Raw genomic sequence first — 72089 nt, forward strand, 5'->3', positions numbered from 1 at the left:
AGGAGAACACTGCTGGGATGGTTTTCCAATGACTCTTAAAAATAGAAGACAAGTAGTTCCCTGTAAGCATTCTCTAGCATTTAGAGGAGGGCTTTTGAAGTGACTCACCTTGTTGAGATTGGGTTGAGGTTATTGCTCAAGAAATTAATTCCTTGATGTTGTTCTCTGAGGTAATAGATAACACTTTTATCTTTTCCCATGATTATCCTCCTCCCTCTGAATTCACATTGCATGGGTGACTCTTACAACCACGAAAAGTATAAATGTCATTCACAGAATTCAGCAATCATTGTTCAGAACTCATTACATATCAAACAAAGTACTGCAGATGGGTAAACAGCCTCTCTTATCATTACATTTGTTATGTTGGTGTCTCCCTACTAAATTCACGTGTTCCAGCCACAACCCCCAAGGTTATGGTATTTGCAGATGAGACCTTCAGGAGGTAATTAGGGTTAGATGAGGTCATGAGGGTGGGACCCTCATGAATGAGATTAGTGTCTTTATAAGAAGGGGAAGAGAGAGACACACTGTGAGGACACAGTGAGAAGACAGCACACTGTAAGCAGTAAGAGAGTCCTCACTAGGAACCTACTCTGTTGGCAGCTTGATCCTGGGCTTGCTGGCCTTCAGAACTGTGAGAAAGAAATGTCTGTTGTTTAAGCCACCCAGTCTATGGTATTTTGTTATGGAAGCCTGAGTCAACTAAACATTCAAACAGCCACTAAGACCTATCTCCTTAAGAGCTGTGTATCTGACTCCTCTCTGTCTCCAATATAATATAACCTATTTTATAGCTCACAACCTTATTGTGGAATACTGCAGCAACCTCATGACTGATCCTCTGGTCTATAATGTGCTCTTTTGTATTTTATTTTTTGTCACACTTTTGAGAAATGACAAACAGATATAAAAGTATAAAGAATAAGAACATGCACATGTATCAATATACCCAGAATTGACAGTTATTAACGCTTTTTCCTACTTGCATCCAATTCCTTTTTAATAAAGACATTAACAATTACAGGTAAAATTGTATCTTTTTAATCCCCTGTAGTGTCTCATTCTCTCACCTGAGAAATAATAATTATCATGAATTCAGAGTGTACTTCAGCTTTTAATGCTTTTGCTGTAATACTTGGTGCTTTTAAGTGTTTACATAAATTATTTACTACTGTATACAGCAAGTTAAGTTTTTGAGTTCTTTTTATGTGAATAAACAGATCTTTATTATCCCTTTGAATTGTTATGTAGTTTTATAGCATATGATTATGCCAAATAGTTATCATTGATAGAGTTCAAATTGTTTCTGGTTATCTTGCTATGTACACTGCTATGGATATCTTTATACATGTCTTTATTTTCACATATGTGAAACCTTCTCTTGAGCATATATCTAGAATTGGAATGGCTAGGTCATAAGGCATGTACATTTTTATCTTTAGCAGATATTATCAAATTACTCTTCAAAATAGTTGTTCTAGTTTGTATTCCCACTAGCAATTTTATGAAAGATCCTGGTTTTTATAGCATCCTTGAAAATACTGTATTATCAGACTCATGTTTTTGTAAATCTAATTTATTTTTATTTTTCTCTGTTTTTTTTTTTTGTTGTTCAGGTACTCAGGTGAATTGAATTAATTAGAAATATTATCTCATTTTAACATTTTTTCATATATTTGTTAGTCATTTAGTATTCCTCTCCCCTGTATTTATTTGTAGAAATTCTCTATGTATTCTAGATGCTAACATTTTGTTTTATGTTGGAAATATCACCTTCCAGTTTGTTGCCTTTTAATTTTATGTATAGTTTCATTTGTCTTACAGAACATTTTAATTTTAGCTGAAAGCACATCAAGGACATGTGGTTTTTCTATATTATTTATTTTTTCTTATCCTCGGTATAAAGACAGTATTATATTTTTTCTTTTTATACTGTGTAGACCTTGACAACACTTAGTATTGCCTCCCAGTTTATGATGTATTGAACACTTACTGTGAGTGAGGCACTGGGCCAGGCACTCTATGCATATCGTCTCACTCAATATAATATCCGTATGAGGTAGACACTATTATTATTTCCATTTTACAGATGAAATAGCTGAGGCATAGGTGGCTTACTTCAGATCACAAAACTTCTAATGTATCTTAATTTGAATTTAGGTCAGTGTGAGTTCAAAACAAGTTTTCTTAATGATTATGTAGCATCAGGGTTATATGAGCTTCATAAAACTAAATCAGGTTGTTTTTCACCTTTTTCTCATGGATAATTTCATTTCTCCTCAGTCTGCATTTCCCCCTCCCTTCCCTAGACAATGCACCCTTTAGGGTTGAAGGAGCAGCCACATTGCTTTGCCTACAATCTGCAGGGAAATAAGACGGCTTTTCTCCTGACCGCTGACTTTATTTGAATATTCTTGCATCCACCCAAATAATTATCTTCTTTATCTTTTCCATTATAGCTTTTTGTCCATGATACAGCTAAGACTTTCTGCCTCCCCTCTGTAGTTGCTAATGTGAATTCTATATCATACAAACCTGCCTGCCAAAGGTCTGCAACTGTGATTTCCAGCTTACCTAGAGAGTCAGTGAAATGTTCTGTAATTTCCTGGCCAGCATCCTTTTTCTCCTCTCACTTCTCTTGTGTACTCACAGCAATGTAAGCCACTCTATAGACGTTCTTGTACTCCAAGTGTGTCACTGGCCAGGGCTGAGAATTTATTGTAAATGTCAGTTTTGTCCATTTTCACATTACTTAAGTCTGCAATGTGTCACTGCCACTTCCCGTATTGGCCACCCACCTTTGTGTATGTGTTCCTAGCCCATCCTTCTTCAATTTTGTGTGGAGAAGGTAATATTATAGAGTTTTTTTGTAGTCTATGGAGCCTGAATATGGACTCCATAGACTCTTTAGTTCTGGCCAACATGTCATTACAGAGTTTTCTTCTTCATTTTGATGCTTGTTTCTTGTGCTTCATCTGTTGTCATCAAACCTCTCAACTCTTTTCTTTCCTTGGGCCCTCACCACAACATCCTTGAAGAACTTCATTTGCCTCATTTTGCAAATTTTGTTAAATTTGACCATCACTGTGCTAAACTCATCCTACAGTCATATTCATGCCATTCATATTTTTTGCTTTTCATCTTATTAGGTTGTTTGCTTTTTTCCAAATCATTTAAATATGTTTAAAAGTATTATTTGTTGTCTATGAAAATACAAATTTTACAAGTATTTACTACAACCAAAATATAAAGATATGTAAAGAAAATTTTAATAATCTCTTCATCCTGTCCTCCTCTTTCCAACCTCTCCTCTACTACTAAGGTAATTTTTGTTAACATCTTCTTATGCATCTTTTCACACCTTTCTCCATGCTCATCTGTACTTATACAAACATAAATATTTTTATTTTTTAATTTTTTTATTTTTATAATTTTGGAATCAAATAATATATATTTTCCATAATTTCCTTTTAGTCATTCAATAAATAATGCGCACCTACTTTATACTGAGTACTACACTTAAATATTTAACAATAACATATTGCAAACATGCTTTAGGTCAATAGATACAGCTGTTCTTTTTAAATACAGTTATGTGTTGTTTAGTGATGTGGATATGTTCTAAGAAATGCATCATTAGGTGATTTAGCTGTTTTCTGAACATCATAGAGTGTACTTACATAAATCTAGGTGATATAGCCTACTACACACCTAGGCTATAGGGTATAGCCTATTGCTCCAAAGGTACACACCAGTATAGCATGTTACTGTTCTTTTTTTTTTTTTTAGTTAAATGCAATAGACTGTTTTCTTTATTTACTACTTTTTTAGTGAATGTACATTGATCAAAAATTATTAGGTTTCCTACTAATTTATCCAGTCTGGCTCCTGTAAATTTCCATGTTAGACTATATTAGATATATTTACTTTATGTTAAACCCTGAAAGTAGGCTTTCCTTATGCTTGGAAGCTAATTTCTTTTTTTAATTTTTATTTTATTATTATTATTATACTTTAAGTTCTAGGGTACATATGCACAACAGTGACAGACTGGATTAAGAAAATGTGGCACATATACACCATGGAATACTATGCAGCCATAAAAAAGGATGAGTTTGTGTCCTTTGTAGGGACATGGATGCAGCTGGAAGCCATCATTCTCAGCAAACTATTGCAAGAACAGAAAACCAAACACCGCATGTTCTCACTCATAGGTGGGAACTGAACAATGAGATCACTTGGACTCGGGAAGGGGAACATCACACACCGGGGCCTATCATGGGTGGGGAGGGGGGAGGGATTGCCTTGGGAGTTATACCTGATGTAAATGACGAGTTGATGGGTGCTGACGAGTTGATGGGTGCAGCACACCAACATGGCACAAGTATACATATGTAGCACGTTACTGTTCTAAACATAGCAGGTAGTGGTAACACAATGGTAAGTCTCTAAACATAGAAAAGGTAAAGCAAAAATATGACACTATAATCTTATGGGACCATGATTGTATACGTAATCTGTCTTTGATTGAAATGTCATTATGTAGTGCATGACTGTAGCCAAATTCACATACACATACGTTTTTTATCATAAGTTACTATATATTTGCATGCAGTTGTAAGAAACAATACAGAGAGATTTCAGGTAATATTTGTCTAATTTCACCCAATAATAATACCTTGCAAAACTATAGTACAGTATCCACAACCAGTATGGTGACAGTGGTACAATCAAGATACAGAATAGCTGCAGCACTGCAAAGATCCCTCCTTTTGCCCTTTTATAGGCATATCCACCTCATTCCTTCTCTCCTACACTCCCAGTGATAACCCCTAGAAACCACTACTCTTTTCTTTTTTTTCATTTCTATAATTTTGTCATTTCAAGATTGTTATATAAATTAAATCATACAGTATGTAACCTTCTGGATTTTTTTTTGACTTGGTATATAAATAGTTCATTTATTTTACTACCGAGTGGTATTTTCTTTCTTTCTTTTTTTTTTTTTGAGACAGAGTTTTCACTCTTGTTGCCCATGTTGGAGTGCAGTGGCATGATCTCAGCTTACTGCAACTTCTGCCTCCCAGGTTGAAGCGAGCCTCCTGCCTCAGTCTCCCAAGTAGCTGGGATTACATGCATGTGCCACTACACCCGACTAATTTTGTAGTTTTAATAGAGATGGGATTTCACCATATTGGCCAGGCTGGTCTCGAACTCATGACCTAGGTGATCCACCCACCTTGGCCTCTCAAAGTCCTGGGATTACAGGTGTGAGCCACCGTGCCTGGCCAAGTGGTATTTTATTGTATAAATGTGCCTCAGTTTGTTTAACTGTTCATCTGTTGAAGGATATCCAGGGTGTTTCCAGTTTTTGGCTAATAGCAATATATCTTCAGTGAACTGTTATATATGAGTTTTCTGTGGGAACATAATTTTTATTTTTCTGAGATAAATGCCCAAAGGTACAATTGCTGGGCCATATATAGTAGCATATTTAGATGTTTAGTTTTATAAGAAACTGCCTGCTATAGACCAAATGTTTATGTCACCGCAAGTTTATATATTAAAACCTAATTCCCAATGCAATGGTTATTTGGCAATGAGCCTTTGGGAGGTGTTTATGTCATGAGAGCAGAACTCTCACAAATGGGATTAGCACCCTTGTAAAAGAGACCCCAGAGAGCTCCCTTATCCCTTCTGCCATATGATGAAACAGTGAGAAGACAGCTAGCTATGAACCAGGAAGCTGCTTATTAGACACTAAATCTGCTGGTGCCTTCATCTTGGACTTCCCAATCTTCAGAAGTGTGAGAAATAAATGTAAGTCACCCAGTCTGTGATATTTTTGTTACAGCAGTCTGAGCTAAGATACCCAAACTATTTTATGAGTGGGTATACCATTTACATTCCTACCGACAGTTCCCATCTGTATGCCTTTTATTTCTTTTTCTTATCTTATTGAAGTGGCCAGAAATTCCAGTATGATGTTGAACAAGACTGATGAGTGGATATCTTTGTCATGTTCCTGACCTTACAGAAACAGCATTCCATTTTTACCATTAGTACGATGTTAGCTGCAGGTTTTTTTGTCAATGCTCTTTATCAAGTTGTGGTAGTTCTCTGTTTCTACATTGCTAAGAATTTTAGTTATGAATGGATATTGGGTTTTGACAACAGTTTTTCCTGCTTCAATGGATATGATTTTATGGTTTTTCTTCTTGAGCTTATTCACATGGTGGATTACACCGATTGATTGTTGAACCAACTTTACAAACCCGGAAAAAAATCTCACTTGGTTGTAGCATATAATTTTTTAAATACATTGTTGGATTAAATTTGCTAATATTGTTTTGACGGTTGTTTTCTGTATGGTCTTCATTTGATTTTGGTTTGGGGCGATGTTGGCTGCTTGAGAAGTGTTTCTTAGTCTTCTATTTTCTGGAAATAATTATGTAATAATTGGCGTTAATTCTTTAAAGTTTAGTAGAATTCTTCAGTGAAACCATCTGGGCCTGGAGATTTCTTTTTTTATTAATTAAAGATTCCATTCTAAAAATAGTTATGAGATTATTCTTAGATTATCTATTTTGTCTTGAGTTTAAAGAAAATTTGTGAGTTTTGATAAATTGGTCTATTTTTTCTAAACAGCCAAATATGTGAGCATAAAGTTGTTCATATTATTTCCTTATTTTCTGTGGTAATACTAGAATCTACAGCGAGATTCCCCCTGCTTTATTCCTCATATTGATGACTTGTATCTTCTCTTTATCTTTGTCAGCCTTGCTAGATGGCTTATTAATTATAATGATGTTTTGAAGAGCCAGCTTTTACTTTTATTGATTTTTTCTATTTTTTTATTTTTCACTTTCTTTAATTTCTGCTCTTAATTTTATTACTTTCTTCTTTTTGTTTGTTTTGGGCTTATTTTTCTCTTTCTCCCCTAGTTTCTTGGGATAGGAACTTTGATTATTGATTTGAGACCTTTTCTTTTTTCTAAAGTAGGCACGTAGCACTAAAAATCTCTTTTAGCATTTCTTTAGCCACATTCCACCCATTTTTATATTTTATATTTTCGTTTCCATTCGGTTCTGTTTTTTTTTTTTAAACTATTTTATGACTTTTTTGGACCCATACTTTATTTAGAAGTCTACTATTTAATTTCCAATTATTTCGAGACTTTCTTGTTCTCCCTCTGTTATTGATTTCCAGTTTGATTCCAGTATTGTCAGGAACATAGCCTGTGCAATTTCACTTTTTGGTAGTTCTGTATCCTTATTGACATTCTGTCTTGTAGTTCTGTTAGGAGTTGCTGAGATGGAACTTCAACTGCAAGGGGGCTTTTGAGGTCCCAAATTTTAATTGTGGATTTGTCTATTTCTCCTTTCAGTTGTTTCAGTTTTTTCTTCTGAAAATGTTTTGAGACTCTGTTGTTTGAAGCCTACATACTTGGGATTATATCTTCATAGTGAATTGATTACTTTATCATTTTGTAATGTGTGACTTTATCATTAGTAATTTTCTTTGCCCTGAAGTCCACTTTATCTGAAATATTAGCATTCTTGCTTTCTTTTTGGATAAATACTTGCGTGATACTTTTTTTTTTTTTTTGCAAACTTGTATTTTCAACCTATCTATGTCATTGAATTTGAAGTTAATTCTTGTAAGCATCATATAGTTGGATCACGTTTTATTTTTCCTCTTTGCCAATCTGCTTTTAATTGGTGTATTTAGACCATTACAATTACGGCAATTATTAATATGTTATGGTTTACCTGCCATTTTATTGTTTTCTCTTTGTTTCTTCTGTGTCTTATTCCTCTGTTTCTGTTTTCTTCCATTTCTGTGGGTTACTTGAACATTTTTAAGATTTTGTCTTGATTTATTTACAGCACCTTGGCACCAGGGGCCAGTTTTGTGGAAGACAATTTTTTCCACAGATAGGGGAGGGCGGATGGTTTCAGGATGAAACTTTCACCTTAGATCATCAGGCACTAGATTCTCATAAAGAGCACGCAACCTAGGTCCCTCGCATGCTCAGTTCTTAATAAGGTTCAGGCTCCTATGAGACTGTAGTGCGCGGCGGATCTGACAGGAGGCGGAGCTCAGGCGGTAATGCTCACTTGCCGGCCGCCCACCTCCTTCTGTACGGCCTGGTTCCTAGCAGGCCACAGGACCCCTGATTTATAGTGTTTTTCAGTGGATTGCTTTTTATAGTTTTCTTAGTGATTGCTTTGTGTATTAAAATATACATATGTGACTCATCATAGTCTGCTAGTATCGATATTTTACAACTTTTGTGGAAACCTTACTTTTATTTAAGTTCCTTTACTCTTCCCACTTTTAAATATTATTGTCTTTAGTATCAGATGGTTTATAATTTGTTTTAATTATTGTATATATTATAAAGAACTGATGGGAAGAATTTACTCATATTTCTGTTCTTTCCATTGCTGTTTATTCTTTACTAATACCCCCAAAAGTCCTTTGGACAATTGCAGACACCTATGTAACTTACACTCCCCTCAGAATGTAGAATATTTTCATCAAAGAAATGTCCTCTGGTTCTTCCTACCCCAGAGACAATTGCTATTCTTATTTCTACACTGTAGACTAGGTTTTATCTGTTGCAGAACCTCATATAATGCAGTCCTACAGCATGTAGACTTTTGTATCTGGGTTCTTTCACTTGACATAAAGATCTTGAGTTTAGTCTGTATTGTTGCATGTTTTAGTAGTTTGTTCATTTTAATTGCTGAATAATATATCACAGTTGATTTGTCCATTCTCCTGTTGGTGAACATCTTTTTCCCCCAATTTTTGGTTACTATAAATAAAGCCTCTATAACATTCGTGTACAAAACTTTTTGTTTTTTGTTTTTTTTTTGGTAGATATCGAACACTGGTATTCCACCCCTTTCCCCCATTGTTGGATTCCTAGCTATTTCATTGCTCCAAAAGTTACAAGATGATTTGAGAAGAATTATTCTCCTCCCAACAATGTTGGAGTACTTTAATTAAATGCTCATAGAAGGTAAATTTGCTTTTTTTCTTCAGTTTTTTATTATGGTAAAATATACATATTGTAAAATTTACCATGCTGACCATTTTTAACTGTGCAGTTCAGTGAGATTAAGTACATCTATATTGTGCAACCATCACCACAATCTATTTCCAGAGCTCTTTTCATCTTGTAAAACTAAAACTCTATATCTACTAAGCAATGACTCCCCATTCCCTCTCCCCTAAGCCCCTGGCAACCACCATTCTACTTTCTGTCTCAGTGATTTTGACTACTTCAAGTAGCTCATGTAAGTGGAATTGTATGATTCCAATTGTCTTTTTGTGACTGGCTACTCTCAATGTCTTCAATGTCTTCAAGGCTCATCCATATTGTTGCATATGTCAGAATTTCTGTCCCTTTTAAAGCTGAATAATATTCCATTGCAGGTATATATCATATTTTGCTTACCTGTTCATCTGTTGATGGACATAGTTGCCTCTGTGTTTTAGCGATTATGAAAAATGCTGCTGTGAACATGGTTGTACAATTATCTTTTCAGGACTTGGTTTTCAATTCTTTTGAATATATCCCCAGAAGTAGACTTGCTAAATCATATGGTAATTGTATTTTTAAGTTTTTGAGGAACCACTATTCTGTTTCCCACAGTGATTGTATCATTTTACATTCCCATCAACAGTGCACTGGGCTCCAGTGTCTGCACATCCTGGCAAAAACTTATTTTCTGTTTTAAAATTTAAATTTTAGATTTTTTATGGTAGCCATCCTAATGGGTGTGAGGTGATGTCACATTGTGATTTTGATTTGCACTTCCCTGATAATTGGTGACATTGAGCATCTTTTTATGTGCTTATAAATTTTGCTTTGAATGGTGCAAAACTTTTAATCAGTCTTCCATTTATTCTGCTTTTTCTTGAACTTATCTTCAGTGATTGACCCTGTAGGGTTGCTTCAAAATTGCTCCTCCAAAATTAGACCTTCTGAGGAATTAATGAGTGTTTTCAGACTGAGTCAGAACACTTTGACATGTTCACTTGAGGGTTTTTGTCTTTTCTCCTTATCAGCTACTTAGCCTTTCTAAGCCTCCATTTTCTCATCTGCAAAATGGATGTATAATAATAGTGCCTTTTCTCATTGGGTTGTTCTGATAATTAAATGAGATAATTTATGTTAAAAACTTAATGTAGTGACAGGGATGTAGTAATCGATCAACAAATGTTAACTGTTAAATGTTATTTTATTATTGAGATCTCTGTCACTGCTCTATGCTGTGTCTTCTAATACTTTATGTGCTTTCTGTCTGGAGCTACTAATTATCTCTAGAGTTAGTGTTCCCTACTGGCACTAGGGGAAATGTTTTTATGTCTCCTTTTGTTCATTGACCCCATGCTCAATGATCCCAGGGGTGACTCTGACACCTGCCTCCAGAAGAAGGAAGCAAGTAGCTTATCAGTCTGCTGATATAAGGGTCCTGTACAGGGCAGGAACAGTGACACCTCCTCATGCCAACACAAACGGTCTCCAGCTTTCTCTTTTCTTTTCATTCTTCTTTCCTCAGAATAAGCAAAGTGATTTTTTTTTCAGCTCTTCCCTACCATTTTCTCAATCCTTCAGCTGATATTGTGATATAGTAGGTGAGTTTAAGAGCATTGGTGGTGGCAGAGGGAGGGATTGGCAGGTGTATTTGTGTGTGTGTGTGTGTGTGTGTGAGAAAGAGAGAGAGACACAGAGAGAGAGAGAGTGTTTGTGTATTTAGGAGTATCTGTAAAGGACAAAGCCTGAAGTTGTGAATGTGGGAAATGTGTATGTGGGAAATGTGTATGTGGGAGAAAGAAGAAATGTGTATGCGGGAGAAAGATAAGGGGTCAGTGAGACAAAGGATGAGAGTTGGATTGCAGCATGACAGAGCATAGAGTAGGGAGTGTGGGCATTGGGAGATACATCAGTGGGTTTAGGTGGTAGACACTGATGAGAGATAGGAATAGGAATGCAGAGACGGCCCAGGAAAAGCACCAGGAGCACGTGAGAAAGAGAAAACTTCCTGTTTAAGGGTTTGAGGGCAGTTTTTAGAGCCATCAGAATCAGGCTATACCAGGGAAGAGTGTATTAGTGGGTGCTATTCATGAAAATGGCTAGGGTTTTGATCAACACCTTGTTTTGGGGAAACAAGGAAAGCTACTGGAGAAAGATTAATTCACTAATTCCATGGCTTATTTTATTTTTTCAAATATTTCCTAAGAACCTACAATGTGTCAGGCTCTGTATTTAGTGCTATGGGCTCCTCAGTCTCAAAGTCTTAAGGAAGCTTTCTTTTGGTAATCTGGGTGTCACACGTGTCTAAACCTGAAAAATCCTCTTTCTTCTGTTTTTTGTCCTGCATCTTGTAGGACAGATATGATATAGACACTGGGAAGGAAGAGGTGGCACTTTGGAGCTGGGGTTCTCCACATTTTTGCTACTACATCATAAGAACATAGAAGATATTTACACATGATACATCACCATATGCTTACTCAAATTTTGACACAATACCCAAAATGTTTATAGATAGTAAAACAAATGGATAGGTGGGAATTTTTCTTAAGATGCTTATTCATTACAAAAGTAAATCATGCTGGTTGCCAGAGGCTTGAGGTTCAGGGGTGATTAAAGAGATGCTGGTCAAATGAAAAAACAATACAATTAGGAGGAATACATTTAAAAAGTCTACTGAACATCATGCTGACTGTAGTTAATAGCAATATATTATATACTTGAAAATTGCTAAGAGAGTTGATTTTGTTTTAACAACAAAAAGTAAATATGTGAGGTAATAAGCGTGAATTAGCCTGATTTAGCCATTCTACAATGTATTCATTTATCAAAACATCATGTTGTACAACATGAATGTATTCCATTTTTATTTGTCAGCTAAAAAATAAGTAATTAAAAAACCGTGAGTTACTATTAAGGGTTGTCTGAATTAAGGGAATTTCAGTGCCTCTGCAGCATGGATAGCACTGGTTTTAGATTATGAAAACATCTTCTTACATGCTGGCTTTAAGTGCACGTGGGCAAGACTGAGCTTATTAAAGGCATAAGTCTGAATTTTCCCAAATATATTAGAAAGGTAAATAATTCATAAATTTTGGGACCTTATATGTTATTAGAAACAAATTTCTTATGACACATATAACAAAACCTGTGAGATATTGTGCTGCAAACAGAGAGTAGTCTTATAACCAAAGGGCAGTGGGGTAGTGAGGTTTGCAGCTGTTTTATCCATTAGGGACATGGCTTTAGTGTACAGAGACTGTGCATTTTGAAGAACCTAAGACTGGTGAAAAATGCTTGACATCTAAAATGCACATAACAAGGAAAATGGCAAAGTGAAATTAATACTTGTATAAATAAATATCTAGATAATACAACTAGGCAAAAAAAGTAACTCAACTCCTACATAGTTACCTAAAAGTTATATCACATGTAGTTTGTGAGCACATTTTCATACATTGTTATGATGGTAGGTGAGTCTTCTGAATTGAGATTGCATAAACACGTAAAAGACCTTTATATAACCCCCTAAAGAGGAAATGGTTATTACCAAAAAATAGAGCTGGTTAGGAAGTCTGGTCAGGAGCTGCAGAGAAGTGGCTCCATTTCGCCTTTAAAGTGTGGACCAAATCTCCTCTATGATTCCCATCTCCAAATCTCCTTAATTCTACAGTTGAAGCTGACTCCCATTATTCTATGATGTTCCTGAGGCTTCTGTAAATGATGGAGATAATTTCTCTTTGTGTTGAGACAAGTGGGTATTTTTCAGAGCATTTGAAGGAAAACTGCCATGTAGTTCTCACCCAAGCTAAGTCCATGACTACTGGACATGCCTGGTGTACCACCCAAAGCCCTTGGGTCTGGTTTTTGAGACACCAGGTTCATCTGAGATCTGGTCTCAGGCTATTTTCCTTTCATTGGGCACTTCCTTCATTCCTTTTCCTCATCTTTCTTCCTGGGAAAGGAGTTTCCCTTGGTCATATTTGGATGAAGAATAACACTTTAATGCTGCTAAATATTCATTAAGGTGTTTTGCCTACTGGAAAAAATACAACAGAATGATGACCAAACACATGTAATAATAATAACAATAATAATAATAATAATGATAATAATTATGATATAAACAGGAATAATAACCTACTTTTCTGAGAACTTAATACAAACTTGTTTAATCCTCACAATTACCACATGAAGTTTTTTTGTTATCCACATCTTACAAATAAAAAAACTAGGGCATGCAGAAGTAAAGTGACTTGTCCAAGATCTAGTTAGTTAGGGAAGAACTGGGAAATGAATGCAGAAACTCTGGCTCCAGAACTTAATATCTACACCTTCTTTGTTGTGTTCTTTCCCAGCTAGCTTGGCTCCTGCCCCATCTCTACTATTCTGGCTCTTTTTTTCTCGCTCAGCTGGTAGTTCTCTTGGAAGCTCTGGGAGGTACTTCTGTGAGACATTGGATATTCCTCTTTCTGCCTGTGAGTTTCCTTTCTTCTCACCCTTAACTCTTTCCTAAATGAGGCTCAAACCCTCCAAAGGTGCTTGATAGAAAGCAGCAGGGCTTTGCTGGAGCTCTAAGAAGCCACTGAATAAAATGAAAGTCCTTTCCATGGGCAGTAACCTCCTTTCCAGGACCTCATTAACAGCCATCTAGGCCTCATTGCCCCTCTCTCCACCCTGCCTTTGGTATCTCACTGTTGGGGTGATAAAACATCACAGAGTCATAAGCAGAGAGCAGAGTTGTTTTGATGAGGATGTATATCAGGTGTCTTACTGATTCATTGAGAAGGAATGTTAATAACTGGAGGGGTTGGGAAAGTTGTGAGAAAATAAATGTCTAATAAATTTCCTCCTAAGGAAAATGAATTTTTTTTTTGGTGAGGCTTTTGCTTATATGAATTTGAGTTCAGTACTTTAAAATAGAGCCAGAGCAATGCTACTAATGACTTCTTCTCTGTGCTCATTCCAGCAAAGCTCAGCCTCTCTTTTAAGTAGGAGTTGAACATATATATACACACACAAACATATGTATACATATGTATATATATAATATTTTATATATATATATAATTTTTTTTTTAAGAGACAGAGTCTTGCTCTGTCACCTAGGCTGGAGTGCAGTGGTGCCATCATAGCTCACTCACTGCAGCCCCAAACTCCTGGGCTCAAGAGATCCTCCTGCCTCTGCCTCCAAGTAGCTCAGACTATAGGTGCGTGCCACCATGCTCGGCTAATTTTTAAATTGTTTTGTAGTGACAGGGTCTTGCTATGTTACCTAGGCAGGTCTTGAATACCTGGCTTCAAGCGATCCTCCCAACTTGGCCTCCCAAACTTCTGGGATTATAGGCATGAGACACTGTTCCTGGTCCAAATATTTAAAATATACTGGCTTGAATGATGTCAAATTATTAGCCTGCCTGTGGCCTTTACTTGTCTGAATCCGACTCTATTCCCTTCCTTGTACCCATCTGGAGTCCCATTGCTCCCTCCCCACAGCCCACAGTGCTCTGAGCAAGTTCATTTGCATAGAGGCAGAGGGATGGACTAATGAACTGAGGATTTTATTCCTTTGCATCTCTTCTTTGGAACCCTCTGAATACCATTATGAGAAGATCAATCTAGTATTTATTTGGTACCTTTATACTTCTGATTCTCTCTTTACTGTCTCTGTGGTCCCTTTTCTTCAGGTTCCCTTCTAGATTCTTAATCACACATTCTTTCCCTAGTCCTAATAGCTGGCAGATAGTTCAGAACTTCAGAAGGAAACAAATATTACCTGAGTGGCAGGAAAGCCAAGAAGGGCTCTATACTTAATTCTTCTTGGCACCAGGGAAACATGGTTCTTTCTGAGGGTTGGGGAACAGTGGGTGGGAAAAAGGGCAGTATTAGTGGAGTCAGCAGGAGTTACAGGTGGGCAAAACATTGATTTCTTTTGCTCAGAATCATTTTCCTGGGAGGCTTCTATAGATAAGGAAGCCCAGACATAACCAGGAGGCTCCTGTATACAACTATTTGGGGAGGAGCATGAGAAGTCCATGAGGAGGTGGTGATGAAAATTGCCTGTCTCAGTTTCATTGGCTGCCCCATTGCTCACTGTGTTAGGGAAGATATGAATCTGGTTCAGAGTGGAGAAATGTACTCCTCTAGGCTTCCTCTGGATTTCCCCTTGATACTCTACTTCCTTGCAGAGGGGGCCACAAGTGCAAGTGTCCTGTGAAATGTTCAAGGCAATAGCCAGATAAACGTAATAGGATTAAATATAACAAAGTTAAAATATAATTTAGCTAATAGGCTTTTGGAAGGAGGCATATTGCTATGAACACAGACCATTACAAAGTGGTATGTCTTAAGGAGTTATTTTCAGGTTATTTTAAGGAGTTATTTTGGTAAACAGAAGTAGAAGGGGAGGGAAATTAAAGGTAAATGCAGAACAAAATCTTAGGGAAAGGGACAAGGACAACATAGGTAGATGGAAAATGCTGCTTGTGCGAAAATAGTAGAATGAGGTCAGAAAGAGAGGGTGAGGCCAAACTCTGGGGGCAGGGTGGTTGAAGGCAGGTGCTGCCATCTCTGTTCATACTTGAAGCATTATTGCCACAGAAGCTCTATCTGCAAAGGAAGGACCATGGGCCAGAAGCCATGCCTACACCAAATGAACATTCTCTGGGAGAACTTGCCCCTGGAGAGTCCAGCAATTTAGAAATCTATGCTGTCTTTTATGATATTTATACATATTCAGGAGTGCTTTCTGTTTCCTTAACTTTCAGGAGACTCATCAGCTTCTAAGTCATTACAGAGAGGACCATAAAGTGCATCATGAGTCACAGCAACGTTACCATCTTCCATTCTGCAGTTTTTGTCCTACTTGGCATCCCTGGGTAGGAGGCTTATCACATTGGGCTGTCAATACCTCTTTGCCTCATTTACATCACTGCAGTCCTGGGAAACAGCATCCTAATAGTGGTTATTGTCATGGAAGGTAACCTTCATGAACCCATGTATTTCTCCCTCTCTGTGCTGGCCATCACGGACATCCTGCTGTCTACCACCACTGTGCCAAGGCCCTAGCCATCTTTTGGCTCCATGCCCATAACATTGCTGTTGATGCCTGTGTCACCCAAGTCTTCTTTGTCCATATGATGTTTGTGGGGAAGTCAGCTGTCCTGTTAGCCATGGCCTTTGACCCCTTTGTGGCCATTTGTGCCCCACTGAGATATACAGCAGTGCTAACATGGCCTGTTGTGGGAAGGATTGCTCTGGCCATCATCACCCGAAGCTTCTGCATCATCTTCCCAGTCATATTCTTACTGAAGCGACTGCCCTTCTGCCGAACCAACATTGTTCGTCATTCCTACTGTGAGCATATTGGAGTGGCTCGTTTAGCCTGTGCTGACATCACTGTTAACATCTGGTATGGCTTTTCAGTGCCCATTGTCATGGTCATCTTGGATGTGATCCTCATCGCTGTGTCTTACTCACTGATCCTCCGAGCAGTGTTTTGTTTGCCCTCCCAGGAGGCTCAGCACAAGACCCTCAGCACTTGTGGCTCCCACCTCTGTGTCATCCTTATGTTTTATGTTCCATCCTTCTTTACCTTTTTGACCCACCATTTTGGGCGTAATATTCCTCAACATGTCCATATCTTGCTGGCCAATCTCTATGTGGTGGTGCCACCAATGCTGAACCCCATTGTCTATGGTGTGAAGATTAAGCAGATATGTGAGGGTGTAGCCCAACGGTTCTTTGACCTCAAGACTTGGTACTGTACCTCCCCTCTGGGCTGATGGATCCTCATGAATCTTGATGTCCAGCTCCCTCAAGGACGCTAGATGTGAAATACAGAGATTTCCTGGACTGAGAAGGCATTTCTTCCTCTTCTTTCTATTTCATCCTCCTCCCCCCACTTTTCTTTCTTTTCTCATAATTCTTCCTCCTTCTCTTGTTTGTTTTCTCTAATCTCTTTACACATTCCTCCCTACAACCCAGAAATAATAACTAAGTGTACATGCCTCTGATATGAGGTTTTGGTACCCTCAGTAGACTAGATAGACGCCAGAAGCACAGGGATCGGAACACCACATGAAATGAGGTTATAAAGAAGTGGATAAAAATAATTTTATATTTACCATTTTAAGGGGTTTTATTTTTTAAAAAAAATCCTAAATGTGCATTGATTCTTTGTACAGAATCAAGTGGCCTGCCACCCACTTCCATAACAGCAGGTGAGTTTGAGGAACAGCCATGTATGACCTTTGGCCATCTGGAAAACTTCCTCTCCTTCAAATTTTAGTTCAAGAACTGCCTTCCCTGAGAAGTCTTTTCTAATTTCTTCAGGCAAGCCAAAGTCCTATCTTTGCACATCTAATGTATCTTGTACAAATCTCCAAATATGCATAATAAATTGTAATGTAATGAGTTGTTCATTTATCTGTACCCTCAATTGACTGCAAACTCCTTGAAATCAGAAGAGTGTATATTATTCATGTTTGTATCCCCAAAGCATTACAAAATGCCTGACACATACTACATTTTTGAAAAATGAATGGGAGCACAATTATCTCCTTGAGGTCAGAACAGGCATCTCTATGGTACACTGAAATGACCAGCTAAGTTAGTCCACAAAACCAGTGATTAGTAAATCAGCTCCTCATGAAGGCAGTTTGGCATAATTGAGCCAAAGCAACTGCTGATTTGCAGTTCTCTCTGCTGTAACTCAGGGACCAGGGAAAAGACAAAGTAGGAGGAAACAGGGTACTCTTGATTCTCCCTTATATGTAGTTTTTGACCAGACCCAGAATCAGGAATTATAGCACATTGTTCATGGCCAGATTGGCAAAATTGGAGTACTCTCTTGGGATTCACAGTCTCGACCCTCATTCTTTCATGCTTTTCCAGAAAAGGTCAAGTACACTTATTTCTTTAGCCACCACCAACACTAATGAGTCCCATATCCCTGTCTCTATCTCTTTTGAGTGTCAGACACATAAATTCATCTATTAACTGGTTATTCCTCCTAGGACATAGAACTCCCACTCCACTTTTCTTCCTACATTTCATTTCTTGGGAACTAGATTATGATGATCCCATCAACTTCACTGAACTGGAAACCCTATGGTCTCTTTCAACTTCCTCCTCTTAGGGCTGATACTCAAAAAGCTATTGGTTGATATTTATATTGATTGTGCCACTAAATAAGTATGTGGATAGTATTTGGACTCATATCAGGACTCAAGTCTTGTCATCATTTTCTAGCTATGTGAACTTTCACAGTTTATTTAACATTTTTAGTCTTCAATTTTTAAATCTATAAAATGGGTACCTTATAGGTTACCTTCACAGTGTTATTTAGAAGATTAAATTAAATAAACCTTATGACTATACTTAATGTAATCTTTAGCTCATAGTTTCTGAGAAATATTTTGTTAATACTTATTAGTATTGTTAGTCTTTTCAACACTGCCTCTACTAATTACTTATTACTTTTCTCATCTTTCACTTCAGATATTGCATTACTTTCTTAGCTGAGATCAATGTTTTCAATCTTTTACACGTTTGCCTAAACTATGAAATGACTCTACAATAAATGTTCTAAAAGACAGGGCTGACCAAGCCACTTTCTGTCAAATACTTTGGAGGATTTTTCATTACTTACAGAGTGTTTTGCACAGAATATTCTGTAGCAGTAGATATCAGATATGAATAAATGTTCTATTAAAAATTCCATGGTCAAATAATTGTGGAAAATGCTGATATTCTGTGAGTCATACACATGGCTGTCCAAGAGAAAGTTAGAGTTTGCAGTGTTTCCCACACTTCTGTGACCATAGATACCTATATCGATGTCCACATAATTTTGGCATAATTTTGATAGCATATAAATTTACATCTGTAAAATAAACTAGTGTTCCATTAGATATAGTTTGGAAACCACAGGACTACATAGTAAATTCTAAGCTAAGCATTAATTTAATAATCTTGTCCTAACTTATTTTCCATCACTGTCACAAAACAAACCACTATATAATAACACACTAATATTAACATAATATTAATGATAATATTACAATAACAGCTAATGTTTATTTTATTAAAAAAATTTTAAAATCACCTTATGCATTTATATTTTGGCAAACAATCTGATTATACTCTTTTATTTATTTACTTTTTGAGACAGAGTCTTGCTCTGTCACTGAGTGCAGTGGTGCAATCTCGGTTCACTGCAACTTTTACCTCCCAGGTTAAGCAATTCTCATGCCTCAGCCTCCCAAGTAGCTGGGACTACACGCACCTGCTACCATGTCCGGCTAATTTTTTGTATTTTTAATGGAGATGGATTTCACCATGTTGCCCAGGGTGGTCTTGAATTCCTGAGTTCAGGCAATCCACCCGCCTCAGCTTCCCAAAGTGCTAGGATTACAGGCATGAGCCACTGAGACTGGCCCAATTATACTTTTAGTTATTTTAAAATATGCAATCAAATTATTACTGACTATAGTCACCCTGTTGTGATAGCATATACTAGGTCTTATTCATTCATTCTACTTTTTTTTTGTACCCGTTAACTATCCCCACCATCCTTCCCAGCCTCTGGTAACCATCCTTCTCTCTATCTCCATGAGTTCAATTGTTTTAATTTTCAGCTACCACATGAGAACATGCTAAGTTTGTCCTTCTGTGCTGTGCTTGTTTCACTTAACATAATGAACTCCAGTTTCATCAATGCTGTTGCAAATGACAGGATCTCATTTTTTTTATGGCTTACTAGTACTCCATTGTGTATATGTACCACATTTCCTTTATCCATTCACCTGTTGATGGACACTTGGGTTGCTTCCAAATTCTGGCTATTGTGAATAGGGCTGCAGATATGGGAGTGCAGATATCTCTTCGATATACTGATTTTCTTTCTTTTGGGTATACATAGGAGTGGGATTGCTGGATCATATAGTAGCTCTAGTTTCAGTTTTTTGAGGAATCTCCAAACTGTTCTCCATAGTGGTTGTACTAATTTACATCCCTGCCAACAGTGTACGAGGGTTCCCTTTTCTCCACACTGTCTCCAGCATTTGATATTGCCTGTCTTGGATAAAAGCCATTTTAACTGGGGTGAAATGTCATCTCACCGTAGTTTTGATTTGCATTTCTCTGATGATCAGTGATGTTGAGCACCTTTTCATATACTTGTTTGCCATTGGTATGTTTTCTTTTGAGAAATGTCTATTCAGATATTTTGCCTGTTTTTTGGTCACAGTATTAGATTTTTTAATGGAGTTGTTTAAGCTTCTTATATGTTTTAGTTACTAATCCCTCATCAGATACATAGTTTGCAAATATTTTCTCTTATTCTTTGGGTTGTCTCTTCACTTTGTTTTTTCCTTTGCTGTGCAGAAATTTTTTAACTTGATGTGCTCTCATTCATCCATTTTTGCTTTGGTTGCTTGTGCTTTTGGAATAAAACTCAAGGAATCTTTGTTTACTCTCATATCCTGGAAAGTTTTCTCACTCTTTGCTTTTAGTAGTTTTATGGTTTGAGGTATTATATTTAAGTCTTTAATCTTATATTTAAGTCTTTAAATCTTTTGATTTGAATTTTGTTTATGGCAAGAGATAGCGGTCTAGTTTCATTCTGCATATGGATATCCAGTTTTCCCAGCACTATTTATTGAAGAGAATGCCCTTTCCCCAGTGTATATTTTTGGTACCTTTGTTGAACGTGAGTTCACTGTAGATGTATGAATTTGTTTCTGGGTTCTTTATTCTGTTCCATTGCTCCAAGTATCTGTTTTCATACCAGTGCCATGCCATTTTGGTTACTATAGCTCTGTAGTATAATTTAAAGTCAGGTAATATGATTCCTCCAGTTTTGTTCTCTTTGCTCAGCACAGCTTTGGCTATTCTGTATCTTTTGTGTTCCATAGAAAATTTTTTTTCTATTTCTGTGAGGAATGTCATTGGTATTTTGATAGATATTGCATTGAATCTGTAGATTGTTTTGGGTAGTATGAACATTTTAACAATAGTGATTCTTCCAATCCATGAACATGGAATATCTTGCCATTTTTTTGTGTGCCCTTTTCGATTTCTTTCATCAATGTTTTATAGTTTTCATTATAGAGCTCCTCTAATTCTTTGGTTAATTTCTAGGTATTTTATTTTATCTGTAGCTATTATAAATGACATTGTTTTCCTGATTTTTTCTTGAGATTGTTTACTGGTGGCATATAGAAATGCTACTGATTTTTGTATGTCAGTATTGTATCCTGCACTTTTACGGAATTGTTTATCAGTTTGAATAGCTTTTCTGTGGAATCTTTAGGTTTTTCCAAATATAAAATCATATAATATATCTTCAGACAAGGATAATTTGACTTCTTTTTTTCCAGTGTAGATGCCCTTTATTTTTTTCTCTTATCTGATTGCTCTTGCTAGGATTCCCAGTATTGTGTTGAATAACACTGGAGAAAGTGGGTATTCCTGTCATGTTACAGATCTTAGAAGAAAGACTTTTAGTTTTTCCCCATTCAGTATAATATTAGCTGTGAGTCCTTTGTATATGGCATGAGCTATATTCCTTTTATCCCCAGTTTTTTGAGGATTTTTATCATGAAGAGACGTTGAATTTTATCAAAAACTTTTTAAGCATCACTTGAAATGATTACGTTGTTTTTGTCCTTCATTCTGTTGATATGATGTATCACATTGATGGATTTGCATATGTTGAACCATCCTGGCATCCCTGGGATAAATCCCACTTGGTCTTGATGAATGATCTTTTCAATGTGCTGTTGAATTCAGTGTTCTAATATTTTGTTGAGGATTTTTGAATCAGTATTCATCAGTAATATTGACCTATAGTTTTTTTGTTTGATATGTCTTTGATTTTGGTATAAGGGTAATACTGGCTTCATAGAATGAGTTTGGAAGTATTCCCTCTTCCTCCATTTTTCAAAATAGTTTGAGTAGGATTGATATTGTTTTTCTTTTTTTTATTATTATTATACTTTAAGTTCTAGGGTACATGTACATAGTGTGCAGGTTTGTTACATATGTATACTTGTGCCATGTTGGTGTGCTGCACCCATCAACTCGTCAGCACCCATCAACTCGTCATTTACACCAGGTATAACTCCTAATGCAATCCCTCCCCCCCACCCTCCCCATTGTAGGCCCTGGTGTGTGATGTTCCCCTTCCCGAGTCCAAGTGATCTCATTGTTGAGTTCCCACCTGTGAGTGAGAACATGCAGTGTTTGGTTTTCTGTTCTTGTGATAGTTTGCTGAGAATGATGGTGTCCAGCTGCATCCACGTCCCTACAAAGGACACAAACTCATCCTTTTTTATGGCTGCATAGTATTCCATGGTGTATATGTACCACATTTTCTTAATCCAGTCTGTCACTGATGGACATTTGGGTTGATTCCAAGTCTTTGCTATTGTGAATAGTGCCACAATAAACATACGTGTGCATGTGTCTTTATAGCAGCATGATTTATAATCCTTTGGGTATACACCCAGTAATGGGATGGCTGGGTCATATGGTACTTCTAGTTCTAGATCCTTGAGGAATCACCATACTGTTTTCCATAATGGTTGAACTAGTTTACAATCCCGCCAATAGTGTAAAAGTGTTTCTATTTCTCCACATCCTCTCCAGCACCTGTTGTTTCCTGACTTTTTAATGATTGCCACTCTAACTGGTGTGAGATGGTATCTCATTGTGGTTTTGATTTGCATTTCTCTGATGGCCAGTAATGATGAGCATTTTTTCATGTGTCTGTTGGCTGTATGGATGTCTTCTTTTGAGAAATGTCTGTTTACATCCTTTGCCCACTTTTTGATGGGGTTGTTTGTTTTTTTCTTGTAAATGTGTTTGAGTTCTTTGTAGGTTCTGGATATTAGCCCTTTGTCAGATGAGTAGATTGCAAAAATTTTCTCCCATTCTGTAGGTTCCTTGTTCATTCTGATGGTAGTTTCTTTTGCTGTGCAGAAGCTCTTTAGTTTAATCATATCCCATTTGTCCATTTTGGCTTTTGTTGCCGTTGCTTTTGGTGTTTTAGACATGAAGTCCTTGTGCATGCCTATGTCCTGAATGGTATTACCTAGGCTTTCTTCTAGGGTTTTTATGGTATTAGGTCTAACATTTAAGTCTCTAATCCTATTGTTTTCCTTTAAATGTTTACTAGAATTCAACAGGGAAGCCATCAGGTCCCAAGATTTTTCTGTTTTTTTTTTTTTTTTAAATCCGGAAGACTTTTTACTATGGCTTCAATTGTGTTACTTGTTATTGGCCTATTCATATTTTGAATCACTTAATGGTTCAGTCTTGGCAGGTTGTATGTGTTTAGGAATTTATTTGTTTCTTTTAGATTTTCTAATTTATTGGCATATAGTTACTTATACTAGCCACTAATCATCCTTTGAATTTCTGCAGTATCAGTTTTTATAATGTGTCCTTTTTCAGCTCTGATTTTATTTATTTGGACCTTCTCTCTGTTTTCTTATTTAGTCTGGCTAAAGGTTTGTCAATTTTGTTTATGTTTTCAATAAACAAACTTTTTGTTTCATTGATCTTTTGTATTTTCTTCATTTCAAATTCTTATAATTCTGCTCTGATCTTTATTATTTCTTTTCTTCTGATAATTTGGGGTTTGGCTTGCTCTTGCTTTTCTAGTTCTTTAAGATGTATCATTACATTGTTTATTTGAAGTCTTTCTTCTTTTTTGATGTAGGTACTTTTGGCTATAAACTTCTATGTTAGTACTGTTTTTGCCATATGCCATAGGTTTTGGTAAGTTGTATTTCCACTATCATTTGTTTCAAGACAATTTTTATTTTCTAGAAAATTTTTATTTTATTTTCCTTCTTTTTTTTTTTTTTTTTTTTGAGATGGAGTCTCGCTCTGCTGTCGCCCAGGCTGGAGTGCAGTGGCCGGATCTCAGCTCACTGCAAGCTCCGCCTCCTGGGTTTACGCCATTCTCCTGCCTCAGCCTCCCAAGTAGCTGGGACTACAGGCGCCCGCCAACTCGCCCGGCTAGTTTTTTTTTTGTATTTTTTAGTAGAGACGGGGTTTCGCCGTGTTAGCTAGGTTGGTCTCGATCTCCTGACCTCGTGATCCACCCGTCTCGGCCTCCCAAAGTGCTGGGATTACAGGCTTGAGCCACCGCGCCCGGCCTTATTTTCCTTCTTAATCTCTTCATCGATCCACTTGTTGTTCAATGATATATTGTTTAACATCTTTGTGCTTTTATAACTTCCAAAATTCCTTGTGTCGATGATATCTAGTTTTATTCCATTTTTGTCAGAGGAGATGCTTGTTTCATTTGTTTAATGTTTTAATACTTGTTTCATGATCTAACTTATGGTCTATCCTTAAAAATGATCTATGTACAGGGGAGAAGAATGTGTATTCTACAGCCATTAGATAAAATGTTCTATAAATATGTATTAGGTCATATTTGGTCTATAGTGCAGATTAAGTCCAGTATTTCTTTGCTGATTTTCTGTCTGGATAATGCTGAAAGCGGGGTGTTGAAATCTGTAGCTATTATTGTATTGGGGCCTATCTCTCTCTTTAGCTCTAATAGTGCTAACTTTATGCTCCACTGTAAGATGCATTTTATTTTAAATTGTTATATTCTCTTTCTGAACTGACCGTTTTATCATTATATAATGACCTTCTTTGTCTCTTATAGTTTTAGCCTTGAAATCTATTTTGTCTGACATAAATCTTTTCCCATCCCATTATTTTCAGTCTCTGTGTCTTTATAGGTGAAATGTGTTTCTTGTAGGCAACAGATCATTGTTAATTTTTTTGAATCCATTCAGCCATTTTGTGTCTTTTTATTGGAAAGTTTAGTCAATTTACATTCAATGTTATTATTGATAAGTAAAAACTTACTCCTGCAATTTTGTTATTTTTTTTTTTTTCTGGTTGTTTTGTGGTCTTCTCATCCTTCTTTCTTTCCTGTCTTCCTTTTAGTGAAGCTGATTTTCTTTAGTGGTATGCTTTAATTTATTGCGTTCTATTTTTTGTGTACTTATTGTATGTTTTTTGACTTGAGGTTACCATGAAGCTTGTAAATACTCTCTTCTTCTTCTTTTTTTTTTTTTTGTGAGACGGAGTCTCGCTCTGTTGCCCAGGCTGGAGTGCAGTGGCACAAGCTCCACTCACTGCAAGCTCCACCCCCTGGGTTCACACCATTCTCCTACCTCAGCCTCCCAAGTAGCTGGGACTACAGGTGCCCACCACCATGCCTGGCTAATTTTTTCGTATTTTTAGGAAAGATGGGGTTTCACCATGTTAGCCAGGATGGTCTTGATCTCCTGACCTCGTGATCCCCCTGCCTCAGCCTCCTAAAGTGCTGGGATTACAGGTGTGAGCCACCACGCCCGGCCATAAATACTATCTTCTAACCCATTATTTTAAACTGATGACAAGGTGGGGTGGGAGGAGTGGCTCATGCCTGTAATCCCAGCTCTTTGGGAGGCTGAGGTGGGCGGATCACCTGAGGTCAAGAATTTGAGACCAGCCTGGCCAATATGGTGAAACCCCGTCTCTACGAAAAAATACAAAAATTAGCCGGGCGTGGGGTTGTGCGCTTGTAATCCCAGCTACTTGGGAGATGGAGGCAGGAGAATTGCTTGAGTCTAGGAAGTGGAGGTTGCAGTGAGCCAAGATTGCACCATTGCACTCCAGCCTGAGCAACAGAGCAAGACTCCATCTCAAAAAAAATAAAATAAAATAAAATAAATAAGCAAATAAATAAATAAAAATAAACTGATGAAAGCTTAATACTGATTGCATAAACAAACATGCAAAAAGTAAACTAACAAAAACTCTTCACTTTAACTTTGCCTACTTTTAAAATTTTTGTTTCTCTTTACGTCTTATTGTACTGTCTTAAAAAGTTGTTATAGTTATTATAGTTATTATTTTTCATCATTTAGTCCTTCTACTTAAGAGAAGATTGTACACTACAATTACAGTGCTATACTTGTGAAAGAAAAAATATCTTGGGTCCCCAAAGTCACCAAGCTAAAGGGAACAGTCAAGGGGGGAATTGCTTAGAACCAACCAGCCTCCCATTCTGTTCAAAGCTGCCCCTCTGCTCACTGAGATAAATGCATATCTGATTACTTGCTTTGGAGAGGCTAATCAGAAACTCAAAAGAATGCAACCATTTGTCTCTTTTCTATCTATGACCTGGAAGCCCCCTCCCTGTTTGAGTCATCACACCTTTCCAGACTGAACAAGTGTTCACCTTACATTTGTTGATCAATGTCTCATATCTCCCTAAAATGTATAAAACCAAACTGTGTTCTGACCACCTTGGGCATATGTCATCAGAACCACCTGAGGCTGTGTTATGGGTGCCTGTCCTCAACCTTGGCAAAATAAACTTTCAAAATTAACTGATACCTATCTCAGATTTTTGGGATTCATATACTATCATGTGCTTTTTTCTGTGTTTACTGTTGCCAGTGAGTTTCATAACTTCAGATGACTTCTTCTTGCTCATTAACATTGTCTTCTTTCAGATTGAAGAATTCCCTTTAGCCTTTCTTGTAGGACAGGTCTGGTGATGATGAAATCCCCCAACTTTTGTTTGCTTGGGGGATTTAATGCTTAACGGATATTTTCACCAGATATACTATTCTAGATTAAAAGTTTTTTTTTTTTTTTCTCTCAGCACCTTAAATATGTAATGCTGTCAGAGGCATGTGAACCAGAACAACTCCATCTTGAATAGGAGCTGGGTAAAATGAGGCTGAAACCTACTGGGCTGCATTCCTGGACAGTTAAGGCATTCTAAGCCACAAGATGAGATAGGAGGTCGACGCAAGATACAGGTCATAAATACCTTGATTATAAAAGAGGTTGCAGTAAAGGAGCCAGCCAAAACCCACCAAAAACAAAATGGCGACGAGAGTGACCTCTGGTTGTTCTCCCTGCTACATTCCCACCAGCGCCATGACAGTTTACAAATGCCATGGCAATGTCAGCAAGTTACCCTATATGGTCTAAAACGGGGAGGGATGAATAATCCACTCCCCCCCCCTTTTTTTTTAGCATATCATCAAGAAATAACCATAAAAATGGGTAACCAGCAGCCCTCAGGGCTACTCTGTTTATGGAGTAACCATTCTTTTATTTCTTTACTTTTTTAAATAAACTTGCTTTCACTTTGCATTGCAAACTCACCCTGAATTCTTTCTTGTGTGTGATCCAAGAACCCTCTCTTGGGGTCTATATTGGGACCCCTGTCCTGTAACATATTTCTGGTGACCATGAAGGGACTATAATGCAGAAATCCTGACCCAACGGCTACCTTTGAGTAAGGGTTGGAGTCCCGTAACATCTTTCTGGTGACCACAGAAGTGACTATAACTGTGGAAACCCCTGACCCAAAGGCTAACTTTACGTAAGTGATGGGGTCCAGTAACATCTTTCTCACAAACCACAAAACGGACAATATTGAGGAGACTCACCCCCCCCCGATTCCCCCACACCAACCCCCACACCCCAGCCCATTGACCTGAAGGAAACAGACTGCAGCACTGATTAGATGAGTTTGGGCAAGTGGTGGAGTACCTGGGTGAAGAATGGGTTTCTGTCAGAGGCCCTACTTAGGGGAGTTAGAGTCTCTCCTAAGACAGAGTAGGTTAGAGACCCCTCTTAATAAAAGGCAAGGACACTTGACAGACCTTGGATTAGAGACCCAATTTAGGAGGGTTAGAGTCTCTTCTAAGATTTAGGGAGTTAGAGGCCCCTCTCGGTAAAGCCCCTCTCGGCTAAGAACAGGTTTGGCACTAAGGAATGTTAACTGCTATTCTCTTTGGGCTAATCTGCCTTGCACTCATTGCTGATGGCTGTGGATGACAGGGCTGGGCATGTACAGGATCATGGGACATAGGGAGCTTTTTCCTCCCTAAAACGGGAAACTTGAGAGCTGATGAGACTGCTAGAAAAGATTCCTCTGCTACCGACAAGTGACTGCTTGAACTTTTCACTGTTGCTGCAATGAGTGGGTCTTTTCTCTGGCCTCCCTAAGCTCTTTACTGTCCCCACCCTGCCACAGGCAATACTTTGCATCTCTACTTTTCCTTTCCTATCTTCTGTTACTCAGGGCAACCATCTTGCCCAGAGACCACGTGTGAAAACTCCAAGTCAGAGGTTGGATTAACAATGGCAGGGCCCATTTGGGGGCAAATTTAAGCCTTGATGGTTGTATTGGGTACTAAGCAGAGTGGCTAATGTTTATGTTTTATCACATGCATTTTGCTCTGGCCAGAACAAAGAAAAAATAATTTTCCTTTATGATGTGACTTGGCCCCCAGGGCAATGGTGCTGCAAGCCAGATCACTAGGGCCACTCAGGGAAAGGGAAGCCAGAAGCCTGGCATGCTGGCAAAAGGGTTAGAATTTCCTACCAGTCAGATTTCCAGTTTCTTTCTCTCTGTACAAACAGTTGAATGAATGGAAAAAATATCAACATTTATCTCCTCTGTAAAGTTTTCACTAATATGAAAAAGAATTCTAAGATTAGTCTTAAGCTGGTGTATTTTGTGCGATGAATCCATTTTGTGCATCGAGGGATACTTTAGCATAAAACATGGGCTTAGAACACCTATAAACCCACTTTTCAAGATGACCCAGCAAAAACAAACAAAAAAATGGGATGAAGTCTCCACCTTTTTTTTTGTCCTTAGGAGCTTGACCTTTTAACCATGTGGCATACTTTCTCTTGGTCTCCACCTTCCAAGGAACAGGAATTTTAGAGTTCATGTCATAGTTAGCTCCAAAAAATACGTTAAATAGTTAAAAGACTTTGTAATCTCAAAATGAACTACTCTGGACTCCTTCTGGAAAAAGGAATGAAGACTGCCCTGTGATGTGTAGCTCAGTAGCTAAGGTTTTACTCTTTCACAGTGGTGGTCTGGGTTGGATTCCCCACATAGGAAGTAAGTTATTTCTGTTTTATTATCTGTGTGACCTTGTCAAGTCTCTTCTTCTCCACAGACTGTCTTTTTTTTTTAAATTATTTTTTATTTTTTTATTATACTTTAAGTTCTAGGGTACATGTGCATAACGTGCAGGTTTGTTACATATGTATACTTGTGCCATGTTGGTGTGCTACACCCATCAACTCGTCAGCACCCATCAATTCGTCATTTATATCAGGTATAACTCCCAATGCAATCCCTCCCCCCTCCCCCCTCCCCATGATAGGCCCCGATGTGTGATGTTCCCTTTCCCGAGTCCAAGTGATCTCATTGTTCAGTTCCCACCTATGAGTGAGAACATGCGGTGTTTGGTTTTCTGTTCTTGTGATAGTTTGCTAAGAATCATGGTTTCCAGCTGCGTCCATGTCCCTACAAAGGATGCAAACTCATCCTTTTGTATGGCTGCATAATATTCCATGGTGTATATGTGCCACATTTTCTTAATCCAGTCTGTCACAGATGGATATTTGGGTTGATTCCAAGTCTTTGCTGTTGTGAATAGTGCCGCAATAAACATACATGTGCATGTGTCTTTATAGCAGCATGATTTATAATCCTTTGGGTATATACCCAGTAGTGGGATGGCTGGGTCATATGGTACATCTACTTCTAGATCCTTGAGGAATCGCCGTACTGTTTTCCATAATGGTTGAAGTAGTTTACAATCCCACCAACAGTGTAAAAGTGTTCCTATTTCTCCACATTCTCTCCAGCACCTGTAGTTTCCTGACTTTTTAATGATTGCCATTCTAACTGGTGTGAGATGGTATCTCATTGTGGTTTTGATTTGCATTTCTCTGATGGCCAGTGATGACAAGCATTTTTTCATGTGTCTGTTGGCTGTATGCATGTCTTCTTTTGAGAAATGTCTGTTCATATCCTTTGCCCACTTTTTGATGGGGTTTTTTGTTTTTTTCTTGTAAATGTGTTTGAGTTCTTTGTAGGTTCTGGATATTAGCCCTTTGTCAGATGAGTAGATTGCAAAAATTTTCTCCCATTCTGTAGGTTTCCTGTTCACTCTGATGGTAGTTTCTTTTGCTGTGCAGAAGCTCTTTAGTTTAATTAGATCCCATTTGTCAATTTTGGCTTTTGCTGCCATTGCTTTTGGTGTTTTAGACATGAAGTCCTTGCCCATGCCTACGTCCTGAATGGTACTACCTAGGTTTTCTTCTATGGTTTTTATGATATTAGGTCTAACATTTAAGTCTCTAATCCATCTTGAATTAATTTTCGTATAAGGAGTAAGGAAAGGATCCAGTTTCAGCTTTCTACTTATGGCTAGCCAATTTTCCCAGCACCATTTATTAAATAGGGAATCCTTTCCCCATTTCTTGTTTCTCTCAGATTTGTGAAAGATTAGATGGCTGTAGATGTGTGGTATTATTTCTGAGGACTCTGTTCTGTTCCATTGGTCTATATCTCTGTTTTGGTACCAGTACCATGCTGTTTTGGTTACTGTGGCCTTGTAGTATAGTTGGAAGTCAGGTAGCGTGATGCCTCCAGCTTTGTCCTTTTGACTTAGAATTGTCTTGGCAGTGCGGGGTCTTTTTTGGTTCCATATGAACTTTAAAGCCGTTTTTTCCAGTTCTGTGAAGAAAGTCATTGGTAGCTTGATGGGGATGGCATTGAATCTATAAATAACCTTGGGCAGTATGGCCATTTTCACGATATTGATTCTTCCTATGCATGAGCATGGTATGTTCTTCCATTTGTTAGTGTCCTCTTTTATTTCACTGAGCAGTGGTTTGTAGTTCTCCTCGAAGAGGTCCTTTACATCCCTTGTAAGTTGGATTCCTAGGTATTTTATTGTCTTTGAAGCAATTGTGAATGGAAGTTCATTCCTGATTTGGCTCTCTGTTTGTCTGTTACTGGTGTATAAGAATGCTTGTGATTTTTGCACATTAATTTTGTATCCTGAGACTTTGCTGAAGTTCCTTATCAGCTTAAGGAGATTTTGGGCTGAGACAGTGGGGTATTCTAAATATACAATCATGTCATCTGCAAACAGGGACAATTTGACTTCTTCTTTTCCTAACTGGATACCCTTTATTTCTTTCTCTTGCCTGATTGCCCTAGCCAGAACTTCCAACACTATGTTGAATAGGAGTGGTGAGACAGGGCATCCCTGTCTTGTGCCAGTTTTCAAAGGGAATTTTTCCAGTTTTTGCCCATTCAGTATGATATTGGCTGTGGGTTTGTCATAAAGAGCTCTTATTATTTTGAGGTACGTTCCATCAATACCGCATTTATTGAGCGTTTTTAGCATGAAGGGCTGTTGAATTTTGTCAAAAGCCTTTTCTGCATCTATTGAGATAATCATGTGGTTCTTGCCTTTGGTTCTGTTTATATGCTGGATTACGTTTATTGATTTGTGAATGTTGAACCAGCCTTGCATCCCAGGGATGAAGCCCACTTGATCATGATGGATAAGCTTTTTGATGTGCTGCTGAATCCGGTTTGCCAGTATTTTATTGAGGATTTTTGCATCGATGTTCATCAGGGATATTGGTCTAAAATTTTGTGTTTTGTTGTATCTCTGCCAGGCTTTGATATCAGGATGATGTTGGCCTCATAAAATGAGCTAGGGGGGATTCCCTCTTTTTCTATTGATTGGAATAGTTTCAGAAGGAATGGTACCAGCTCCTCCTTGTACCTCTGGTAGAATTCAGCTGTGAATCCATCTGGTCCTGGACTTTTTTTGGTTGGTAGGCTATTAATTATTGCCTCAATTTCAGAGCCTGCTATTGGTCTATTCAGGGATTCAACTTCTTCCTTGTTTAGTCTTGGAAGAGTGTAAGTGTCCAGGAAATTATCCATTTCTTCTAGATTTTCTAGTTGATTTGTGTAGAGGTGTTTATAGTATTCTCTGATGGTAGTTTGTATTTCTGTGGGGTCTGTGGTGATATCCCCTTTATCATTTTTTATTGCGTCTATTTGATTCTTCTCTCTTTTCTTCTTTATTAGTCTTGCTAGTGGTCTGTCAATTTTGTTGATCTTTTCAAAAAACCAACTCCTGGATTCATTGATTTTTTGGAGGTATTTTTGTGTCTCTATCTCCTTCAGTTCTGCTGTGATCTTAGTTATTTCTTGCCTTCTGCTAGCTTTTGAGTGTGTTTGCTCTTGCTTCTCCGGTTCTTTTAATTGTGATGTTAGAGTGTCCATTTTAGATCTTTCCAGCTTTCTCTTGTGGGCATTTAGTGCTATAAATTTCCCTCTACACACTGCTTTAAATGTGTCCCAGAGATTCTGGTATGTTATATCTTTGTTCTCATTGGTTTCAAAGAACATCTTTATTTCTGCCTTCATTTCATTATGTACCCAGTAGTCATTCAGGAGCAGGTTGTTCAGTTTCCATGTAGTTGAGCGGTGTTGATTGAGTTTCTTAGTCCTGAGTTCTAGTTTGATTGCACTGTGGTCTGAGAGAGAGTTTGTTATAATTTCTGTTCTTTTACATTTGCTAAGGAGTGCTTTACTTCCAATTATGTGGTCAATTTTGGAATAAGTGCAATGTGGTGCTAAGAAGAATGTATATTCTGTTGATTTGGGATGGAGAGTTCTATAGATGTCTCTTAGGTCCGCTTGCTGCAGAGATGAGTTCAATTCCTGGATATCCTTGTTAACTTTCTGTCTCGTTGATCTGTCTAATGTTGACAGTGGAGTGTTGAAGTCTCCCATTATTATTGTATGGGAGTCTAAGTCTCTTTGTAAGTCTCTAAGGACTTGCTTTATGAATTTGGGTGTTCCTGTATTGGGTGCATATATATTTAGGAGAGTTAGCTCTTCCTGTTGAATTGATCCCTTTACCATTATGTAATGGCCTTTTTGTCTCTTTTGATCTTTGATGGTTTAAAGTCTATTTTATCAGAGACTAGGATTGCAACCCCTGCTTTTTTTGTTCTCCATTTGCTTGGTAGATCTTCCTCCATCCCTTTATTTTGAGCCTATGTATGTCTCTGCATGTGAGATGGGTCTCCTGAATACAGCAGACTGATGGGTCTTGACTCTTTATCCAGTTTGCCAGTCTGTGTCCTTTAATTGGAGTATTTAGTCCATTAATATTTAAGGTTAATATTGTTATGTGTGAACTTGATCCTGCCATTATGATATTAACTGGTTATATTCCTCGTTAGTTGATGCAGTTTCTTCCTAGCCTCGATGGTCTTTACATTTTGGCATGTTTTTGCAATGGCTGGTACCGGTTGTTCCTTTCCATGTTTAGTGGTTCCTTCAGGGTCTCTTGTAAGGCAGGCCTGGTGGTGACAAAATCTTTAAGCATTTGCTTATCTGTGAAGGATTTTATTTCTCCTTCACTTATGAATCTTAGTTTGGCTGGATATGAAATTCTGGGTTTAAAATTCTTTTCTTTAAGAATGTTGAATATTGGCCCCCACTCTCTTCTGGCTTGTAGAGTTTCTGCCGAGAGGTCTGCTGTTAGCCTGATGGGCTTCCCTTTGTGGGTAACCCGACCTTTCTCTCTGGCTGCCCTTAAGATTTTTTCCTTCATTTCAACTTTGGTGAATCTGGCAATTATGTGTCTTGGAGTTACTCTTCTCGAGGAGTATCTTTGTGGTGTTCTCTGTATTTCCTGAATTTGAATGTTGGCCTGCCCTACTAGGTTGGGGAAGTTCTCCTGGATGATATCCTGAAGAGTGTTTTCCAACTTGGTTCCATTTTCCCCCTCACTTTCAGGCACCCCAATCAGACGTAGATTTGGTCTTTTTACATAATCCAATACTTCTTGCAGGCTTTGTTCATTTCTTTTTCTTCTTTTTTCTTTCGGTTTCTCTTCTCACTTCACTTCATTCATTTGATCCTCAATCGCTGATACTCTTTCTTCCAGTTGATCGAGTTGGTTACTGAAGCTTGTGGATTTGTCATGTATTTCTCGTGTCATGGTTTTCATCTCTGTCATTTCATTTATGACCTTCTCTGCATTAATTATTCTAGCTATCAATTCTTCCACTCTTTTTTCAAGATTTTTAGTTTCTTTGCGCTGGGTACGTAATTCCTCCTTTAGCTCTGAGAAGTTTGATGGACTGAAGCCTTCTTCTCTCATCTAGTCAAAGTCATTCTCTGACCAGCTTTGATCCGTTGCTGGCGATGAGTTGCGCTCCTTTGCAGGGGGAGATGAGCTCTTATTTTTTGAATTTCCAGCTTTTCTGCCCTGCTTCTTTCCCATCTTTGTGGTTTTATCTGCCTCTTTTCTTTGATGATGGTGACGTACTGATGGGGTTTTGGTATAGGTGTTCTTCCTGTTTGATAGTTTTCCTTCTAGTAGTCAGGACCTTCAGCTGTAAGTCTGTTGGAGATTGCTTGAGGTCCACTCCAGACCCTGTTTGCGTGGGTATCAGCAGCAGAGGTTGCAGAAGATAGAATATTGCTGAACAGCGAGTGTACCTGTCTGATTCTTACTTTGGAAGCTTCCTCTCAGGGGTGTACTCCACCCTGTGAGGTGTGGGGTGTCAGACTGCCCCTAGTGAGGGATGTCTCCCAGTTAGGCTACTCAGGGGTCAGGGACCCACTTGAGCAGGCAGTGTGTCCATTCTCAGATCTCAACCTCTGTGTTGGGTGATCCACTGCTCTCTTCAAAGCTGTCAGACAGAGTCATTCGTGTCTGCATTGGCCTCTGCTGCTTCCCCTTTTGTTGTTTAGCTGTGCCCTGTCCCCAGAGGTGGAGTCTACAGAGACAGGCAGGTTTACTTGGGCTTCTGTGAGCTCCACCCAGTTCGAGCTTCCCAGTGGCTTTGTTTACCTACTTAAGCCTCAGCAATGGCAGGCGCCCCTCCTCCAGTCTTGCTGCTGCCTTGTTGTTAGATCGCAGACTGCTGTGCTAGCAGTGAGGGAGGCTCCATGGGCGTGGGACCCTTCTGGCCAGGTGTGGGTATAATCTCTTGGTGTGCCCATTTGCTTAAAGCACAGTATTGGGGTGGGAATTACCCGATTTTCCAGGTGTTGTGTGTCTCAGTTCCCCTGGCTAGGAAAAGGGATTCCCTTCCCCCTTGGGCTTCCCAGGTGAGGCGATGTCTCGCCCTGCTTCAGCTCTTGCTGGTCGGGCTGCAGCAGGTGACCAGCATCGATTGTCCGGCACTCCCCAGTTAGATTACCCCAGTACCTCAGTTGAAAATGCAGAAATCACCGGTCTTCTGTGTCGCTCGCGCTGGGAGTTGGAGACTGGAGGTGTTCCTATTCTGCCATCTTGCTTGCCCCCGTCCACAGACTGTCTTAAATTTCCCTTTCTTTAAGCACCTGGGAGGTTACCTTTGGTAAAGTTCAAAAGCCAGAAATATGGGCCGTTTGCATAAGAAATTCTAAAAGGACTTTATTAAAAACTGCTATGGTTAAAAATCAGTGTAATTAAAAGCAGATATTCAAGCTCTACATCCTGGACTACTTGGGAAAAACAGGAGGCACCAAAGACCCCTTTCCTGGCCCTTTTCATCAAAGGGCTCCACCCTAAAGCCAGTAATTCAATTAAGAAACTGCAAAACTGGCTGGGTGCTGTGGCTCTTGCCTGTAATCCCAGCACTTTGGGAGGCCAAACTGAGTGGATCACCTGGGGTCAGGCATTCCAGACCAGTCTGGCCAACATAGTGAAACCCCATCTCTACTAAAAATACAAATAGTCTGGTGTGCTGGCACATGCCTGTAATCCCACCTACTTGGGAGGCTGAGGCAGGAGAATCACTTTAATTTTGGAGACGGAGGTTGCAGTGAGCTGAGATCACGCCACTGCATTCCAGCCTGGGTGACAAAGTGAGACTCCATCTCAAAAAGAAGAAAAAGAAACTTAAAAATTGGCAATTGAAAAATCTTATACCTACTGTAGTAATCTTCTGTCTTTCTGTGTAGCTATATATGTGTTGTGTGTAATGCTTATATAAAAGAGCTCCAATTAACTGGCTGAAAAAAAACCAGCACTTAAATCAACTATTTTGAAAGCAAAATAAAAACTGTAGTGCCTTTTAGTTCATGTAAGTTTAGTCATCTTTGGGAAACAAAAACAGCTTTAATAATGATTGATAAAAACGTTTAATCTTAATTATGTAGGTTAGATATTAAGTTTGCTAAATGCTTTAAGATCATAATCTGCTTCTTTAACTTCTGAAAATTGTCAAATTTGCCTACCTTAAAGCCATTAGATTCTAGATAATGCCTAAGGACATGTGGAATTAGCCATGCCCCTTAGCTATATAAAGATTATAAAGAAAGATATTTTATATAAGAAAGGATCCTGTATAGTAAATTCTTGTCCTAAAGTAAAATGACCGGTTGTTTAAAGGAGAAATATTTAGGGCAAGCCAGAAAGTCCTAGAATGTCTCAGTTGATTTTTGTAAGTCACGAAAGGATTTATAAAAGGGAATTTATGCTTTTTTATGTTGTACAATTCAAAGGTTGTTAGGCCTCCTAAATGCTTTGTAAAATGACACTATGACTCTTACTGTACAACTTGCCTGCTTAAGTAAGGTAAAGCCTGGACACATGTGGAGTTAGCCATGTCCCCTAGCTATGCTGGAGGGTCAGCTTTTATCTGCACTTCTGCCTAGGTGTGTCTAGGCTCCACACCTAGCACATAATTAAAATCTTCAACTTACCAAGGTTTTCACCAAAAATAAGAGTTGGTAAGAGTTAACATTGTAACATGTAATTGAGACTACCGAAGAAACAATTTTACATGCAAGGTGTGTAGGAAAAGCGAAATGTGTTTTTGGTAAAAAAAAAAAAAAAATTATAAGAAGTCATGGGAATATGAATTTTTCTTGTCTAAAGAGTTAAAGGATTGTTTTAAGTTAGGATAAAGCTGAAGGTTTAAGGAAGTTGTGAAAGGTTTGTGAAAAATTAATTGTAAAAGAGATTTTGTGTGAACATATTGGCTAAAGTTAAAGGGGTATTCAGGTTTTTTGTTTTTGTTTTTTGAGATGGAGTTTCACTCTTGTTGCCCAGGCTGGAGTGCAATGACATGATCTTGGCTCACCATAACCTCTGCCTCCCAGGTTCAAGCGATTCTCCTGCCTTAGCCTCCCCAGCAGCTGGGATTATAGGCATGTGTCACCACGCCTGGCTAATTTTGTATTTTTAGTAGAGACGGGGTTTCTCCATGTTCGTCAGGCTGGTCTCAAACTCCCGATCTCAGGTAATCTGCCTGCCTCGGCCTCCCAAAGTGCTGGGATTATAGGCATGAGCCACTGCACCTGGCCTGGGGTATTCAGTTTTTCTGTAAACTGGACATTGGAATAAAAGCACAACAGGTTTTTCTTAGAGCAAAAACCTACTTATGATCTGCTCTTTAACAAAAATTTGTAAAAATGGTGTTTGGTTTTCTTTGGGCTGTATTTGTATAAATGTGTAATTGGCATATGTGATCCAAAATCATAGGAAACTCTTATAATTCTGATATCACTTAGTTTACATTATCAGTAATAATCATAATTGTGTTGAATTATTGTATGCCACAGAGGTAACCAAATTTCTTTGTCAATTGTGTTTTTAACTGTGGCTGTCCTAAGATGTTTTGTCATCCAAAAACAATTGTTTCCTTGTCTTAATCCTCTTTAGAAGGTGGTTTATAATCAGTTACAGAACTCTAACATGTGTTCTTAAATTCAGGTTCTCTGATAACTTTGGAGATGGCGACATCAGAATAGAAGAAAAAACTTTCAGAATTCTCATAGAGAGCTGAAATGTACGTAACTGTCAAAGAGAAGATAACTACATGGACTAAATTGAAGAAGTCTAATCTTTTTAACTTTGCTTAAAACACTGCTGATCCTTTGTTTTGTTTTTCAGAGTAAAGAAAACATTTCTTTTGAGTTGTTTACAGCTTTTAACAATTGAGTAAAGTATACTTCTCTAAACAAAATTTGGAGCATATTTGTTTCTCTCTACCTGATTTCTCCAAAATTCAGAAACAATTTGTGAGTATTCTTAATTTATGGCAATATAGTTATTTGCATAAGTGTGGTAAGAATTTGTTTTCTTTCATAACAGGATACAATTGGAGAAACTGGTTATTTTGCCAATGCTTTGACTGGAATGGTGTGCTTTCCTTTAAGGAATCAAACTTGACATGTATTGCCAATAAAAGCCCTTTGGGGAAGTGACCTCATACCTTGCCTACACAGTCCCTGTACAGGGTTTCTGACCTATATGGTAAGTAAAGAAGGTCACTTTCTCATAGGTCCAGGAGTCCCAAGTTTTCTTGGGACCTCAAAAGGAGAGAAGTTTACCCATACTCATAGGTATTTGAGGGTAAAAACCCATGCCAGGGCTCAGCTTTAAAAAAGTCTTATGCGAGATTCCTTCTATGGAACAGAGTTTCATCAAAGCCAATTTAAAGAGGGCTTTTGTGAAAAATAATTATTCTTGCTGTACTTTATAAAAATAATCAGGCCAAGTATAGTAAAACAAATTGGTCTTATCATGATTTGTCTTTAGTAAAAATTGGAAACTGGAGAGAGAAATATTATGTTTCAAGAACTATGGTACACTTTTTATTAAATTCTAGTCTCATTAGTTATTTTTAAGTTTGTTTCTACAATTTAGGGTAACCCTGCTTATTCCAGTGAACCAACCAGTGATGTCTGACTGCTGCTTAGAGTAAACAAGAGGGATGGGTAATGTAAAAATCTGGATCAGCATTCTAATTCTGGGCACCTTACAATCAGCTAACAACTCCATATCAGCCTAGTTCCAACAGTTGCCCAGTTCATGAAAAGCCTTCTAATTTAGTTTACTTGAAATAACTTTACTTATTTTGCTTTACTCTTGTGGAATATATTGCTGTTGTACTCTTTATGTAGGAATACGGACAAGCTTACTGAATGTTTTCTTAAACTAAACACTTAATCTAAGTATCATCTCTTGTTGAAACTCAAGAGTCATGAATGACCTTTGCCATACTGATGCTTTCTGAGTGAGCTCCTCTCTATCCTGAACACAGGAGACCCTCATAGTTACTCAGAAATGTCATCACCCTTATTCACCCTGAAGAAGTTACAGAAGATGGACCTTCATCACTCTGCAACCCCTAGGATTAAGGGTTCTCTTGTAAAAGGGAAGGAGGAAATGTCAGAGGCACGTGAACCAGAACAACTCCATTTTGAGTAGGAGCTGGGTAAAATGAGGCTGAAACCTACTGGGCTTCATTTCCAGACAGTTAAGGCATTCTAAATCACAGGATGAGGCAGGAGGTTAAGACAAGATACAGGTCCTAAAGACCTTGCTGATAAAACAAGTTGCAGTAAAGGAGCCGGCCAAACCCACCAAAATCAAATGGCAATGAGAATGACATCTGGTCATTCTCACTGCTACACTCCCACCAGCACCATGACAGTTTACAAGTTACCCTATATAGTCTAAAAAGGGGAGGCATGAATAATCCACCTCTTTTAAAATATATCATCAAGAAATAACCATAAAAATGGATAACCAGCAGCCCTTGGGGCTGCTCTGTCTATGGAGTAGCCATTGTTTTATTCCTTTACTTTCTTAATAAACTTGCTTTCACTTTGCACTGCAGACTCACCCTGAATTCTTTCTTGTGTGAGATCCAAGAACCCTCTCTTGGGGTCTGGATCAGAACTCCTGTCCTGTAACAACACCACTCTCCTGTAAGGTTTCTACTGAAAAGTCTGCTATCAGACATGTTGGAGCACCATTGTATGTTATTTTTTTCTTTTATCTTGCTGCTTTTAGAATCCTTTGTTTATCCTTGACCTTTGGGAGTTTGATTATTAAATGTCCTGAGGTAGTCTTCTTTGGGTTAAATCTGCTTGCTGTTCTGTAACCTTCTTATACTTGAATAATGATATCTTTCTCTATGTCTGAGACGTTCTCTTATCTCATTGCATAAACTCTCTACTCCTACCTGTTTGTCTACTTCCTCTTTAAGGCCGGTGACTCAGATTTGTGATTTTGAGGATATTACCAGATGTTGTAAGTGTGCCTCCTTCTTTTCTATTCTTTTTTCTTTATTGCTTATGTGTTTTTTCAAATAGTCTGTCTTCAAGCTCACTAGTTCTTTCTTCTGCCTGTTCAATTCTGCTCTTAGGAAACCAATGCATTCTTCAGCATGTCAGTTGCATTTTTTAACTCCAGAATTTCTGAGTGATTCTTTTAAACTATTTTCAATTTCTTTGATAAATTTATCTGATAGGATTCTGAATTCATTCTTTGTGTTATGTTGAACTTCTTTGAGTTTCCTCAAAACAGCTATTTTGAATTCTCTGTCTGAAAGGTCACATATCTCTGTCTCTCCTGGATTGGTCCCTGGGGACCTATTTAGTTTGCTTAGTGATGTCATGCTTTCCTGGATACTCTTGATGTTTGTGGATGTCTGTCAGTGTTTGGACATTGAAGAAATAGGTATTTATTGTAATCTTCACAGTTTGAGCTTTTTTGCACCTGTCCTTCTTTGTAAGACTTTACAGCTATTTCAAGGGACTTGGGTGTTGTTTTAATTTTTTTGTTGTTGTTCTTTTTCACTGCTCCAGTCAAAGGAGAGATTTGGGTGTTTTGATCTAAGCCATATCTGCATTAGTAGGCACCCCAAGCCTAGTAACATTGGTGTTTTGCATACTTATAGGAGTACCAACTTGTCAGTCTTAAATAGTAGCCAGAAGAATTATTTGGATTATTAGGCAGAGACTCTTGTTCTCTTCCCTTATTTACTGCCAGGCTACCACCTGTGTTTGCTCAAGGCCTTTGGGGTCTATGATCAGCATGCAATGAAGCTAGCCAGTCTTATGCCCTTTGCTTCAGGGCAATAAGTTCTCCCAGGGCCTGGACAGCTCCAGAGATGCTGTCTAAGAGCCAGGGACTGGAGTAAAAAACCTTGTAAATCTACCTGGTGCTCCATTCTTTGCAGCTATGCTGGCACTCAAATCACGAGATACCAGGGAAGGAAGAATAGCTTCTTCCCATGGCCATCACCCCATAGCCCATGGGGAATACTGCCAAGCTACTGTTGGTATTTACTTAAGGCTCAGGACTCTTCAGTCAGCTTATGGTGAATGCTGCCAAACCTGGGACTCACCCTTCAGGGTAGTGGGCTCCACTCTTGCCTAGGGCAGGTCCAGAAATTATATTCAAGAGCTAAGACCTAGAACTGGGGACCATAAGAGTCCACCTGATGCTCTACCTCACTGTGGTTGAGCTGGTGCCTAAGCTGCATGACAAAGTCCCCTTTACTTTTCCCTCTGCTTTTCTTAAGCAGAAAGAATCTCTCACTTTAGCCGCCACAGCTAGAAATGTGCTGGGTTTCACCTGAAGCCAGTATGTTTCAGAGTCTCACCTAAAGCCCACGGCTACTACGGTGGTACTACCTGTGTAGTGTTGCTGATTATTCAGGGACCAAAAGCTCTTTAGTCAGCAGCTGATGAATCCTGCCAGGACTTAGTCCTTCCTCTAAGGATGGTGGGTTCCCTTCTGGCCCAGGGTGTGTCTAGAAATGTCATCTGGGAGCTAGGGCCTGGAATGAGGGCCTCATGACTCTGCCTGTGTCCTATCCAACTGTGGTTAAGCTTGTATTCAAATTGCAAGACAAAGTCTTCTTTACACTTCCTTCTCCTCAAGCAGAAGGGAGTCACTTTCATTTGTGGGAGCTGTGCTGCCTGGGGTTGGGGGAGGGGTGGTACAAACATTCCCTTAGTCACCTCAGCTGGTGTCTCACTAAATTTCATGCCTCCCGTGTCCACTAGCTCTGAGACCAGCACAGCACTAGAACTTGCCTGTGAGTTGCAGCCCTTGTGCCCTAAACTGACTTTCAAGCTTATTTAGGACTCCAGAGAACTTTAGCTTGTGGTGGTGAAACTTACCAAAGCTTGAGTTCCAATTGCTGACATAGATGATTCACCTGTGGCTAGGGCTTATCTAAATGCTCCCTCTGTGGGTATTGGCTGAGTTCAGCTTGTTTTTGCTTTCTGCTGTGACAGGACAGCACTGAGTTCCAATGCAAAATCCCACAATCACTGTGCTTTTCTTCCCACCAGTGCACAGATTATCTGTGTCAGGTGGCCACTGCTGAGGGGTAGGGGAGAGGTGGCATCAGTGATTCAAGACTATTTTTCCTATACTCTTCAGTGCCGCTTTCAGTGATATAAAGTTAAAACCAGGCACTGTGATTGCTCACCTGATTTTTTGTTTTTATGAAGCTGTATTTTTGTGTGTAAATAGTTGTTAAATTTGATGTTCCTGTTGGGGGACACTCAGTGGAGGCTTCTATTTGACCACCTTGCTCTGCTCCTCTCAACAACTCATGTTTATTAAGGGATGATCTATGCTGGAAACCACGTTCAGTTATCTGCTGCATTATCTCATTTAATTCTCATACAATCTCATTAGATAGTGCTGCTATTATCTCTGATTAATACACAGAGGTACCCAAGGCACAGAGAGAATAAGTAGTCAAGGTCACTCATCTGGTAAATGGTAGAGTTCTTTGAACTCTTCACTGATTCCCCCAGTTCAGAGGTAATCACCTTATCTTCTTGGTCTCCAAACCAATGACATTTATCGTGTCAACTAAATATTAATAACTCTATTTATGAACCCACCAGAACTTTAGTTCTGTGATGGCAGAGAATATGTCTTCCTCATCATTATAGTTCCAATATCTAGCATAGAGCATCCATATGTATATTTACAGATTGAAATATTGGTGAGGTGGTTGACCTCTGAACCCTTGTTAAATATTATCTAGTTTTATAACTGGAACCACTTACACACACACACATGCACACACACCCACCCATACACTTAGCTCCTTTTGACCTACTATTTCTTCTATCTCTCCACTTGTTTATATGTATATTGAGGTCTAGTAGGTACAGCTTGGGCTTTAGTATTCTATGTATTAACCAGTAGCAGCTCTAATCCATTCTGTGTTTATATGTTAGTCAGAGATATGGAGTCATTAGGAAACACAGTATGTATGGAGCGCTGCAGGAAGGACGGTTAAATTACCCATCCTGTTTGGTTCCTGAGGCAGTGATCACTGGAGACTGGTTCTGCTGGGGTCTGCTTCTGTCTAATTAAATCAAACACTCCCTAAAGACCTAGTAGGGTAGAAGCTGTCTCCTCATCCCAGGGATTCCTAAGGATGAGGTACAAATAACGTCCTGTTTCACTCCAGAGTGCGCATCTGGCAGCTCCTTCCCTATGTTGGAGAATAACTTTCTCTTCAACTGGGGTAAGTTTTGGGGCAGGGAGTAAATGTTTGCTTCCTAGGACTTTTAGGTTTTCCTGAAATAAATCCAATAAACTGTTGATTCAGACACAATTCTTCTGGACAGTGTATTATAAGTACACACTATCTAATGTGTATATCTTGACATCTTGAACTGTTGCAGACATTTCTCCTATGCAGGACTAGGACCAGGGTTAATATTTTTTCTGAAATATTAAAGTATTTTAAATATATTGAAATATTTACAAGTAAGTATATTAAAACTCATAACATCAGTATAAGTTTAAATATTTTATTTAGATAAAAATTAGAATTTAAACAAATTTTACTGGCTTTAGTAGAAAAAATAATGAATAATATATCCAAAATAAAATTATGGAAAAAATTAGCTATTAATAATACATGAAAACATTTATAAGGGCTTCAGACTCCAAACAATAACTCAGTATATAGCACTGTCAGATCCTATCTTTATTTAAAATTTTAATATTGTGTTCATTGTGAAGTTTTTGCATTAATTTTCTTTCTAAAACATTATATTAAAGTATTTATCTTTCTTACTGTGTTTTTTAGTACCCACTTAAATTTTGCACTCCAGGTAAGTGTCTCACTCATCTCACCTTATTTCTGGTCCTAGGAGAGTCAACACCTGGAGGGCTAAGAGAGTTATAAAGAAGTGGAGCCCCCAATAATGTCTTGAATCTTTAGATAAACCTGATACTAGTATCAGTCATAAATCTGATACTAGTCATATTTTTCAGTTACAGGCCAAAGACATTCCCAAAATCGAGTTGGATATTTTCTTATTCATAATATAAACTGACCTGACAGACAGAAAAAAGAATTATCTTACACATTTTAATCTTCAATTTGCTTTTTTAAACTTAACTACAGAAGGCTGGGCATAGTGACGCACACCTGTAATCCCAGCACTTTGGGAGACTGAGGCGGGTGGATCACCTGAGGTCAGGAATTCAAGACTAGCCTAGCCAACATGGCCAAACTCTGTCTCTATAAAAATACAAAAACTAGCCAGGCATGGTGGTGTGCGCCTGTAGTCCTAGCTACTTGGGAAACTGAGGCAGGAGAATCTCTTGAACCCAGGTGGTAGAGTTTGCAGTGAGCCGAGATCATGCCACTGTACTCTAGCCTGGGCAACAGAGTGAGACTCTGTCTCAAATAAACAAACAAACAAACAAACAAACAAACAAACTGTATGCCATGATGAATACTTTTTAATTTTTAATGGAAACAAAACATTCCATTGTAATGTGTGTACTATAATTTATTTATTGTCCTATTGATGGATATGAGAGTTTTAGCAGTTTCTTTTGCTATTGCAGCAGTGTAGCAAAGAATATCATTATAGATATATCTCTATGTTCTTATGCTGTAATTTCAGCAGGTAGTTGCCAAAAGTGATATTATCAGATTAAATGATTTGAACAATTAGAATTCTTAATAGCTACTGTTAAATTACTTTCCAAAATCACTGTACTAAGTTGGCTGCCACCAGCAGTGGCAGCTGTTTTCCAATATAATAAGAGAATTATGACATTTCAAGATGATGCTAATTTCATTTCTTGAAATTTTGTGAGGTCAAACATCTATTCATATGTATATTGGCCATCTGTTTTTTGCATTGCCTTTATCTATTTTGATTCTTTGCATATTTTCTAATTTTTTCTTTGTCAATTATACCAACTTTTAGTGTTTAAGAGTATATTAACCTCTTGTATGTTACATATTTTGTGTTTTTTTCTCTGAAAATTGTTATTTATTTATTGACTAAGTTTTTACACAATTGCATCATTCAGTGGCTACTTTCTATGAAATTTTGTTTTCTTCTCTCAATCAGATCTTTCCAACCTTCAAAACATTTTCTCATGTTTTTGCTTCAGACTCTCACTGAAGTTTAAAAAATATTTTTATAGTTTTACCTTAAAAATGTACATCTTTAATTAATCTGGAATTTCTGTTTGTTTACTGAGTGAGGTGGGAACTAATTTTATTCTCTTACAAAAATAATATAGTCCAATATCGCAAAGCCATTAATCGAATAGGCTTTCCTTTCCCCCACTAAATTGAATGCTACTTTATCACATTTTGAATTCTAAATATATTTTTATTGGTTTCTAACATGCCTATTAAGTTGTACTGATCCACGTAATAGCAATAACTAGCATTTGCTTAGTGTTTCTCTTCCAGAGACTATGCTGGGCAGTTTACAGAAAGTATTTAAATTAATTCTTGCAAAAGAAGTGTGGACAGTTCTATTTCACAGATCAGGCTAAATTTCTGAGATGTGAAAAACTCTTTTTGCCAATAATCAGAAAATCAGAAGGCTAGGATTTGAACCTGGGAAAGGCTTCCCCTATAATAAAACTTTAAGCTGTGACTTGGAAGATCAGTAGGACTTTGACAAACACTAAAGATAGAAAAGTATGTTCCGGGTTAGGGTAAAAACTTAAGAAAAGTCATGAAAGTTAGAAACCCAGGTTTTGTGTAGGGAATATTCAATATAAGCAGGCCTGCAATTACAACACTTTGGGAGGTAGAGGCAAGAGGATCACTGGAGGCCAGGAGTTTGAGACCAACTTGGGTAACATAGTGAGACCCCTCTCTACAAAAAATTTAAATCTTAAAGAAATTCATAGCAATTTTGAAATCCCTATTGGGAAGACATTGGGAAGGCTCCATACCTTTGGTCTTAGAGAATTTTCTTAATTAGACCCTTTTGGAGGTACTCTCTTGTTCATGCATCTATGTTGCCAATGGAAGCTTCTCTTTGGAAACTTCTTTGTTTTCTTCCTAGGCTACATCTGAAATGGGCATTGTGAGCCAGGTGTGGTGGCATGCACCTGCCGTCCCAGCTACTCAGGAGGTTGAGGTAGGAGGTTTGCTTGAGCTCAGGAGTTCCTGGCCGCAGTGGGTGTGGTCCCACCACTGACTCCAGCCTGGGTGATAGAGTGAGATCCCATCTCTAAAAGAAAATGTGGCACATATACACCATGGAATACTATGCAGCCACAAAAAGGATGAGTTTATGTCCTTCGTAGAGACATGGATGCAGCTAGAAACCATCATTCTCAGCAAACTATCACAAGAACAGAAAACTAAACACCGCATGTTCTCACTCATTGGTGGGAATTGAACGATGAGATCACTTGGACACAGGAAGGGGAGCATCACACACTGAGGCCTATTGTGGGGTGGGGGAGGGGGAGGGATAGCATTAGGAGATGTACCAAATGTAAATGACGAGTTAATGGGTGCAGCACACCAACACGGCACATGTATACATATGTAGCAAACTTGCATGTTGTGCACATGTACCCTAGAACATAAAGTATAAATAAAAAAGAGTTAAATAATAAAAGGGGCATTGGGAGTTACCCTTTTCTTGGGACAGCACAGCCTTCTCAGTCCACTTGTCATTGTAGAAAGATTGAGATGCAAGAGTTATGTTAGTTCTTAAACAGTAAAAGTCTTTATTAACTGAGCTCTAGGTTTCTTTGGCAATACTGTATATGTTTATTAAGACCTAGTAGGCTTTTCATCTATTTGGTTCCACTTATGTGCCAGTAAGTATACTCCAAAATCTTTTAAAGACATAATTCTCAAGTTTTCTATTTTTCCCTTTATCATTCTCATGTACATTTCCCTGAACTTACTGGAGACTCACTTGGAAATATAATGCTTTAGTGTGATGGTCCCATCTTTAATTTGACCTTTGTTCTCAGTTGCTTTAGTTGCTTTATCCATCTGGGATGCTTACTGGATACCATACCCATAACAGGATCTTTATCCTTAAGCACTTGTTAATAAAAAATTTTGGGAGATATTACTGAAGGTTTTTAAAAACACCTGTATTAGTCTGTTTTCATGCTACTGATAAAGGCATACCCGAGACTGGGTCATTTATAAAGAAAATAAAGTTAAATGGATTTGTAGTTCCACATGGCTGGGGATGCCTCACAATCATGACAGAAGGTGAAAGGCAAGCCTTACATCGTGGTAGGCAAGAGAGCATGTGTAGGGGAACTGCCCTTTATAAAACCATCAGATCTCCTGAGACTTATTCACTGTCACGAGAACAGCATGGGAAAGACCTGCCCCCAAAATTCAGTTACTTCCCACTGGGTCCCTCCCACGACACCTGGGAATTCTGGGAGCTACAATTCAAGATGAGATTTGGGTGAGGACACAGCCAGACCATATAACTATCTGTTTTTGTTTGGAGTTTAGAAGAGAAGTTCACTTTTCCGTCTCTTCAAGGCTCTGAGTTTTTTTTTTAAACCTTCTGTGGCGGGCAGAATAATGCCCTCTCTTTCTACCTGAGAATATGTTACCTCATCCTTGGAACCTGGGCCTATGTTAGGTTATATGGCAAAAGGGAATTAAGGTTGCAGATAGAATTTAAATTGTTAATCAACAAACTTTAAAATAAGGTTATAAGATTCTTTGGTTGGAGACAATTTAATCACAATTTCATTTATAAGAGTTCTTATAAATGAAAAAGGGAGGCAGAAGAGTCAATATTGGGGCAATTGATTGGAAAATACTCAACTGGGCATTGTCATCTTTTAAGATGAAATAGAACCATGAGCCAAGAATTGTGGACCAGCCTCTAGAAGTTGGAAAAAGTAAGGAAACAGATTCTCACCAGAGCCTTCAGAAAGGACTGCAGCTTTGCTCACACCTTGATTTTAGCCTTGTGAAACCCGTTTCAGACTCTGATACCCAGAACTGGAAGATTAAGAACTTTGTTATTTTAGGCCACTAAGTTTGTGGTAATTTGTTGCAGCAGCAATAGTAAACTAATATACTCTCCAGTCTCACTCTTTTCTCTTGCAAAGTGCCCAATTTTTCAATTTTTTTCCTTTCTAATTCTTTCCATCTGGCTACCTCACTAAATGTTGCCAACACAGATTACCAACACTGTATTTTCCAACATCTTTTCTGCTAGAGCTACAAGTTTAGGAGGCAGCTGATCTATTCTCCTGACATGCTGCAGGTATACCAACTATTTTTCTATTGCATAGCACAGATCACCATTTTTTTTCAATTTCTGTTATCAGATTATTATCTCCCCACTTGCAAATAAAATTCTGCATCTATATTATTACTCCTCCATTTTTGTTATTTACTTCCAGCCATGAAGGTGGGTGAGACAGTCTAGAGAACTCATAGTCCTCTTAAATGCCAATCACATTCCCAGGTGTAAACTCATTCATATGATTTCCAGCAGTCAATTAGGCCATGATGCAGAAACATTTAAGCCATTCTGCTCCTTCCATAGGAGAGAGCTGTTCCTGGGAAACAGCTAACAAGCTAGTGATACATTAAAAAAAAACTAATCTTTTTTTCTATATGGGACCACATAACTATGATGGCCAAAGAAATGTGGGCAGAAGTGATGTGTGTCACTTCCACATTGAGGTAGTTAAATATCCAGTGTAGCTTTTCATGTGCTCTTTCTTGTTCATGGTGACATCAGAGAACACATGCTGAAAATAGCAGCATTTCAAATAAAGAAGAGTTTGGAATCCTAAGGCAGTACTCTAAGGAGAGCCAATCAGTAGCACAACTCAACCAGCAGCATCGTCATTTTCTTCTTTTCTCTGTGAACAACAAATCATGTTTTATTGTGTTAACCAAAAATTTGAAGTTATAACCTTATTAACACAGTAAGTCATTGAATCACTCTGATTCTCAGAAGTTTTTGGATGTGAAGAAGTATATTGAGCAGAATTTTATGAAGACTAAATGAGATTGGGTTTGAAGTAATTTTTAATCTGCCAAGTATTTCATATAGGATATAACTGTTACTCTTATGCCGCTTCCAGATGGAAACATAGAAGCTATTGGTTTAATTGGAACCCTTTTCAGTGATTGCCTCTCTCCTTGCCTCTATTCTTTGGGGTCTGAAATTGCTAATCATTGGTGAAAGCAGCAGCCTGTCTTGTTAGAAAAAGTGCAGCTTCTCTCCTCACAGTTATCTCTCAATAGCTCTCAAGTTCATCCATGTTAGTGTAAGGGCTGCTTACTTGTAGCTCTGCTCTGGGTTTTTAAGCCCCTGTGTGATGTCCTTCATTAAACCATTCATTCCTGATGGCCTCATGGTTCCTATTACTGCTCCACATCCAGGTTCTGTCCTCCAAAGAGCTGATCCTCAAGAGTGCATTCATCCATGTTTCCTGAAGACTACCCTCAGTTCACAGTCTGGAAGATTTTTTCCTCAGACCAACTGAACTATTCATACAGCATATTTTAGGCCGCTGTGGGATGCAGAGTCCTGTGCTACACACATTGCTTTGTCCAGAGTTTTACTAGAGATAAAAATAGGAGGTCGGGTTTGGTGGCTCATCCCTGTAATCTCAGCACTTTAGGAGATCAAGGAGTGTGGATTGCTTGAGGCCAGGAGTTCGAGACCAGCCTGGTCAACACAGTAAAACCCCATCTCTACTAAAAATACAAAAAAATTAGCCAGGTATGGTGGTACACGCCTGTAATCTCAGCTACTCTGGAGGCTGAGGCACAAGAATTGCTTAAATCTGGGTGGCAGAGGTTGCAGTGAGCAGAGATTGCACCACTGCACCCCAGTCTGGGTGACAGAGTGAGACTCTTCAAAAAAAAAAAAAATCATTTAGGCTCCACCAAAAGGGCACTTAGAATATTTTTTCCAGGCTTTGAATTTATTGCAAATTAATTTTAATTACCAGTATAGGAGATAGCACATTCAATGCATATTCTCTTTTGTTATCTTTTGAACTTCTTAAAATCCTAGTTACATATTTACACAATTACTATTTTCAATGTACAAATAAAAAATTAGGGAGGGTAAGTAAATTGAAAAGAAAACTATTTGTTCTGTCGTTTGGGCTGCAGCTGACCAAAATAGAGCACACACCATCAAGCAAAATTGGAACTTATTGGCTTATAGGCTAGAAGGAATGACTGAGAAACTAGACTGTAGGAAGGGCAAGGATATTAGACTATAGGAAGGACTAGAACTAGCCTCCTCCATCTGTCATATCTATTTTCAGTCTGGTATTTTTATATCATGCTAAGATTGGCTTTCTCCATAGCCTGGAAGCAGTTTTTCAGTTTTACATTTTGAAAATGTTGTCTGCTGGAGAGTGACAATCTAAAAATTTTGGGGAAGGATCTCTTGGCTCAGCTAATGTCAGGTTCCTACTCCTAATCCAGATTGCTGTGATGAAGGGTGGGATGCCATTAACACAGACATGGTTGCTCCATGTCAACCATATGAATAGGGAAGGTCTTTTTCAGCAAAGGCGAGCAGGGCAGATAGAAGTTGCTGACTGCAGTCAAGTGGCAAATCAGAGGCAGAATCAGGTGCAGGATCTAGATCTGGTTCTCAGAGACCACTGTATTCAGATGCATTTCTGTGTTTTCTCTCTAGGTTCTCTTTTAGACTATAAACAGTATGAGGGCGAGGTGATGATTATCTTGTTCACTATTGTATTTCCAGCATTTCACAGTCAATATATAATTACATTTTGAAGAAGTGACTTCAAAAGATAGCCTAGAGTTGCTTTTTTTCTAAACTAGCTTATTGTTTATATCTAGAAATTTTTTGAGTAGCAACTCATAAAAATATGTAGTCTTTAAAAAATCGATTATTCTTCCACAAAAATGTGTAAAATTTTAAGTACTTTTTCATCTAGACAAGAGATATCTTATTGGATATGTTTTATAGTTTTCTTTTAAAAATTTATATTATTTCATAAGAAATTTCTCCTGTGATTATAAAGTTCTGTAGCCATAATTCATTTAATCTTGTGAATACAGACACAATGAAGATTTTTCTAAAGATAAATGTTTTAATAGATTATTTTCTTGAGATCAATATTTAGGATAAAATTACTAGTTTCATTGATTTTCTTTATTTTTCTGTTTTCTACTTCATTGATTTCTATCCTGTTATTATTATTTCTTTTGGTTTTTTGTTTGTTTGTTTGTTTGTTTTAAGTCTTATCCTTCTACAATAGAAGTACATGGGTTTGTCCTGGAAAAATATTCATGTGCACTTGAAAAGAATTTATAGTCTGTTGTCATTGGATGGAATGTTCTGTAAGTGTCAGTTATGTCAAGATGGTTGATAGTGTTTGTTGCTCAGACCTTCAAAATTCTTGCCAATATTCTACTATGTCAATTATTGAGAGTGGCATATTAAAATGCCAGCTATTATAGTTGAATTGTCTGCTGCTTCTTTCAATTATGTAAGATTTTGCTTCATACGTTTTGGAGCAATGTTTATACATTTTATAATTAATGTATCTTTACTTATTGATGCTTTAAACAAAAATTACTCCAGAAATATTTTGTGTCTTAAAGTCTATTTTATTTGATATTGATATAGTAACTTCAGCATTTTAATGATTATTGTTCACATAGCTTATACTTTTACTTTCTTTTTCTTTCAAACTACTTTTATTTTTCAACCAAAGTGCTTTTGGTTGGAGTGTTTAGTCCATTCACATTTAGTGTTATTGTTGGTATGTCTGGATTTACATCTGCCATTTTTCTTTCTTTTTCTTTTTTCTCCCCTGAGAAGGAGTCTCACTCTGTCGCCCAGGCTGGAGTGCAGTGGCACGATCTCAGGTCACTGCAACCTCCCCCTCCTGGGTTCAAGCAATTCTCCTGCCTCAGTCGCCTGAGTAGCTGGGATTATAGATGTGATTTTGCCATGTTGGCTAGGCTGGTATCGAACTCCTGACCTCAGGTGATTTGCTCACCTCAGCCTCCCAAAGTGCTGAGATTACAGGTGTGAGCCCTCATGCCCAGCCTCATTTTTCTTTTTATGTCTCAAGTTCCTTTTTTTGGTTCCTCTGTTACTCTTTTACTACTACGTGACTTATTTTATGGGAAATCAATATTTTTAGTGTACCAATTTCTTTCCTCTGTTGATTTTAAATTATGTTTTTGCTATTTTTAACAGTTCTATGGATTTTTTAAAAAATCACAATTTACTTCAGATTAATACAAACAGTTCTGATAAAATGTAGAAACTGCTCCAATTATAGGTCCATAACCTTACCCTTCTGTGCTATTACTTTTTTTTATAATGCCAAGTTTTATTTTATTTTTAATAAATATCAACTATTCATTTTTAACTTTTATTTTAGATACAAGGAGTACATGTGCAGGTTTGTTACATGGGTATGTTGTGTGATGCTGAGGTTTGGGGTACAGATCCATCATTCAGGTAGTGAGCATAGTACTCAATAGGTGGATTTTCATGACTCCCTCATTTCCTCCCCCATCAGTAGTCTGCAGTGTCGATTGTTCCCATTATGTTCATGTGTTTTCAATTTTTAGTTCCCACTTATAAGTGAGATTTATATTTTAAACCATCTTTGTATCCTGGTAATAAATCTCACTTAGCTATGGTATATAATCCTTTTAGTATGCTGCTGAATTAGGCTTGCTAGTATTTTGTTGAGGATTTTTGCAGCAATGTTCATAAGCGATATGGGTCTGTAGTTTTTTGTTTTTTGTTTTTTGTTTTTGTTTTTCCTGTAGTGTCTTTTTCTGGCTTTGATATCGGGGTAATGCTGGCCTTGTAAAATGAGTTTGGAAGTATTCCCTCCTTTTTAATTTTTTGGAAAAGTTTGAGAAAGATTGATATTAGTTCTTTAAATGTTTAGTGGAATTCACCAGTGAAACCATCAGGTCTGGCAGGGCAGAGCTAATGGTAGCAACCTCCCTCAGTTTTTGTTTCTCTGGGAAACCCTTAACTTCTTTCTCATCTTTGAGGTACAGTTTGGCTGGACATAGGATTCTTGAGTGACAGCTTTTTTTTTTTTTTTCACTCTGAATATATTGGTCACTGCCTACCATGCTCCAATGTTTCTGATGAGAAATCTGCTGATAATCCTCTTGTACATCACTTGTATGTGATATTAGTTGCTCCTCTCTTGCTCCTTTAAAGATCTCTCATTGTCTTTTAGAGTTTGCTTATAATGTGTCTTGATATGGGTCTCTATGAGTTCTTCTTACTTGGAAATTATTGAGCTTTTTAAATTTCATATTTATGTCTTTCATCAAATTCTGGAAGTTTTTAGCCACTATTTCTTCAAATATTCCCTTTGCTCCCTTTCCTCTCTCTTTTCTTTCTGAGACTCTATAATGCTGGTTATTGTTTGGTTATGTTGATCTGCTTGATGCTGTCCTGTAAAGCCCTTAGGCTGTGTTCACTTTTCTTGAATTTTTTTTCTTTCTGTTTCTCATATTTAATACTTTCTATTGTCCTATCTTCCAGTTTGTTAATTTTTCTTTCTGCTCAAATCTGCCTTTGAATCTCTCTACTAAATATTTCAATTATCCTTTTCAGCCCAGAATGGTTATTTTTTGGTTTCATTTTAGGTTTTCTATCTCTTTATTGATATTTACATTTTGTTTATACATTGTTTTCTTAACTTTCTCCACATCTTCCTTTAGTTCTTTGAGTATTGTTAAGACAGTTATTTTAAATAAAGTCTTTGCTTAGTAGTTCTGCCATCAATTCTTTTTCATCAAATGTTTCTGCCAATTAATTTTTTTCTTTGAATAGGCCACAATTTCCTGTTTTTTTTTTTTGGTAAACTTTGTAAATTTTAATTGAAAATTGGATATTTGATTCTAATTATGTGGTAACTCTGGAAATTAGATTCTTCTCCTTCTCTAGGGCTTGATTTTTCTTGTTTATTTATTTATTATGATTGTAGGCTGTCTTCAGGATTAGCCTGACGTGAAAACTTAGGGTCCTCTCAAGTCTTTTCTGAGCCTGTGCTTTTTCCTGACATGTACAATCACTTTCTAAAGTTCACTATATATGCAGTGCCTTTTGAATGTCCTAGTAATTAATGTCTAGCTTCCAAAAGGGGAAATAAAATAAAGGGGACAGGCAGGGAAAGTGTACCAGCCCTTTAAATTCTCTGGAAGTCACTTCAGCTGGATGAGGGGGAGAAGTTTGAAAAAATGAGTGAAGGTACAACAACAATGGCTCCTGTCTGTCTATATCATTGTGATTAGAAGCAGCAATCAGTGATAAGAACCTAGATCCATGATGTTTGGAGGACAGGGTGTATTTTTGCACACTCAGACCCTTGCAAGCTGCGTTCAAACTGCTCCTAGAGCACGTGCACAACTGTCTGCCACGGGACTGATGGTGGGGGATGGGTAGCTGCTATTGTGCTATGTGCTGAAATTAACTAAAATTAACCACAATGATCTCTTTTGGGTATATATGCAAAATAGGATTTGCTGAGTCATATGGTAGTTCTATTTTTAATTTGATTAGAAACCTCCATAGTGTTTTCCATAATGACTATACTAACCTATATTTTTTCCAGCAATGGAATAGGGCATCCTTTTCTCCACATCCTTGCTAACTTTGTTTTCTCTTATCTTTTTGAAAATTGTCATCTAAAAGTGACAGGTGATATCTCACAGTGGTTTAGATTTGCATTTTGCTGATGATCAGTGACATTGAATGCCTTTTCATGTACCTCTTGGCTATTTGTATGTCTTCTTTAGAAAAATGTCTATTCAGCTTCTTCGCCATTTTCCAGTTGGGTTGTTTTTCTGCCATTGAGTTGTAAGAGTTCTTTGTAAATTTTGAATATTAATTCTTTATTAGATACACAATTTGTGAATATTTTTACCAGACTCTAGATTGCCTTTTCATTTTGTTGATTTTTGTTTCTTTGCTCTGCAGAAGCTTTTTAGTTTGATATGATTTCATTTGTTTATTTATTTATTTTTATTTATTTATTTTTAACTGAAAAGAGATGCATTTATTTTTAGCAATAAATATGTTGCCCCACTGTACAATTTTAGACCATGAAAATTAGTCCTCTGTGGGAAGTTCATTCATGTGTCACAAACTTACACAAACACACACATATATGCGTAAATGTGGTGTGAAGCAAAAATCCATGGTTGACATAATGTACCAACAATTTTTATTTAGGAGATTAAGACTGTTGAGCACTGTCCTAGGAGTAGAGCATGCAATCCTGAAATATACTTGTCCTGACCTTGACCTCACAGAGTTTAAAATGTTGTAATATATTAAGTATATAAATACAAACTGAAAAAAAAAATAACGTGAAAGAAATTGATGGAGGATCAAGAAGCCTGATGGCAGGTATGCCTCTAGGCATACCCTAGAGGGCATATGATGAAGGGGCAAGGAAAACCTCTAAAAACTCAGATTTCGGTTGCAAGCTGAAAGGCAGGTATGAGTTAACTTGGCAAAGTGAAGTTGGAAAGAAAGGTAAAGCTTTTCCAAGCCTTTTGATTTATTTTTGTTGTTGTAGCCTGGGGTTTTCATGTGTTATCCAAAAAAATTGTTGCCAAGGCCACGTCAAAGAACTTTTTTTCCTATGTTCTTTTCTAGAAACTTATGGATTCAGGCCTTATATTTAGGTCTTTTATCTGTTTTGAGTTGATGCTATGTATGGTGTAAGATAAGGGTCAATTTCATTCTTTTGTATGTGAAAATTCATTTTTCCAGGCATCATTCATTAAAGAAACTATCCTTTCCCCATTATATGTAGAAGGATTATGAAAATAACTTCATGTATGGTCAAGTGGGCTAAAACTGAATGAATTTATTATAAGTTTTTTAAAAATGAACATTAATATAAAGCATCTAGTCTTTCATTTTTTAAAATTATACTTTAAGTTCTAGGGTACATGTGCACAACGTTCAGGTTTGTTACCTAGGTATACATGTGCCACGCTGGTGTGCTGCACCCATCAACTCGTCATTTACATTAGGTATTTCTCCTGATGCTATTCCTCCCCCAGCCCCCGATCCCCTGACAGGCCTCAGTGTGTGATGTTCCCTGCCCTGTGTCCGTGTGTTCTCGTTGTTCAAGCTCCCACCTATGAATGAGAACCTGCAGTGTTTGGTTTTCTGTCCTTGTGACAGTTTGCTTAGAATGATGGTTTCCAGCTTCATCCAAATCCCTGCAAAGGACATGAACTCATCCTTTTTTATGGATGCATAAAAAAAGCACAAAATAACCCAGGGTTTCCTTAGAGTGTTTATAGAAGACTCAGAAAGGTTTTCTTTACCCTTTAAGTGATCTGCATAAGGAAAAATAAAGAAGAAATTCTGTGTTTTACCAAGATAATTTCTTTTACTTTATGTTGTCTTTTATTAGGTCTTTTGATTGCTTAAAAAGTATAATCTTCTTAAGGTTAAAAGAGCTACTTTTTTTTTTTAACTGTGTAACTTTTCCGTATTTGCTTTTCATTGTTTCACAATTACTGATGATTCTGTATAACCATGTGTTTTAAACCTTTTGACATTTTTTACTAACTTTCCAAAATCAAATTCCAAATGACATCTTTGGACCTTGAACTATTTGATATGTTAAATTATATGGGAAGTATTACTAAATAAGAAATTATATTTAACCTTCTTTGAGTTACATTTGTATGAATATGTTATTAATGTGTTCCAGAAACTGTTTGAAATTCCTAGCAATCTGATATGTCTTGGTATAAGGCTATCTGCCATAATTTTGGTTATGTTAAGATGTTGTATGCCACAAAAGTAACAAAATTTCTTTGCCAATTGTGTCATTATTATAGTAAGCTCTTATCATTTCTTTAACCATGCCATTTTGTTTATAGTTAATTACTTTATTCTGATGCTTTTCTAAAAAATTTTTTGTTTTGTAAGCCGTTATATTCCAAAAGTGCTTCATCCTTAAGGAGATTCATGGGAAGGACTCTGACAGAAACAGGTTTCTGATGGTTTTCAGATAATACCTTTGAAATGGGTAAGAATTTCCAAAACTCTAATGAAGAAACTGATGGCTTCATAAAACTACTAACCAAAATCAAGCAGAACGAGAATTAATTACATGGAATTGAATGAACTGATGAAGATGTTTTAATGACTTTTAAGTTTGGAATTGTGCTGGTTCTTTTGATGTTTTGTTTTCCAGATTTAAGGAAACCTTTTTCTTTTAAGCTATCTAAAGTTTCTAGCAAATTGGTAAAGTTACTTTTGTAAACAAAAATGAAAATATTTACTTCCCCCCATCTGATCTCTTCAGAATTTGGAAATTATTATGAGTATTCTTATTTTTATGGCAATATAGTTATTTGTATAAATTCAGGAATAGTTTTCTCTCTTTATGAAAGGATACATAATTGGAAATATTGGTTATGTAACCAATGCTTTGACTAGGAAGTCATATTTGAGAATTGTATGCAGAATGAACCTATAAGTACTTCAGCCAATTCTGAAGTCTGCCTTGGTTTGGTTTCTGATTCTTGAGGTTTTTAAAAGTGCAATCTAGGATTCCTTATCAAAAGTTCCAGTAAAACAAACTTTAACAAAGCCATGTGGTCAATCACTAGTTTTGTGTCCTTTATGTAAATAATCAAGCCAAGTTTGATGACATTAAGCTTATTTTGCAAACAAATTAGACTTACTGTATCTTTTGTAGAAATAGAGGTGATTGTAGAGAGACAAACTGTGTTCCAAAATAAAAACTATAGTACACCTGTTATTAGATTGTAACTAATACTCATTGTTTTTGAGTTTTGATTATCTACCTGTAGACTAGACTAGATCCTGAATTATTCTATTTTTTTTTGGTATCTAGCTACAATTCTCCAACTAAGAGCAAGAAGTGTTCTGTTCATGAATCCCTATAAGGTGAAGCTGGACAACTAGATGTAAATTTCAAGGGACAAATCTTGTACCTGATGTTTGGGCCACTCAGAGAGTCCACCAAAACGTGTGATGTTATAACCACAGATGTTCAAACTGCAAACCAGGACAAGAAGTTGGCAACTTCATGCTGTGCACAGCTTTTCCCAAGACATCAGACAAGACTCCCTATCATGAGACTCTTACCCCTTCTAATTATTTTTTCATTTTAAAGATGCATTGTCTCACTCCATCACTGAGGCTGGAGTGCAGTGGCGTGATTAAAGCTCACTATAACCTCAAACTCCTGGGCTCAAGCAATCCTCCTGCCTCAGCCTATTGAGTAGCTGAGACTATAGGTATGTACCACCCTGCCCAGATAATTTTTAAATTTTTCGTAGAGATGAGGATTTGCTGTGTTGCTCACATTGGCTTCAAACTCCTTGGCTCAAGTGACTTTCCCACCTCAACCTCCCAAAATTCTGAGATTACAGGCATGAGGCACTGCACTTGGCTTTACCTCTCTTAAGTTTTTCTTAGTTGTGCCTTTCTCTTTTTCTTGGTAGGATAATGCTATAGTTATGGAATTTCACAATCAGTAGCTTCTGTAGGCAACATGACAAAATGTCAGATATATCATGCCAAATCCAGCTTTTTTACATGACCTGAGAGATCCTTTAGTCCACCCAGTGACTAACTTTAGTAACAGCCCTAATATAACTGCTTGTTCAAATTACACTACTGCTCTATTTTATAGAGTCAGACTTCTAGACCCACATGTTCTCACTCCTTGCTTTTATTTAACTTAGTTATGGGATACTAGATAACAGAATTTCTATTTAGTAGCTGGACAGGAAGGAGCCTGTGCAGTTGCTAACACTTCTCATTAAACATGGATAAATACATTGGTATTTTCGAGATTCAGTTTCTAAATGAGTAGGCTACTTGGTTAAAGTGGGTAGATTCCTGATGTGGCTCATTCTTCGATCTATTTAATTTTAGTTGGTTTTCTTCATGGAGACTCTGGCCGAAGGGCATACTCAAACTTTCGGTGTTATCCTCCTTAGAGTCAACATATTAGCCTGTTCTCATGCTGCCAATAAAGGCATACCAGAGACTGGGTAATTTATAAAGGAAAATGATTTAATGGACTCACAATTCCACATAACTGGGGAGGCCTCACAATCATGGCAGAAGATAAAGGAAGAGGAAAGGCATGTCTTACATGGTGACAGGCAAGACAGCTTGTGCAGGAGAACTCTCGTTTATAAAACCATTAGATCTTGTGAGACTTATTCATTACCAGGAGAACAGTATGGGAGAAACCACCCCCATGATTCAGTTATTTCCACCTGGCCCTGCCCTTGACATGTGCAGATTGTTACAACTCAAGGTGAGCTTTGGGTGGGGACCTAGCCAAATCATGTCAGTCATAATAGTAGTAGTAGTAATCTTCCTGGTGTGTGTATCTTCTCAGAAAGTCTTAATAGCTACATGCAGCCATGTGCTGAATGCTAAATGGTCTCTCCCTGCCTGGATGACAAACTCCAGAAGGTGCATGATAACAAGGACACTGTAATCTATGAATAACATGATGAGACTGTAAACTCAAAACAATGGTGATAGAGAGTGACAATGATGCTCTAACCTAGGTGAGCGCATGACCCAAAGTGGGGGAATGGTTAAACAAAGTTTATGGGATACTATTATTTTGGACTAGCCTTCTATACTAGGCCCCAGCAGACCAGCTCTAACCAGAATGGAGTTATTTGTGCTAGGTGCCAGATAATCAAACTAAACTTTGAAATGGGCCAGTTTACCATCAAATAACAGAAGATTTCAGTCAACCTGAGTCAGCATAATATGGAAGTCTCCTCTGTTTTAATTCCATAAGGGAAGAAACTTTGAAACGTCCAACCTGCTTCTTGTTCTCTGTTTCTACTTTCTTCAGCTCTTTTCTGCCTAAAAAGTCAACCTCCTCTGCTGAGCTAATCAGAACCCTCATTCTATTTTATCCAATGAGCTGCTACCTGATTCTAGAATAATAAATCAAAGTCAATTGTATTTTTAACCTAAATTTGTTGTAATTTTGTCTTTTGACACTGCATTCAGTCAGTATTTCTAGTGGATGAAATTGAACATAAGCAAATGTAAAATTCAGTTGGGCTTAAATTGTTTACTAATATATCAATAGTGTTGTAACTAATGTATGTGTGTGTTCAAAATAAAAGAGCTGATGTGATTGTATTCCCTTTCTTATATTAACAGTCTTTTCCTCTCTCTTGAATCATGCTCCTTAGTATACAAAGATTCCAAGGACTGCCAGTTTCAAAAAATACCTCAATTCCATATACATCTTAGGTCTTTCCATGGCACCTCTTAGACTCTCTCCTGTATACCTAAGGTCTACGTTTCACTGACCCAACCTCTTGTAAGAGACATTCTTGCATATTGCCTTCACTTCCTCATCTTGAAAACCTATGGCCATCCATCTAAAATCTGTCCTATCACTGCATTGAAACTGCTCTTTCTTTTCTTTCCTTCCTTCCTTCCTTCCTTCCTTCCTTCCTTCCTTCCTTCCTTCTTTCCTTCCCTCCCTCCCTCCCTCTCTCTCTCTTTCTTCTTTCTTTCTTTCTTTCTTTCTTTCTTTCTTTCAGGGAGTCTCGCACTTTTGCCCAGGCTGTAGGAGTACAGTGGCACGATCTTGGCTCAATGCAACCTCTGCCTCCTGGGTTCAAGCCATTCTCCTGCCTTAGCCTCCTGAGTCGCTGGGATTACAGGTGCTTGCCACCACACCCAGCTAATTTTTGTATTTTTGGTAGACATGGGGTTTCACCATGTTGGCTATGTTGGTCTTGAATTGACCTCAGGTAATCCCCCTGCCTCGGCCTCCCAAAGTGCTAGGATTACAGGTGTGAGCCACTGTGCCCAGCGAAACTGCTCTTTCTAATGACTTGCATAACCCTAAATTGAATGAGCAGAATGTTAGTCTTATTTTGAAACAGATAACCCAATTGTTTTTATTTTTTATTTTTATTTTATTATTATTTTTTTGAGGAGGAATCTCCCTCTGTCACCTGGGCTGGAGTGCAGTGGCACGATCTCAGCTCACTACAACCTCCTCCCGCTGGGTCAAGCAATTCTCCTGTCTCAGCTTCCCTAGTAGCTGGGATTATAGGCATGCACTACCACACCCGGCTAATTTTTGTATTTTCAGTTGAGACGGGAGTTTTGCTATATTGATCAGGCTGGTCTTGAACTCCTGACCTCAGGGAATCTGCCTGCTTCGGGCTCCCAAAGTGCTGGAGTTACAGTCTTGAGCCACTGCACCTAGCCAACCCATTTCAATTTGAATACTTTAAAGAGGGTATTCTTATAATGAGACATTTATAAGAATGCGGTCAGGAAAAGATCCTTAGTGATAGAGTACAATTACTTTCTCTTCTTAATATGTGGGGTCACTGTAAAAAACAGGTGGAAGCACAGGGTCCAATTCTGCTTTGTCCAAAGATACCATAATGCCTTGCTATCGCTGTCTGACTCTATCAAAGGGAAGATGATTTAAGTGCTTGAATTGTAATGGCTTAAGGTTCTCACACATGGACTTCCAAATTTACTGGCACAAGTGTTAGGTTTCTCTTCCCAAAGTCTGCCATGTGATTGGGTCAGGAGAGACTTCCAACCTCATCCTGCAGCCAATATTTCGCCCTTGCTGAGCTATATACTCTAGCATTTAAATAAATTAGAAACAACTTTGCTAACTTTCTTTTCTCTCTGTCTCCAAACAATCATCATTTTTCTTATGGGGAAAGTTCCCCTTTAGAGACCCTTGGTGTCTGTCTGTCATTGAACTACAAGGCTTCATTGAGATTTCTTAATTCATTAGAGAAGTTCAAGTAGTGTTGAGGGTTAAAAAAAAAAAGTGTTTGGGATACTCCTTTTAGAGCTCTAATGCAAATTAACTCAAGAATTGGTAAAGAGTTTGTGAAGTCACAAAATAATTCCTGTCAAATTCTTGATTTACATCTGTATAACTAGTTCCACTAGAATGAGTCCTTCTGGAGGATTTAAAATATACTCTCTTTACCATTAGAGAGAAAAACTGTGGCCAACTTTAAAATGGAATTTTCTTTTATTAAAAAGAAGTAATATGTAATTTCACCTTGTTTATCTTAATTTGCATTTAAAATACTAGTAATGAGGTTAAACAGAGAGAAAGAGTTAAGAGAGGGAACACTGAAGGCTGATTGCTTCAGTTGAAATCTGACTCCGCAGCTTCCTTCCTCTGTGACCTTGGGCAAGTTTCCCAACTCAGTTTCCCTATCCGCAAAGTGTATAAATAGCAATTGTGCTTGCATCATAGAGTTGTTACAGGATTAAAAAAGTTAGTACATGTGAAATGATTAGAGAAATGCCTTGAACATGCTATGTTCTATACAAAATAGATTAATTAAGATGAATCGATATTCCTAGCAATTGGGAGAGATGGAATTTTAAACAAGGTGTGTTGGACTCCAAAGACTGTGCTCTTTCTTCAGCATTACATATAAAGGTATTTAAAGGTAGCTCACTTCCTGGACCCATGCTCGCCCAAACCAAGCAGCTTCTGGAAGCCCACTCTCAGCTCCTGGGTCCTAAGGGCATATACCATGGGGTTAAGGGCTGGGGGGATGACAACATGCAGCACATTGAGGAGAACAGGGATGAGGGGAGCCCTTCTTCCTGCTAGGTGAGTGGCAGATACTACAATAATAGCTGTGTAGAAAAAGAGAATGAGGAAAATGTGGGAGCTGCAGGTATTCAGGGCCTTAGATGTTGCTTTAGCAGAGTTCAACTTCAGCACTGAGTGAATAATCAAAGAATAGGAAGCGAAGACCAGACCCATGTCACTCCCAACCACAACCCAGACCAAGGCCAGCTGGTAAAACCTGTTGATGGTGGTGTCATCACAGGCCAGACTTGTGACCCCCAAGTTAGAGCACAGGCAGTGATCAATCTCATTCCTGGAGCAGTAGTGTCACTGGGCAGCCAATACCAGCACTGGGATGGTCAACAGGCCATTCCTGAGCACTATTGACAGTGTGGCTTTGATGACAAAAGCTTCAGTAACTATGGAAGTGTACTGAAGGGGATAACAAATGGCCATATATCTATCCACTGCCATGCAAAGGAAGATGCCTGACTCCATGCACATGAAGAGTGGATGGCATAGATCTGAGCAAAACACTCAGGAGGCTGATGGCCTTGGTATCAAATCAGAAGATGGCCAGGATCTTGGGCATGATGGTGGTGGCCAGGCCAATGTCCACCACTGCCAATATGCCCAGCAAATGGTACATGGGTTCATGTAGCATGGTCTCATGTTGAATGGTGATTATGATGAGGAGATTGGCACCAAGAGCTAAGAAGTAGAGCAGAGCCAGGGGCAGGGAGAGCCAGTGTTGCCACTCATGAATGCCTGTGAACCCCATCAGAATGAAGTCAGACACTTGAAACCCTGAGCTATTGGCTATACTCAGGCCAATATTCATATCATGAGATATTTTGTTCTCAGCATCTACCTATGGATTAAGGGGAAACAGAATAAGACTGTGGTTAGCTCAGCTGAGGGTCAAAACTTCTGTAGAGAAATAAGGCTTACCCACAATAACTCAAGTCATTTTTAACATCGTGCATTCTCTATACTCTTGAGACCCTAAGAAACAGTTCAGATAAGAGCAGATGGGCCAAAATAGATGCTAAGATAAAAATTTTAGTAGAATATTGACTAGAATAAAAGTGAAAAATTTCTAGCTTTATTTTCCTGAAATTCTGGGAGGTGGGGAATAAGGATAGAAAGTATGAGACATGTACCTTATAAAAAACCTGATTTTCAGCAGGTAAATTTAGAGGGCAGAGGTGTTGTCTCCATTCTTGGGAACCGTTAGGAATAAGTAGCCATAGTGGAAACTCTGACCATGCCTTTCTTTTAAACAATGCCTGTGGTTGGCAAATGGTGTCTGCAACAAACCCTCTCATTTAGTCTTCGCCATAGAGGTATTGTTATTTGCATATGAGGAAATAGGTTGAATGAGTTGTCTAGATAAGAATCATATGTTGAAAACACTAGCAACTAATCTATAGAAAAAATTTTAGTCTTTTGCATTTAATTCCAGCACTCCCTGCGTCAAACTGTAGCCCATAGGTCAGTACCCTTTAGGAATATCATTTGTTTCCTCTTCTGATTATGAAGCTAATGTTAAAGATATACTTAAAATTATATTTTCAAATAATCAATTTTATTAATAAAAGGTGTAAGGAGGAAAAATCACCAATGAACTTCCAACCACTTCCAGATTTTTCTGTGGAATAATTTAGAAATATAGCAAGCATTTATTGCACACATTTTGACTTTTTAAAATTAAGTAATTTTATGGCGCATTCTTGGCCCTGTAACACTTGGTTCTTTTCATTCTTATTTTGTTTATTCTTGAATTGTTGCAAAATATTTTCAAGCAGAAGAGCAGAGCAAGATGGCCAAATAAGAACAGCTCCAGTCTCCAGCTCCCAGCACGAGTGACACAGAAGACCAGTGATTTCTGCATTTTCAACTGAGGTACTGGGGTCATCTCACTAGGGAGTGCCGGACAATCGGTGCTGGTGAGCTGCTGCAGCCCGACCAGCGACCAGCGAGAGCTGAAGCAGGGCGAGGCATTGCCTCACCTGGGAAGCGCAAGGGGGAAGGGAATCCCTTTTCCTAGCCAGGGGAACTGAGACACACAACACCTGGAAAATCAGGTAACTCCCACCCCAATACTGTGCTTTAAGCAAACTGGCACACCAGGAGATTATATCCCACACCTGGCCGGTAGGGTCCCACTCCCAGGGAGCCTCCCTCATTGCTAGCACAGTAGTCTACGATCTAACCGCAAGGCAGCAGCAAGGCTAGGGGAGGGGTGCACGCCATTGCTGATGCTTAAGTAGGCAAACAAAGCCACTGGGAAGCTCGAACAGGGTGGAGCTCACAGAAGCTCAAGGAAACCTGCCTGTCTCTGTAGACTACACCTCTGGGGACAGGGCACAGCTAAACAGCAACAACAACAACAAAAAAGCAGCAGAAACCTCTGCAGATGCAAACGACTCTGTCTGACAGCTTTGAAGAGAGCAGTGGATCTCCCAACACAGAGGTTGAGATCTGAGAAGGGACACACTGCCTGCTCAAGTGGGTCCCTGACCCCTGAGTAGCCTAACTGGGAGACATCCCCTACTAGGGGCAGTCTGACACCCCACACCTCACAGGGTGGAGTACACCCCTGAGAGGAAGCTCCCAAAGTAAGAATCAGACAGGTACACTCGCTGTTCAGCAATATTCTATCTTCTGCAACCTCTGCTGCTGATACCCAGGCAAACAGGGTCTGAAGTGGACCTCAAGCAATCTCCACAGACCTACAGCTGAGGGTTCTGACTGTTAGAAGAAAAACTATCAAACAGGAAGGACACCTATACCAAAACCCCATCTGTAGGTCACCATCATCAAAGACCAGAGGCAGATAAAACCACAAAGATGGGGAAAAAGTAGGGCAGAAAAACTGGAAATTCAAAAAATAAGAGCGCATCTCCCCCTGCAAAGGAGCGCAGCTCATCGCCAGCAACGGAACAAAGCCGGTCGGAGAATGACTTTGACGAGATGAGAGAAGAAGGCTTCAGTCCATCAAACTTTTCAGAGCTAAAGGAGGAATTACGTACCCAGCGCAAAGAAACTAAAAATCTTGAAAAAAGAGTGGAAGAATTGATAGCTAGAATAATTAATGCAGAGAAGGTCATAAATGAAATGACAGAGATGAAAACCATGACACGAGAAATACATGACAAATGCACAAGCTTCAGTAACCGACTCGATCAACTGGAAGAAAGAGTATCCGACTCGATCAACTGGAAGAAAGAGTATCAGCGATTGGGGATCAAATGAATGAAATGAAGCGAGAAGAGAAACCAAAAGAAAAAAGAAGAAAAAGAAATGAACAAAGCCTGCAAGAAGTATGGGATTATGTAAAAAGACCAAATCTACGTCTGATTGGGGTGCCTGAAAGTGAGGGGGAAAATGGAGCCAAGGTGGAAAACACTCTTCAGGATATCATCCAGGAGAACTTCCCCAACCTAGTAGGGCAGGCCAACATTCAAATTCAGGAAATACAGACAACACCACAAAGATACTCCTCCAGAAGAGCAACTCCAAGACACATAATTGCCAGATTCACCAAAGTTGAAATGAAGGAAAAAATCTCAAGGGCAGCCAGAGAGAAAGGTCGGGTTACCCACAAAGGGAAGCCCATCAGACTAACAGCAGACCTCTCGGCAGAAACTCTACAAGCCAGAAGAGAGTGGGGGCCAATATTCAAAGTTCTTAAAGAAAAGAATTTTCAACCCAGAATTTCATATCCAGCCAAACTAAGTTTCATCAGTGAAGGACAAATAAAATCCTTTACAGATAAGCAAATGCTTAGAGATTTTGTCACCACCAGGCCTGCCTTACAAGAGACCCTGAAGGAACCACTAAACATGGAAAGGAACAACCGGTACCAGCCATTGCAAAAACATGCCAAAATGTAAAGACCATCGAGGCTAGGAAGAAACTGCATCAACTAACGAGCAAAATAACCAGTTAATATCATAATGACAGGATCAAGTTCACACATAACAATATTAACCTTAAATGTAAATGGACTAAATGGTCCAATTAAAAGACACAGACTGGCAAACTGGATAAAGAGTCAAGACCCATCAGTCTGCTGTATTCAGGAGACCCATCTCACATGCAGAGACATACATAGGCTCAAAATAAACGGATGGAGGAAGATCTACCAAGCAAATGGAGAATAAAAAAAAGCAGGGATTGCAATCCTAGTCTCTGATAAAACAGACTTTAAACCATCAAAGATCAAAAGAGACAAAGAAGGCCATTACATAATGGTAAAGGGATCAATTCAACAGGAAGAGCTAACTCTCCTAAATATATATGCACCCAATACAGGAGCACCCAGATTCATAAAGCAAGTCCTTAGAGACTTACAAAGGGACTTAGACTCCCATACAATAATAATGGGAGACTTCAACACTCCACTGTCAACATTAGACAGATCAACGAGACAGAAACTTAACAGGGATATCCAGGAATTGAACTCGTCTCTGCACTAAGTGGACCTAATAGACATCTATAGAACTCTCCACCCCAAATCAACGGAATATACATTCTTCTGAGCACCACATCGCACTTATTCCAAAATTGACCACATAATTGGAAGTAAAGCACTCCTCAGCAAATGTGCAAGAACCGAAATTATAACAAACTGTCTCTCAGACCACAGTGCGATCAAACTAGATCTCAGGACTAAGAAACTCAATCAAAACCGCTCAACTACATGGAGACTGAACAACCTGCTCCTGAATGACTACTGAGTACATAACGAAATGAAGGCAGAAATAAAGATGTTCTTTGAAACCAATGAGAACAAAGATACAACATACCAGAATCTCTGGGACACATTTAAAGCAGTGTGTAGAGGGAAATTTATAGAACTAAATGCCCACAAGGGAAAGCTGGAAAGACCTAAAATGGACACTCTAACATCACAATTAAAAGAAGTAGAGAAGCAAGAGCAAATACATTCAAAAGCTAGCAGAAGGCAAGAAATAACTAAGATCAGAGCAGAACTGAAGGAGATAGAGACACAAAAAACCTTCCAAAAAATCAATGAATCCAGGAGTTGGTTTTCTGAAAAGATCAACAAAATTGACAGACCACTAGCAAGACTAATAAAGAAGAAAAGAGAGAAGAATCAAATAGATGCAATAAAAAATGATAAAGGGGATATCACCACCGACTGCACAGAAATACAAACTACCATAAGAGAATACTATAAACACCTCTATGCAAATAAACTAGAAAATCTAGAAGAAATGGATAATTTCCTGGACACTTACACTCTTCCAAGACTAAACCAGGAAGAAGTTGAATCCCTGAATACACCAATAGTAGGCTCTGAAATTGAGGCAATAATTAATAGCCTACCAACCAAAAAAAGTCCAGGACCAGATGGATTCACAGCTGAATTCTACCAGAGGTACAAGGAGGAGCTGGTACTATTCCTTCTGAAACTATTGCAATGAATAGAAAAAGAGGGAATCCTTCCTAACTCATTTTATGAGGCCAACATCATCCTGATACCAAAGCCTGGCAGAGACACAACAAAAAAAAGAGAATTTTAAACCAACATCCCTGATGAACATCGATGCAAAAATCCTCAATAAAATACTGGCAAACCGGATTCAGCAGCACATCAAAAAGTTTATCCACCATGATCAAGTGGGCTTATTATTTTGTATCTCAAAATAATAAGAGCTATTTATGACAAACTCACAGCCAATATCATACTGAATGGGCAAAAACTGGAAAAATTCCCTTTGAAAACTGGCACAAGACAGGGATGCCCTCTCAAACCACTCCTATTCAACATAGTGTTGGAAGTTCTGGCTTGGGCAATCAGGCAAGAGAAAGAAATAAAGGGTATTCAGTTAGGAAAAGAAGAAGTCAAATTGTCCCCGTTTGCAGATGACATGATGGTATATTTAGAAAACCCCACTGTCTCAGCCCAAAATCTCCTTAAGCTGATAAGCAACTTCAGCAAAGTCTCAGGATACAAAATTAATGTGCAAAAATCACAAGCATTCTTATACACCAGTAACAGACAAACAGAGGGCCAAATCAGGAATGAACTTCCATTCACAATTGCTTCAAAGACAATAAAATACCTAGGAATCCAACTTACAAGGGATGTCAAGGACCTCTTCAAGGAGAACTACAAACCACTGCTCAGTGAAATAAAAGAGGACACAAATGGAAGAACATACCATGCTCACGGATAGGAAGAATCAATATCGTGAAAATGGCCATACTGCCCAAGGTTATTTATAGATTCAATGCCATCCCCATCAAGCTACCAATGACTTTCTTCACAGAATTGGAAAAAACGGCTTTAAAGTTCATATGGAACCAAAAAAGAGCCCACATTGCCACGACAATCCTAAGTTAAAAGAACAAAGCTGGAGGCATCATGCTACCTGACTTCCAACTATACTACAAGGCTACAGTAACCAAAACAGCATGGTACTGGTACCAAAACAGAGATATAGACCAATGGAACAGAACAGAGTCCTCAGAAATAATACCACACATCTACAGCCATCTGATCTTTGACAACCTGAGAGAAACAAGATATGGGGAAAGGGTTCCCTATTTAATAAATGGTGCTGGGAAAATTGGCTAGCCATAAGTAGAAAGCTGAAACTGGATCTTTTCCCTACTCCTTATACGAAAATTAATTCAAGATGGATTAGAGACTTAAATGTTAGACCTAATACCATAAAAACCCTAGAAGAAAACCTAGGTAGTACCATTCAGGACGTAGGCATGGGCAAGGACTTCATGTCTAAAACACCAAAAGCAACGGCAGCAAAAGTCAAAATTGACAAATGGGATATGATTAAACTAAAGAGCTTCTGCACAGCAAAAGAAACTACCATCAGAGTGAACAGGCAACCTACAGAATGGGAGAAAATTTTTGCAATCTACTCATCTGACAAAGGGCTAATATCCAGAACCTACAAAGAACTCAAACACATTTACAAGAAAAAAACAAACAACCCCATCAAAAAGTGGGCAAAGGATATGAACAGACATTTCTCAAAAGAAGACATGCATACAGCCAACAGACATATGAAAAAATGCTCATCATCACTGGCCATCAGAGAAATGCAAATCAAAACCACAATGAGATACCATCTCACACCAGTTAGAATGGCAATCATTTAAAAGTCAGGAAACAACAGGTGTTGGAGAGGATGTAGAGAAATAGGAACACTTTTACACTATTGGTGGGATTTTAAACTAGTTCAACCATTATGGAAAACAGTATAGCGATTCCTCAAGGATCTAGAGCTAGATGTACTGTATGACCCAACCATCCCACTACTGGGTTTATACCCAGAGGATTATAAATCATGCTGCTATAAAGACACATGCACGTGTATGTTTATTGTGGCACTATTCACAATAGCAAAGACTTGGAATCAACCCAAATATCCATCTGTGACAGACTGGATTAAGAAAATGTGGCACATATACACCATGGAATACTATGCAGCCATAAAAAAGGATGAGTTTGCATCCTTTGTGGGGACATGGATGCAGCTGGAAACCATCATTCTTAGCAAACTATCACAAGAACAGAAAACCAAACATCGCATGTTCTCACTCATAGGTGGGAACTGAACAATGACATCACTTGGAGTCGGGAAGGGGAACATCACACATTGGGGCCTATCATGGGGAGTGGGGAGTGGGGAGGGATTGCATTGGGAGTTATACCTGATATAAATGACGAATTGATGGGTGCTGATGAGTTGATGGGTGTAGCACACCAACATGGCACAAGTATACATATGTAACAAACCTGCACGTTATGCACATGTACCCTAGAACTTAAAGTATAATAATGAAAAATATATATATATATTTAGAATAACGCAAAAAAAATTACTTAAAAAAAAAAAAGTCATCCTTTGTCGGCCAGGTGCAGTGGTTCACGCCTGTAATCCCAGCACTTTGGGAGGCCGAGGAGGGCGGATCACAAGTTTGGGAGATCGAGACCATTCTGGCTAAAACGGTGAAACGCTGTCTCTACTAAAAAACACAAAAAAATTAGTCGGGCGTGATGGTGGGCAGCTACTGGTAGTCCCAGCTACTCAGGAGGCTGAGGCAGGAATATGACGTGAACCTGGGAGGTGGAGTTTGCAATGAGCTGAGATTGCGCCACTGCACTCCAGCCTGGGCGACAGAGTGAGACTCCATCTCAAAAAATAATAAAAATAATAAAAAATTTTTAAAAAGTCAAAAAAAATATTTTCAAGCAATTGTATCAAAAAGTGTACTTGGACAAAATGCCAGGAGTCCTTGAATATCTGAGAATTCTTTATATTGCCTTCACCTTGTTAAATATTTAGGTATTAATATTATCTTCCCCAAATCTCTGCCTTTGCTTCATTTCATGGTATTAAGTGTAAGATCAAGTGTCCACCCCTCACTACCTCTGAGAAAAATGAATGATATGCCATTTATTCATTATAGTAAACATATATTATCCATGAAATTGATAAAAGATAAAAATAAAACAATAACACTTTTAGAAAACAAAAAAGGCAGAAAAACAGCTATAAATAAAAATCCTAGCAAAGATTTAACATTTCAAAATATTTAATTTTTATCATTTTTCTTTACAGTCTTCTTACCCAGTTCCTGTTTCATGAAAATAGGATCTTTCAAACTGTGCTTTTTCTTAACATTATGTATATATAAACTTTCCAATTCACTGGGAAACTCCTTATAGACATTTTAAATTTTTATAAACATGTTTTCAATGACTACTGAATGTTATCAAATCATTTTATAACATTTCCCCCAATTTTTGTTTGGTTTTACATACTGTAAATATATACATATGTGCATATACTTGCATATATTTGTATTTTACCTTTAAAATATTATTTATACTATTTACCCTTTATGAAATTTTATCTTTTATGGTTAAAATAGGACTCTTTAACCAAGAATTTATAGACGGTCTCATGGAAGTTTGTGAACTTCCTAAATTTGTAAGTCTATATTTACACTTTTCTAGAGAGAGGATCGGTTTATCTTTCATCAAATTCTCAAAGTGTTCCACAATGCAAACAAGAAACAATTGCAAAATATTGTTTTTTACTCAAATTTTGATCCATATTTACTTCCCTATATCTTTAATAGTTGGCTTTTTGGTTTTGTGACATAACTTATTTACATGAAATTACTTTTGCTGTTAATGAGACCTATGTAAATAAATAGATTTCAAATAATTAGACAATGGCTTCTACAGCTCTCACCAAGTGATTATTATGTGTCATTTTTCACATAGTGAATTTATATACATATAGATAAAATTCCATTTTTGGGATTCTCTTGTTTCTATTTCTTTCTGGTTATTTTTTATCAATATTAAACCAAATTAAACATTTAGTTTTATAATAAATTTAACACACAACAGAACTATATTCCTCTTATTATTCCCTTTAATTTAAAACCCTTTTTAT

The 72089-nt window shown here is 38.1% G+C and overlaps 2 protein-coding genes across 2 annotated transcripts; one reads left to right on the top strand and one right to left on the bottom strand.

Moving 5' to 3' along the window:
• Positions 1-15871: 15871 nt before the first annotated feature.
• Positions 15872-16839, top strand: LOC117081687 (olfactory receptor 52B2). The gene is given in 2 exon segments (XM_033207936.1): positions 15872-16112; positions 16115-16839. Coding segments are annotated over 2 exon segments (966 nt in total).
• A 45657-nt stretch (positions 16840-62496) lies between these two features.
• On the bottom strand, positions 62497-63460 carry LOC117081303 (olfactory receptor 688). Its single transcript, XM_033207126.1, is given in 3 exon segments — positions 62497-63128; positions 63131-63163; positions 63166-63460. Coding segments are annotated over 3 exon segments (960 nt in total).
• Positions 63461-72089: the final 8629 nt, after the last annotated feature.

Source organism: Trachypithecus francoisi, unplaced genomic scaffold (assembly GCF_009764315.1).
Source record: "Trachypithecus francoisi isolate TF-2019V2 unplaced genomic scaffold, Tfra_2.0 Lachesis_group8, whole genome shotgun sequence".
In the NCBI taxonomy this organism is placed as follows: Eukaryota; Metazoa; Chordata; class Mammalia; order Primates; family Cercopithecidae; genus Trachypithecus; species Trachypithecus francoisi.